Source organism: Rhinatrema bivittatum, chromosome 6 (genome assembly GCF_901001135.1).
Source record: "Rhinatrema bivittatum chromosome 6, aRhiBiv1.1, whole genome shotgun sequence".
Taxonomy (NCBI): Eukaryota; Metazoa; Chordata; class Amphibia; order Gymnophiona; family Rhinatrematidae; genus Rhinatrema; species Rhinatrema bivittatum.
The window spans coordinates 21,695,080-21,767,168 of NC_042620.1; positions in this window are offsets into that span (position 1 = coordinate 21,695,080).

A 72,089-nucleotide genomic window follows, 5' to 3' on the forward strand; every position below is an offset into this window, starting at 1 on the left:
AACATCTCAAGGGATCGGGCCATGACTGCAGAGGTTATCTCCTCTAGGTACATCAGTCCCAAAGTTGTTTAAACATTCTGCCAATCCTATCTAACCTGGAAAATGGCCGAGTGGTTTGGTCCTGAGGTGCTAATGTAAGCTAGGAGCTATTTTGGAATGCAATTTCTGCATAATTCAGTGAACCGGCCGGATCTAATTCTAAATGAACTTGAAAGACTCCGTGGGCTTTTTTTTTTTGCTTGGCTGTGCCGAGCAGGCAGCGGGGTTTGCGGTGGTACCTCTGCCTTCTGATCTCAGACTTCATCGGTACTGTTTCCGCTTACCAAAGTTTGTCAGGAGTGCTCATTCCGATCTGTTAGCGCTCTGTCTCCCAAACACTAGTGGTATCGGCTGATTTACGTTCTGTCACTGGGCGAGCTTGCCCTTCGCCAGCAATCAGAAACCAAGCCTGCCAGAATGAAGCTGCTTTCAGTCTGAAAGTTCAAGCAGGAAATATAAGATAAAAAAAAAATAATAATAATTTTTACTATAACTTCTTATAAAAACCAGAGGAAATGAAATCGCGCCTTCCCGGGTTGTCCCGCAGCTCTGGCTATTGGGGCTAAGTTTTCCCCCTGTTGTTTGAGATGCGCATTTGTTTTAAGTGCATGGCACACCCGAACTAGGATGGGCCATTTCAGGTTTCATCCGGCATTGGAATTGGAAAGTAACATGTCACCAGTCCATTTTTTAACGCTCATTAGTACATAGGACCCGGAATGTGCACCTCCGCCCGCTTCTCACAAAGGCAAACCTGCCCGGAATCCCCTCACAGCTGTGCTAATGTTGCTTTCCTTCCCTTCTTTCCCTCCCCCGAGGATTCGAGCTGCACGGCGTCCACCAGCAGTCGCGTGTGCCGAGAAAGGCAAAATGCAAATGTAATTACATTGTATAATATTTCTAAATGACTATTATTGACTGTGCAGAAATTATTGAAAGAATAATATATACAGACTGGTTCTACATAGCAGCAATTTACCTTGTGAAAGCAAACGCTCAGGTTGAAACAATGTTAATAATGCTAATATTTATTCATTACTTCCACGGCACCATTTGGGTACCTATACAGTTACATTATCTGTACCCTGAAGTCTTTAGAAAGTACAAACACAGCACCATATTAGCATTTGCTGGAAGGAAGCACGACAAAGTAGCTGTGTGGAGATGCTATATTTTATAAGGGAAATGGATATTATAAGATGGAAGTGTTCAGGACTGAACTAGCACTTTATTAGTTTTCAAGTTTCAAATTTTATTGAAAACTTTATAGTAAAAAATAAAATTAAATCAAAACCTTTATAATAAACATGAGTAGTCTGAGGTTAAGCAATTTGCTCAATGAACATTCTGTCTTAGGATCAGCTTATTGAAATTAATGGCAGGACTAATTCACTTTATTTTGGTAGCATTTATACAAAGTTTCATTTTGATAAAGCTTTATTTTCACACACTATTTCCTCCTTTCTCCATTTTCTTCCCGCCCATTCAGAATTGGGGCTGGGATCCTACCACCATGAGCTTTCATTCACAACTACCTGAGGGCTTTTCTCTCACTGTTCCTGGTCTGATCATGACAGCAACGGTCCTGAGGTCAGAAGCTATGCAGCAGGGCTCTTGCTTGAGTACTATTTCAGAAGGAAGATCCTCCGCTGGGCGCATGATTCCTTACTCGCTTGCCATCCCGGACAAGCTAGAATGCTCGCGACACTCCAGACGTTCTATTGGTGGCCAACCATGAAGCAGAATGCTCAAGCATATTTGGAATTACAAACACAGAGGGCTAATACTCAATAGGTTCTCCAAAATCAATAGTATAAACTAAACTGTCAGAGAACCGTACATATTTTATCACAAGACAATAAAGTATAAACATACAAAAATGTTTATTTAAAGATGACACAACACCTATCTAGACATTAAAATGCTAACTAGTCATTCATACCATCCATTCATTCATTAAAATCAAAAACAGTGCATCAAAAAAGATGGACCTAACATTAGCAATATATATTCTCACAACAACATGAATGTTTTTATTATTTAAATCTTTATAATAATCTTGTTCTTAATTCAACTGCACCAGCAAGCACAATTGTGTGATTATATTAAAAGTACACTCAGAAAAATTTTTCTATACACTTCTTTCCAGAGAAACGGTCGATTAAAGATGGCTAATAATAATGCACTGTCTTGACACCGTGCTCTCGGTTATTCCCGCCGTGCTCTCGGCTATTCCCCGACAAAGATCTTTGTTTCACCCTAACACCGGGCTTCCTCAGAGAGAACTCCTTGCCGATTTCCACTATCACCACCTCCTCACCCAGATTCATGTATATTGCATGATATCCTTAGGTTAAGTTAGAACCTGGAGGGGATCTGTCCTCTGTTTTGAGACGGGTTGAGCAAAGGTTTATTTTTAATTGGAATACGAGCTCCCCATTTGGATTGAATGGCCCTATTGAGTGGGCTGCATTTCTTTGACAATTTTCAAATACTTGGCGTTTTAAGGTGTATAGTGAATCTTCCTCTTTAAGAGGTTCGCTAAGTTTGTTGATCATTAGGTTAATTGATTACATCTTTGTGACCCGGTGCCAATATAAGGAAGTTTAGGCATTCTTGAATTTCAGAAGCTGCTTGATGTTTTCGTCATTTCCGGTCTTTTGAAGGTATGTGGCATTACTGCGTTTATTCAGGTATGTGTGCTGTTCTTTTTTAGCTTTATAATTTTTTGAAATAGCTTTTGAATTTACTTTTCCAGGTTACAGTTTGTGTTACCGGTTAAAATGTTAAAATGTTTGCAACAAAATAATTCTGAAGAAGAGTTAAGTATGGTTTGAACTTGGTAAACTTGAACTTGTATTTGAAGCATTTTTGGCATTTCAGTACGCAATACAGTTGAAATGGTAAGGGTTTATTATGGCTTTTGAGACATGGTTTTCATGGGTGGTTTTTAGTCACAATTATTAAGATGTTTGTTATTATTTTTAGTTTAATGTGGTGATAGTGGAAATCAGCAAGGAGTTCTCCCTGAGGAAGCCCGGTGTTAGGGTAAAACAAAGATCTTTGTCGGGGTAATAGCTGAGAGCACGGCGGGAATAACCGAGAGCACGGCATCAAGACAGTGCATTATTATTAGCCATCATTAATCGACCATTTCTCTGGAAAGAAGTGTATAGAAAATTTTTTCTGAGTGTACTTTTAATATAATCACACAATTGTGCTTGCTGGTGCAGTTGAATTAAGAACAAGATTATTATAAAGATTTAAATAATAAATACATTCATGTTATTTATTTATTTATTTAACAGTTTTTTATACCGACCTTCATAGTAAATTACCATATCGGATCGGTTTACAATTTAACAAAGGGAAAAACTAGAGTAACAAATTCACGTAAACGAAAGATAACAATAAGTAGGAATAAGTCAAAGTTACAATCAACAGGGGGAGAGAACTTGGAAGCTTGCAACCAGCTGGAAAGAAGATAGGCCGGTAAAAGAAATTTTACCATAGAGTGTACAAGTTAAAAACTTAAGGACGGTGCTTTAACCTGAATGTCTCAGAGTCCATTTATTTTTTCTTTGAGAAACGGAGTGCCAGACCGGGTAGGAATGAAGGCCAACTAGTGATTGTCTGGTGGTTCAGGGAAGGCTTGTTGAAAGAGCCAGGTTTTAAGTCTTTTTCTTGTTGTGAGAATATATATTGCTAATGTTAGGTCCATCTTTTTTGATGCACTGTTTTTGTTTTAATGAATGAATGGATGGTATGAATGACAAGTTCCATTTTAATGTCTAAATAGGTGTTGTGTCATCTTTAAATAAACATTTTTGTATGTTTATACTTTATTGTCTTGTGATAAAATGTGTACGGTTCTCTGACAGTTTAGTTCAAGCATATTTGGAATCATATCCCACTTGCGCCCATCAAAAGCCACCAGTGGGTCGTCCCTGGGGTCTCCTACAACCTCTTCCTGCACCTAGTGAGCCGTGGACACATATATCCACAGATTTTATTGTGGACCTACCCCCTTCCAGTGGCAATAACACCATTTGGGTCACTGTGGACTGCTTTTCAAAGATGACTCATTTTGCGGCACTAGCTGGTCTCCCTTCAGCCCTGGAGCTAGCCAAACTATTCATTTGTCACATCTTCCGCCTTAATGGGCTCCCGAGGTATATCCTCTCAGATAGGGACATCCAATTCATGGCCAAGTTCTGGAAAGCACTTTGTAAGAAATTTGACATCGCCCTGGACCTCACATCGGCCTATCACCCACAGGCCAATTGGCAGACAGAAAGGACAAACTGACCCTACCCTGAAGCAGTTTCTTCAGGCCTACATGAACTTCCGGCAGAATGACTGGTCTGACTTATTGCCATGGGTTGAGTTCGCCTTGAACTCCCATCATTCTGCATCTATGGGGGTCATCCCCCTTCCAAGTAGTATACGGACATCAGCCTCTGGCTCCTCTTCCGATACCTCTGTTTGTACCTTCTTCGGCAGCACAAGCCTCTGCTCAAGAACTGCATCAACTCTGGGAGCATATCAAACAACTTCTATAACAAGCTTCCCTAAAATCAAAGAAGTTCTACGATGCCCATCATCGGGCAGCTCCTCAGTTGAACCCTGGAGACAAGGTGTGGCTCAGCACCCACTTTATTCACTTAAAGTTGCCTTCAGCCCGCTTTGCTCCCAGATACATCAGGCCTTTTCCCGTACTCCGCTGACTGGACCCGGTTACTTACAGCCTTCGTCTACCCACTTTGCTCAAAATCCATAACGCCTTCCACATCTCACTGTTAAAACCGCTTATACTATCAGAATTCTCCAAGAAACCTCCTGAGCCTCAAACTCTAGCTTCGGAAGAAGACATCACATATCAAGTTGAGGATATCTTGGATGTAAGGATGCGTGGGAAGCGTTGGGAATATCTGATCTCGTGGGAAGGTTTTGGCCCTAAAGAGAACAGCTGGAAGCCTGCTGTTAATCTCCTTGACAAGAAGTTGATAAAACAGTTCCATGCTTCACACCCGAGAAAACCAAAACCCCGGGTAGGGGCCTTAAGAAGGGGGTACTTTTACGCCCATCGGTCGCAGACGGCTGTGACCACTCCTGCTCACATGTTTCTTCACTTCCCTGACTCCATGGGGTAGACTGGCAGCCTCCGCCAGTTGCCCATGGCTTGCCTACCGCTCCCAGGCCTCCTGGGGCGTCACGGACACCGCCGACCGCCATCTTGCCACTGGGATCCTCTAGGCGCGCATGCGTGTGCACAGGCCAATTTTAAGCATTTATTTATTTTATTTATTTAATCAACTTTATATACCGATGTTTTGTATTTACCTTCACAATGGTTCACAATTACTTTGCAAAATCAAATTTAAAAGAAAACACAACAATAATATTACTAAAAATAAAAATTCAATAACAAATTAGGACTATGAATGCATGTCATGGTGGTAACCTCGGGGGCGTCCCCTACGGATGACGTCACTCCTCCAGGATATTTAAACTAGCTGGCCCTGCCTACTGATGACTTGGCAAAGAGTACCTTTCATGCTAATTCCGCCTCACTCTCAAAGGACCTGCGTTCAAGTTCCTGCTTCTCAGAGTAGACGTCTTAGCTACCCGCTCCTCGGGGGTCCTCTTCACGTCTTGGCTATCTGTTCCTTGGAGGGCCTAACACATGGGACTCTGCCTGCCTCCTTCCCCGGGGCTTTCCTGGAACCATCGCTACTCTCTTCGTACGTACCCTGCTTTGCGGACCATTTCCTGTTTTACTGAGGATCTCCCTGGTTTACCCCGCTCTGCGGACTATTACCATCTCTACAGAGGACTCCCTCAGACATACCCCGCGCTGCGGGTCTTTACTAACTCTATTGAGGACATCCTTGGTGTTCTCCGCTCTGTGGACCGCTATCATCCCTACTGAGGACCCTCACCGGTGTACCCCGCTCTGCAGGTCATTGCCATCTCTACTAAAGAACTCATCAGCGTACCCCGCTCCGCAGACCGCTATCATTTCTACTGTGGACCCTCTCCGGTGTACCCCACTTCATGGACCCTTACCATCTCTACTGAGGACCCTCTTTGGTGTACCCTGCTCCATGGGCCACTACCATCTCTACCGAAGACCCCTTCAATATTCTCCGTTCCATGGATCACTACCATTTCTACTGAAGACCTCATCGGTGTACCCCACTCTGCAGACCATTACCAACTCTACGGAGGTATCCTTTCTGGGTATCCCCCATTCCACTGACTCTGTGCCTCTGGGTTTCTGAGACCTCCTCTTTGGCATCCACCGCTCTGCGGGTAGTGCCTCTATCTCTTTAATAAAGACTCTAGACTGTTACTGTGTCTGACTTCAGCTGAGACCTTGCATCCCGATGGTGAGGCTCACGGGGCTCCTCCCTGTGGGCAGTACCATCTCTCATCTCGGCCCAGGGCCCACATACTAACTAATCTTAACACTACCACCAAGCCCCAAACCCACAATTAGTCATTTCTTAAATAAGAAATATAAAGCCTTGTAGACTATTTGCCAGGAGAGAGAAATACTGATAAAGTAAAATTTTAAATCTTAAAACATGTTTATTTGGGGTTTTTTTTTTGCTGCAGTCAATTTCAAACCATACCATAAGGCACCTTGGGAGGGGTGTCCAGTATGATAAACCACTCTGCTTCATGCTGCTCAGAGGCCCGAGGCAGCCTTAAAATCCGTCCAGCTATATACCAGGCTGTCACTTCCTGCCTAAAGCATTCCGGGCAGTGGCATGAACAATGGGTTCGTAATTCATGGGCATGACATCCTAAATGAGAGGAAACAGAAAGGACTCAAGAATGGTCTCAAAGGAAGAGAGACTGGCATGGCTGAATCACTGTACTGCCAGTTTTTTACCAAAACTACTAAAAATTAGAGCATTAATGGTGAAGGAGACGGTTATGAAACCTCGGGATTCAGCAGCAGGGATGCATCACTTTTTATCTATTTGAGTAGGTTGGTCAAGGGGCTCCGTGTCAGAAGAGACGAGCTGAGCCAGTCCTGGCTTTTGCTCATTGTATCGGTAGTCTTGCATGTAGAAACTGAAAGTACAATTCCATCGATAGCATGAGAGTCTTACCAACACAGGATCTGCCTGTCCCAGTTGACATCTGGCCACTCTGTCTTTCAGGTCCACACCATATGTGTGTCACAGTTAGTTTTATGTTTTTTTGTGCTGCTTTTATTCCATGTGCCTAATATTTAAAGATATCTGGCTAATTAATCTCTGGATGCACTAAGCTACAAAGCATTTTGTGGAAGAGGGGGTGTCACTGCGATAATGGGACTCCTCCCCTGAAAAAACATCTTGGCTGTAAGATTTATTTATTTATTTTAACATTTTTCTATACCGTTGTTTGGTGGGAACCGTCACAATGGTTTACATTAAGGCACATAAAAAGAAGCTAACGTATCTTAAGTTACATAGGTGCCATTTGAGGGTCGGTAACATAGTTTGTAAATAATATTAATTGGGAAGTGTAATGATTCATTTCCAATTCACCATGTAACAATTTAGGTTACTAGATTACCTTTATCATTGAACTTTACCCTTTTGTTGAGCTTTAAAAGAATGAAACTTAATCTGCTTAAAAATTACACACATTGATTTTGGTTACGTGTTTGTTGTTCAATTGTTTGTAACTGCTTTCTCTTGAGTACTATTCTCCTTTCTCTTTTTGGTAAGCTAGTTTAAAAAGCCAGGATTTTAGATTTTTTCTAAAGGTTTTGTTGTTGCTTTGTAGTCTCAACTCAGTGGGCATGGCGTTCCAAAGTATGGGTCCTGCCAAGGATAAAGCTCTTTCTCTTACTTGTGTGAGTCTGGCTGTTTTGACTGTTGGGATAGTGAGGAGTGCTTTGTTGGCTGATCTCAGATTCCGATTTGGGACGTGTACACGAAGGGCTGTGTTCAGCCAGTCTGCTTTTTCAATGTGTATTAATTTATGTATGGTGCATAGTGTTTTGTACTGAATTATTTGTTCAATGGGTAGCCAGTGTAATTCTGCCAGGGTTTCTGTGATGTGTTCTCTTTTGCTTTTGCCGGTTAAGATTCTGGCAGCTGTGTTTTGTAATATCTGTAGTGGTCTTAGTGACATGTGTGGTAGGCCTAGGAGGAGGGCGTTACAGTAATCGGTACTAGCAAAGATCAGTGCTTGGAGTACTGATCGGAAGTTGTCGGTTGTTAGAAGAGGTTTAAGTCTTTTCAGCACCATTAGTTTAGCGTAAGCTTCCTTTGCTTTTAGAGATATGTGTTGTTTTAAGCTTAGTTCTGTGTCAATTATTACGCCTAGATTCCGTACTTTATCTGCTAACTTTTTTCTTTTCTCTCTCAGCCAAACACCGTGGGTCAAAAGAATACGATGAGTTACCCTTTACCACTATGGCAACACCAACCTCATGAGATCACCATTGCCTTAAAGGGCCACTAGCCAAAAAATAAACAAATCCAGGCAAAAAAGGGAGATTGAGCGGGGGACAGTACTGACCCCTGTCTCGACCCAGGGCCGCCATTTGAGGTGACCCCAGCTCCTCCAAATAAAAATAATATGAATATGTAGTCACATGGCGATGGCCCCTCCCCATACATTCATGGCCCCGACATCCCCCCCCCCCCCCCACAACCACCAACCATACAATCATGACCCTCGCCCCTCCTACCCCATGAGCTGAAAAAATAAAAATTTGGGTCCTGTCTTCTTCCCATTCCCACTCCCTACTACCACATGTTCAAATTAGGCATCCAACACCCTGGCATCCCATCCCATCCCATCCCCTCCCACCCTCCATGGAAACTGAAATCCAAGTTGGGGTGCCCAGTGTGGGGTCAGGTGCACCCTTGCACCTGGCCTGGTTGGCGCTATTCTCCAACATGGCCAAGGCCATATTCCTGGACCTTACCCCAGTCAAATAGCTAGGGCAAGATCAGGTTGGTGCCATTTTTTAGAATGGTGCCAACCAGCCTGGGTGTGAGGGTGCACCCGGCCCCACCGCAGTTTCCTGAACATGGAATTCAGGTTCATTTGAGGGGGGGGGGGGGAGTCGATGGAGTGGAATGCTAGGGAGTTGGAGGCCTAATTTTGACTTGTGGGGGTAGAGGGTGGGAAAGGGAACGGGGCTGGGACCCTAATTTTTATCTTTCTAGCTTGAGTGGGTGGGGAGGCAGGGGCCATGATTGTATAGTTGGTCTTTGGGGGGCCCTGGGGGTAGGGTAGGCTGAGGCCATTATTATCTGGTTTGTCTTTGGGGGGAGGGGGTGGGGGACTGTCACGACGCAACTATATGTTCATGTTTCTTTTATTTGGGGGAGTCAGGGCTGCCTCAAGTGGCAGCTCTGGGTTGAGATGGGAATCAACACTGACTTCCGCTGAACCTTCCCTCTTTGCCAGAATGTTCTTAAAATTGCTTGCCACTGCTTTAAATGTGAGGCAGAAGCCTTGGGTCCCACATAAGGGTCCCAAGCCTTCCGCCTCACATTTACCACTTTTCCTAGAGGTGTTATTATTTTATCGCTGCTGACCACCTTCTCAGTTGTCTGCAATAAAATATTTGCATAGGCTTGCCTATGCATGGTCATCTTTGCATGCATTTCCATTATTCATGCATGCAAATCACATGCAAAGAAAGCCATTGTAACACAGGAGGGAATCTGGGTGAGGAGATGGAAAATATAATGTATATTGCATGATATCCTCACAATGGTGCTCTACTGTGGCGATAACCCATGATATATATATCTCCCATATAAATGGGCTCTGACCGACGGCCTGCAAATGCGCAGTAGAGAGCAGCTCTACCACGCATGTGTAAGAGCACGTCGGTCAGAGGGGAGCAACATGGCGCTGGGAGGAAGTGGAGCACCGGAGGGCTGACTTGGAAACGGCAGGGAGGAGCGATGGCACAGACACAGAAGGTCTCCGGGGGTCTCTCTTTCGCGCTGGAAGGAAATGCCTTGGAAGTGGAGGGGAGGAGCAGCGGCTGCACAGACCAGAGATGGGAGATCTCTGGGGGTCTCTCTCTTGCACGCGCCTCACCACCGAGTGTCGGGCGGGCCAGCAACGAGCCTGGTGGTGAGGCGCGTGCGAGAGAGAGAACTCCGGAGACCTCCCATCTCCGTATCTGTGCCGTCCAGCAGCTGTACTTAATGGGACCCTGGGGTGGCGGGTGAGTGGCCGATGTCTTTCAGCAACAATGAGGGACCCGAGCTGCTGCTGCCGTTGGTGTGAAAACATCGGGAGAGGGAAGGGGTTCTGGATGCGGTGAGAGAGGAAGGAAAGGGAAGATGACGGGATGGAAGGAAAATGGAAGGAGATATGAGTGATGTTCAGGAGAGCATAAAAATAGGGAGTGGAGGAGGGCTGAGAGAGAGGGAAGGGGTTGTGAATGAGGTGAGGGGATGGAAGGAAAAGGGAAGAGGATGTGAGTGAGTAAGTGGGAAGGGTAAAGTTGTGGAGAACAGAAAAGAGGGAGTGGAGGAGGGCTGAGGGAGAGGGAAGGGGTTGTGAATGAGGTGAGGGGATGGAAGGAAAAGGGAAGAGGATGTGAGTGAATAAGTAAGTGGGAAGGGTAAAGTTGTGGAGAACAGAAAAAGAGGGAGTGGAGGAGGGCTGAGGGAGAGGGAAGGAGTTGTGGATGAGGTGAGAGAGGAAGGAAAGAGAAGATGAGAGGAGATGTCAGGAAAAGGGTAGTATGGGTGGGGAGGTGGGAGTTGGGACGGGAGGAACGTCGAGAGCTCTGATCGACGTAGGAGTGAGTCACATAGCGTAGTGACTGAGAGGGGATGGGAGGGGATGCGACTGAGAGATGGGATTGGGAGAGGGTGGGGAGTGACTGAGGAGGGAATGGGAGTGAGAATGAGGGGGGGAGGTGAGGGAGGCAGTGGGAGAAAGAGGTTGAATAAGACTGAGGGAAAGGAGTTTGAGTGGGGCAGGGGAGGGAGGTGAGTGGAGGAAGGGGGGGAGTGACCGAGGGGGAGGAGGATGATTGACCGAGGTGAATGGGAGAGGGGAAGGGGGAGTAAGGGAGAAGAAATGTAGAAGAGTGCCGTTTCCGAAAACCGAACCCAAAAAAAAGGTTTTAATGTAGCCCTTTGTTACGGGCTTAACGGCTTGTGTATATATATATATATATACATGATATAGCATGTGATAGAGCACTACCATGGCTAGATGCATCTCCCAGTAAAGTTAGCCACACATAACTTAGCTGGCTAACTTAAAGGGATACGTTCTAGATAGCCAGATAAGTTACTGTATACCCTGCTAAATTTCAATCTGCTGTCAAGCAGGTTTAACTTATTTGGGTAACTTAACTGGCCTCCCCATGTTTTATTGGAGCCCACTTAGCATTGCTGGCCTATTATAAGCGGAGTACAAGCATTTTTATGTAAGTAAGTAAATAAATAAATAGAATATCATCAGGACCCTTCAACGTTATTATAGCCATTCAGCTAAAAGGTAACAGCCGCTTATGGCTCCCTTCTTGTCTGCATTAGAAGGAGTTTAGTGAGCAATTCCCAGAAACTGAGAATGAAATTATCTCGCTTGAAAATCAATATATTAAATCCCATAATCTTGAATGGCTGTACGATTTGCCCAGATGAGTTGACATGTGGCTGAGGAAATTAGAAAAAAGCAGCTGAGCAATTAATAGGGAGCTCCAGAGAAAACATGTCCGTAAGTTCAGGGATAAGAAAAGCAAACCAGAGTCTAATCGCGTGGTAGGAAGAAGCCCTGGGCCAGATTAATGTTTTTATTGCTTGGCATTTACATTTATATACTGCATGAAGGAGGACTTTAAATGGTTTACAACAGGGTAAAACTGCATTATATAAAAACACGATATGTAAATACACCAAATACAATAAATATACAACATTGAAAAACTCAATAAGCAACGTGTATTAAACAGTAATAATTATAGCCTAATGACTGGGACCCAGTAGGGGGGTATGAATTAAATGTAACATTAAACTTCCCACTCATTAGCTGGGCCTATGCTCATACAAGCCCTGACCATCCTCTTCCTTTCTCCCAAAAATCACCAAACTCTCAAGAGCACGCCAAATCTACTCCACCACTCATCCTGCCTGCCTCCCCTCCCCCCCGGGACAACTCAACCAAATAATCAATATCAATACAAATTCCCCCCAAACTAAGCCAATTCATTCCCTTTAGGAGTTCGCCAAGGCGAAATCCCCTCAGTACGAAGCTAAATTTGCAACTACTTAGAGATTTTTTTTTCCCTCTTTCTATATATTCCCCATCTAACTCAGCCCAGGAACTGCAAGGCCAGTCCTTGGCGGGGAGCTCTGCAGGCAGACTAATGAGTACCCTCAGCTGTTCACTGCTGGGCAATGTCTAGAAAGCCTCCCAGGCTCACATGCCAAAGTAGTGTAACCATAAACGTACTGCAAGAAGAAACCTGCAAATCAGTTTCCTTGCACAGTTTTAAAAAAACGTGCATTGTTTAATTTCCTAAAACTTGAAAAAGGGAGAAAAATGAAAGAAAAGAGAAGCCAATAAAAATGACACCACCAAATATTCATAAAGTTCAGACAAGACTGCCTCAGGACCTGTGAATGACACTTTCAAGCAGGTGAAAAAGCCGCTTCGTACTACGAACTGAAACAACAGCAATACGGGCATAAAGAACACCTGCTCGTGTTTCTCTTTCTTTCCTTTTTTTTGCAATTTCTTCACACACCAATTTGTCACTTTTCTTGATGAAAAAATTATTACTTGTGTTCTAAAACCATGTGGCAATTACTCCTAACAATTCAAATAAATTCCAAGTGAAACCACAGTCACTATCGATGTCCCAACCATGGCCCTTGATTCGCCCAAAAGGGTTTCAACGGAGAAAGAATTTTGCTTAAAAAACTTATCTGATCAATAGTAGGTCCGGGTTCACAAACAACTTGTCCACAAGTTAATCACCTTGCTTATTACCGTGCCACAAAACCTTCTGCCATATCCTATGCACGAAGAGGTCGATTTTAAAAGAAACGGGCGGGCGTCCATGTGTGAGCGGTTCCCGGGGCACACACATGGTCGCCACGATTTTATAGCATGCACATGTCGCCGCGCGCGCGTTATAAAATATGATACCCGCGCACATGCGTGCCTAGGTCGCAACTCACGCTCACGGGGGGGGGGGGAGGAATTTTTTTTAAAGTACGTACGGCAATGCGATTGGGCCTTTGCCCAGTTCCCTCCCAGAAACCGGGCAAAGGAACTTCCCTATCCCCCTACCTACCCTTCCTCCCTTTTCACCTCTCACCTCTCACCCCGACCCCTAAACCCTACCTATCAACCCTATTCTTTTTATGTTTAACAACTTTCCTGCTCTAAGGAGCAGAAGTAAGTTATGCACACCGGTCAGCTGCCAGCGCGCACTTCCCCAGGACAGCGCAATATGGCGCTGATCAGGCCGGCCTGCTCCCAGCCTGCCCCACGCCCCACCCAGACCCCGCCCCCGGCCTGCCCCGGTCCTTATGCGCAGATCGTCAGATATGCAGGTAGCTAGGCCATTTAGAAAATGCGCTTGGCACACGCTTGGCCTGGCCACGCACATATCTGCCGGGATTTGCGCGCGTGGGGTTTTTTTTTAATTAGCTCGTCAGTACTCTTACCTTAGTAACACTGCATCTTATCATATAACTGCTGGAACTGATGCCCATTTGCCATTAGTGTCTCACATATAAGCCCCTGCTACTGGTAATTAGTAACTATTGTCTGTTGTGCCTGAAGATAGGAGGGTGGCCAGTGCAACCCTGATCTTTAAAAAGGGCTCCAGAATGATCCGGAAAATTGTAGACCGGTGAGTTTGACTTCAGTGCCAGGAAAAATAGTGGAAACTATTCTAAAGATCAAAATCACAGAACATATAGAAAGACATGGTTTAAAGGGACACAGTTAACATGGATTTACCCAAGGGAAGTCTTGCCTCACCAATCTGCTACATTTTTTTGAAGGGTTTAAAAAACATGTGGATAAAGGTGAACCGGTGGATGTAATATATTTGAATTTTCAGAAGGCTTTTGACACGAGTCCTATGAGAGACTCCTGAGAAAATGATAAAGTCACAGGATAGGAAGTAATGTCTTATTATGGATTGCAAACTCGTTAAAAGATAGAAATCAGAGAGTAGGAATAAATGGTCAGTTTTCTTAGAGGAGCAGAGTAAACAGTGGAGTGTTCCAGAGATTTGTACTAGGATTTATAAATGATCTAGGAAGAGGAATGACAAGTGAAGTGATCGAATTGTCAAACGACACAAAATTAATTTAAAATATTAAACCACAAGCAGATTGTGAAAAATTATTGGAAAACCTTGAAAGACTGGAAGACTTCCAGTCTTTCAAGGTCGTTTGACAATTCGATCACTTCACTTGTCATTCCTCTTCCTAGATCATTTATAAATCCTAGTACAAATCTCTGGAACACTCCACTGTTTACTCTGCTCCTCTAAGAAAACTGACCATTTATTCCTACTCTCTGATTTCTATCTTTTAACGAGTTTGCAATCCATAATAAGACATTACTTCCTATCCTGTGACTTTATCATTTTCTCAGGAGTCTCTCATAGGACTCGTGTCAAAAGCCTTCTGAAAATTCAAATATATTACATCCACCGGTTCACCTTTATCCACATGTTTATGAACCCCTTCAAAAAATGTAGCAGATTGGTGAGGCAAGACTTCCCTTGGGTAAATCCATGTTAACTGTGTCCCTTTAAACCATGTCTTTCTATATGTTCTGTGATTTTGATCTTTAGAATAGTTTCCACTATTTTTCCTGGCACTGAAGTCAAACTCACCGGTCTACAATTTTCCGGATCATTCTGGAGCCCTTTTTAAAGATCAGGGTTGCACTGGCCACCCTCCTATCTTCAGGCACAACAGACAATAGTTGTGCCTGAAGATTTTGGCTTCAGAAGGCTTTTGACCGACTCGTGTCAAAAGCCTTCTGAAAATTCAAATATATTACATCCACCGGTTCACCTTTATCCACATGTTTATGAACCCCTTCAAAAAATGTAGCAGATTGGTGAGGCAAGACTTCCCTTGGGTAAATCCATGTTAACTGTGTCCCTTTAAACCATGTCTTTCTATATGTTCTGTGATTTTGATCTTTAGAATCAAAATCATGGTGGATGAAATTTAATATGGGCAAGTACAAAGTGATGACATGGGGGGAAAAATAACCGGCACTATAGTTACGCAATGTTAGGGTCCATATTAGGATTTACTACCCAGGACAATACTTATAAAATCTTTGTTCAATATGTAGTGGCAATCAAAAAAGCAAACATTTGTACACCTCTGGTTGCCACATTTCAAAAAAAGATATAGTTGCATTGGAGAAAGTTCAGAGAAGGGCGAGCAAAATGATAAAGGGGATAGAATGGTTCCCTTACGAGAAAAGGCTAAAGAGGTTAGGGCTGTTCATTTTGGAGAAGACAGTTGAAAGAAGATATGATAGAGGTCTATAAAATCATAAGAAGGGTAAATGTAAATTATTTGTTTTTATTTATTTAGCTAGTTATTTACTCTTTTAAAAAAAACAAAGACTAGAGGACACTCCATGAAGTTAGAAAGCAGCACATTCAAAACAAATTGTAGAAAATTATTTAACCCTCAATGCACAATTAAGATCTGGAATTCATTGCCTGAGGATGTGATTAAGGGCATTAACATAGCTGGGTTTAAAAAAGGTTTGGACAAGTTCCTGGAGGAAAAATCCATAAACTGTTATTAACAAAGTAAACTTAAGAAATAGCCACTGCTTATCACTGCTTGATAGCAGCACGGGATCTATTTACTGTTTGTGATCTTGCCAGGTACTTGTGACCTGGATTGGCCAGGCTACTGTTGGAAACAGGATACTGGACTTGATGAACCCTCGGTCTGACCCAGTATGGCATATTCTTGTGTTTTTATGTTTACTAATCTACATAAGGCAACTCCTCTGCATTGTTCAAAACCTATCACATTAATTCCCCTAAAAGTTAAATTTAAGACCCATACGTGTGCATACATGTGCATGTGTTTGCTGGTGTGCACACATTGATGCAACAATTTTATAACACACATGCATATATGCTTGCATTTTATAAAATTGGCTATCCGCACGTAAATGTATGCATGATTTTATATTGATGTGTGCATGTGCATGCAAATGCTGTCTGAAATGCGTAAGTAGGGGGGAATTTTAGTAGGTATGTGTGGAGGTGCGATTGCTGCCGGCTTTTGCAGGCCCGCCTCCCGCTTCGCCTCCCGCCCCCCATTACTGCTGGATTTTCTAAGTTCTGCGAACTTAGAAAATCCAGGCCTTTGTCTGTCCAATATATAGTTTATTGCACGGGCAAAGTATAGCATAGATTACCTGTGATATACAGCAGTTATACCGATCAGGGAAAACATTGCAATTTCAGTCAAGGATGAATATTTGTTCTGTCATCAAATTGTTCTCCACATTGGAATTGACCCACCTGTAGACCTCACTGCAAGATTTAAAGTCACTAAAAATTCCTCATATTTTGCCATCTCTTATAAGCAAATAAAGAGTAATCTCTAAACACAGTAAGGCGGATTTTAAATGCCCTGCGCGCCGGCGCGCCTATTTTTCATAGGCCGCTGGTGCACACAGAGCCCCAGGACGCGCGTAAGTCCTGGGGCTTCGTAAAAGGGGCGGGGAGGGGGCGTGTTGGGGGCGTTCCCGAAACGACACGGCATTTCGGGGCATGCCGCAGCGTTTCGGGGGGCGGGCCCGGGTGTGTGGCGCCGGCCCGGGGGCGTGGTCGAGGCCTCCGGACCAGCCCCTGGGTCGGGTGATGGCGCGCCAGCAGCCCACTGGCGCGCGCAGATTTACGTCTGCTTTTAGCAGGCGTAAATATGCCAACAAAGGTAAGGGGGGGGGGTTTAGATAGGGCTGGGGGGGTGGGTTAGGTAGGGGAAGGGAGGGGAAGGTGGGGGGAGGGCGAAGGAAAGTTCCCTCCGAAGCCGCTACGAAATCGGAGCGGCCTCGGAGGGAACAGGCAGCGCGCGCTGGGCTCGGCGCTCGCAGGTTGCACGAATGTGCACCCCCTTGTGCGCGCCGACCCCGGATATTATAAGATACGCGCGGCTACGCGCGTATCTTATAAAATCCAGCCCTACTTTTGTTCGCGCCTGGTTCGCGAACAAAAGTACGCGATCGCGCACATTTTTAAAATCTACCCCAGTCTGTCTAGATAAAATATTCCAGTGGTGTAATATTGCATGCCTGACAAGACTGATATCAGGCATGAACAACTAGCCCTGTTCAAATGGCAGTCATTGGTTTCAATGGAACTGAACCAGGAAATTGAGTGGCAATCGTTCCTTTAATATTGAGTGGGTTGTTTTTTTTTTAAGGAATTTAATGTGAAAGGTTTTGAATGGCGTAGAGGAGTGGTGCTATGCGGATCAGAAGGGGCATATATACGTGAGACGCTGATAGCATGAGGGCGTCAGCTCCGAGTGTGATAAGATAAGACGCAGGGTCATTGAGGTGCGAGCACTTAGTACATAGGATATGGCAGAAGGTTTAGTGGCACGGTAATATGCAAAATGATTCATTTTAATATATTTCCTTGTAGGAAGGCATTGCGGCATTAGTAAAAGACTAATATTAAGCCTTGCCCCTGATGAAATCCTTTAGGGCAACACAAGGGCCTTGATTGGGACATTGATAACGGACTCTCGTCTCGCAGGTAATCACCGCATGTTTTTTTTTTTTTTATAACCCATTTTTCAGGTGTTTCGTTCACATTAAAGAACACCACACAAGTTATAATTTTCTAATCGAGAAAAATGATAACTTGGTGTGTGAAGAAAATATAGAAGAGGAAGAGAGGGAGACGTGAGCAGGTGGTTTTTATGTCAGTAATGTTACGGCGTTTAACGGTTGTTTCAGTTCGTAGTACGAAGCGGCTGTTTCACCTGCTTGGAAGCGTCATTATCAGGTCCTGAGGCAGTCTGAACTTTAAGAGGACTTGGTGTTCTTTGTCATTTTTTTTTATTGTTTTTTTTTTTATGTTTCAGATAGCAATTTGGTAGCCAGTCCTATATTTATTTCATCCACCGAGAAAAGGAAACAGGCCAGACAAAACCTTTTCCTGAATCTTAAATTTAACACTTTAAGGACAAAGATATGTCTCTGCCTTTAGCAGGAACTTTTCTTTATACAATATTTTCTTGAGGAGTTTTTTTTTTTTGTTTTGGTTTTTTTCCCCCTTTACAAAATCGCATGGAATAATATCCTTGCACAAAAAAACGGATTTGCTTGTAGGATCTGTGCCTTTTCCAATCCCAGTAATGCCCCTTTCAGGACATCCTCTTGCAATCTCTCAGTCACCCACACACTGCCCTGCCCTGCTGGTCTGTGCAGTTATCTCCGTCTTCTACTCAGTTACATTCACAGCTGCCTGCATCCAACTTAGGGTTAAGAGGGTGAGCAGTTTTTACAAACATTCCCTATTGACCTTCCCATAAAGGACACAATACTGAGATAGCAGTCATCATTTACCTTTTGGCTCCTGGTTCCCGGTGGTTCTGCATGCCAGATGGAGTCACTAGTGCAGGGGGAACAAGTGCCTCAGGCGGCTGAAGGTATTGCACCATTGCTATATCAGTAGTTCAAATCAGCGTGTGGTCTGTGACCCATTACACTTTCATAGGCCCTTGCATAAGTTTCGGTGTTTATAGAAAACCCTGCATGAGGAAGGATTTGAGTCACTGCGGGGTCTTTGAGCACGCATTGGTTCAATGGGCCTGTGCTTATGTCCAGTTCAAATGCTGCTGGCATTTGCAGATCACTGTCAAGCTTATGAACAGCCATGATGGGAGGGGAAGAATGAGTGTGGAAGAGCTGCTGGAGATTGCCATGGCTCCTCTCTCCTCACCCACTAAACAACCTCCTTAGTCAGTACAAATAACTCATAACCTCTGCCTGCCATCCCTTCTCACCGGGTGCTATCCAGCTTCAGCCTGGGGCTATAGGTGAATCTTGTGGATGACCCTGGAGAGGTCGTTGCTCGTTCTAAGGGAGGGATCATATTGCTGGCAGGTTTGAGGAATATATCAGACGTGGATGGTGAGGGAAGGGACATGAAAGATTGACTGAATACGTGCGAGGACCTAGGGGTAGATTGGAGTTGATCTGGAGGGATTTGAGAGAAGGACTGGAGGCGAGGGACAAAGTGACAGCTAGGGGATGGGGGATGATAAGGAGGAGGGACCAGTGGAAAGCAGAAATGGAGGGGATGACAAAGGATAAGATGGGGTTATCTATTTATTTATTTATTTTATTTAAACTGTTTTATATACCGTTGCACGGACAAAATACATCTCAACGGTTTACAATATTTTGTTATAAAGTGAAATGAAACTAAAAAACAATTGTACATAAAAGCATCTCAAAAACATAGAGCATAAGTTAATTACAATTAAAACAATTCTAAAAATTATATAAATATAAATAAAGAAATGAAAGATCATACAAAGCTAAAAAGAGATTTAGCTTTGGGCTTGATTCTCGCTCGTATATGCCTGTTCGAAAAGCCACGTTTTTAAATCTTTCCGGAACTGTTTCCTATTTGGTTGAAGCCTCAACTCAAGTGGTAATTTATTCCAGTGTTTCGGGCCTGCGATTAGATTGTCAGAAGGTCCTGGGGTAGAATATATCTGATGGAGAATGTGAAAAGGTCTGGTGAGGGAAAAGAGGAGGTGAACTAGGGAAGAGATAGGAGCTGGGGGATGTAAGAGGCTATAAGCTGGAGTGAAACAAATTGTGAAAGAGGCTATGCAGGAGGGGAGGAGGAGCTGTGGAAGGAGTTCTTCCACTATAAGCTACAGAGGATGAAAGAAGGGATCAGCTGGCTAGTGATTAGGGTGAGAAAGGATCCACTCGCTAGTGATTAGGGTGAGAGTTCAGGAGACACAAAGATGATAAGAAGAAGGGCGAAAAGATTTGTGATAGTAGCCGTAGTTGGCAGCATCAGATCATCACTTCCCGTGCTCATAGAATGCAACCAGTTACCGAATAACAGGGGAGGAATTCCTATGCCAGTTGTAGTGTGACATCATTCCTATCTGAGGCCTACAGCTAAATGTCTCCCAGCTTTGGATCCTGATGCTCAAATCCTATTTCTTCTCGGCAGAGGTGTCCTGGGGCATTAACAGTCTACTTCATTACATAACAGGGAGATATTAACCTTTGCATAACATTGTTATTAGTCAGTTGTAATGGTCTATTAGGCGTTGCACAGCCCTGGTTCTCAATGGCCATAAACAGATGCAGTTTTCAAGGAGCCAATTCTCAAAGAGTTTAGGCTCCTAAGTTTTGGAGTTAGGTACCTAAATTTCCTCTGGAAAATTTGTAAGGGCTGAGGTCCTAAACTGAGGGTCTTCATTTAAATTTGGGAGCCTAAAAAGTGGAAGGAAGATTATCAGCACCACTTAGCTGGATAAGTTCTGACTTATCTGGCTAAATGGTGGCAATTGAATATCCGGCTGGATTCAGCAGCCATCACTTATCCGGCTAAATATGTATTTAACTGGCTATGAAGTGAGTAGGATGAGGGCGTAACTGGGAGGATCTACTTATCCGGCTAACTAAGGCCTCATTTTCTAAGCTTTTTTCCCATAGGCCCAGAATGGGAGAAAAGCCTTAGTAAATTAGGTCTTAAGTTGGATAAGTAGTGATATTTAGACTTATCCTGCTAAGTTAGCTGGATAAGTTAGACCTGCTATTGATCAGGTTTAAAGTTAGCCGGATACACTTATCCAGCTAACTCATAAGTTATCCAGGTGTATTCAGTGGCATGGCTTCACCACTGAATACCCAGTCTAAGTTAGCCAGACAAGATTATCAGGTTAACTTTCCTAGTCAGCTAGATTCTGAATATCTCCCTCTGCGTGGCTACAGGGTGGACTTAGGGTAGGGAAATAAATTTAGGAGCTTAGCATGGATTTTCAGAACTAAGTACCTAACTTATAGGGTCTTTTATCAAAATGCTATAAGGCGTTTTCGCATGCGTTAAGGGCTTATCACATGCAAAAAGTGCCGTTAACGCATGCGAAAATGCCTTTAACACATGCGATAGCACCATAATGTATGGTGCGATGCAAACCAGAAAAAGAGGAGGCGTTAGGGGTGGGTTTACTGTTTTGGGAAGCCCTATTGCATGACTTTAATGCTGATTTTAGCTACACCTTTTTCAGTAGTGTGATAAGGCTTAATCACATGTTGTCATGTTTTTGACCATGCCAGTTTTAGTTGTTTTGCAGCTCCCAGAGAGCCAGACTAGCTATCAGGGTGAGAGAAAAAGAGAGAGAGAGAGACTAGCCATAATACCCTCACCCTAGACAGGTATTTATATCTCTATGGGAGGCCCACCTAGTAACTTGAGGTGAGGTTTAGGTATTAGTGTAGGGGTTAGGGGCCACTTTGACATTCAAAGTGAGATGTATGAACAGAACAGTGCTCTCTTGTGAAGATCTGATGACCTTTGGAGTGAGGAAACTCACTCAAAGATGAGATTTGTGCAATGTTCTCTCAACCTAGCTTGATGGACTCTCTACCTGGGTAACATCAAGCTAGGTTGAGAGAACATTGCACAAATCTCATCTTTGGGTGAGTTCCGTCACTCCGAAGGTCATCAAATCTTCACAAGAGAGCACTCTCTCTCTCTCTCTCTCTCTTTCTCTCTCTCACTCTTTCTTTCTTTCTCTCTCCCTCTCTCTCTCCCTCCCCCCCCTGTGGCTCTGCAATAAACTGCCCATTACCATAAAACATGCCCCTTTTTCTATTTTCATATTATATTTAGTGCATTTTGATAAATCCAAGCCTTAGGGTCCTAAATCTAGGAAAATGAATAGCAGGCCTACATGTAGGTACTTTTCTTTTAGGTCCCTAAATGTATGTGAATTCACAGCTGAAAACTTAGGGTCCTATGTTTGGCTAAAAATATCAGCCAAAATTAGACACATAATATAGAAGCCTAGATTTAGAAGCTCTGCTTTTGTTGAATATTGGCCCCAAGATAACCAAGCCAACCAAAATTAACATTTTTTATGGTCCAAATGAATGCAGATGTGTCTGATGAATATTCATCATGGCTATTCTGAAAACCAGGCTTTCTTGCATCCCTTGAGGGGCCAGAATTGTGCACCCTTTTTTGTTTTATTAGATTAGGTTGTTTCTCAAATGTGCTTTTATGTTTCTATGAGACTGTGTAACACCGAGAGGCCACTTGTGAATTAAGCACCTCAGTCCATAAATTTTAGCAATAAATTAAAAAGCGATCCAAATTCCAACGGTCGGATATTTTAAGACTTTTATGAAGTTCTGTACCAGAGAAACACCCCCCCCCTCCCACCCGAGCTCAGAAGAGAACAGAATGCTTAAAAGCCATAACTATAAATTCGGCAAAGCGAAAGAGCTGAAAGAAATATAATATGTCTGAAATGGACGTCAGCAGGGATGAATTATTAGGGACATTTAAACAACAGTGAGGAAGTAAAACACTTGGTCTTGATTGGCTGCCAAATGAATTTCAGGCAGAATTTATTGCTGTTCTTTAGAAGTAACTTTGGGCAAAGTAAAAACTGTTCATTTCGGCCTGCGCTCTTCGCAGGCTTCTAAAGACCATCGCTCATTAACGTTTTCTGTAAATTGGAGAACAGTCCGTTACCATGGCTGCCTGGCTGGCTAGTTTCCCTTGTATCCCCGCCCCCCCCCCCCCCCCAATGATAAAACTCTGGCCAAAATGTTATGTCTTTTTCTATACTTGTAGGGGTTCTTAAGCATTTTAATTCAACATATGCCGATCAAATTGGATTAGTGGACAGAGCAGCACAGGTCAAGTGCCTGTAATTCAAGGAGCTTCTTTAATATTTTACTTTCTGACAACATTGAAACTGCCGGTAATAAAATTGTATCAAGTGATACAGACGAGGTCTTCTGTACTTGTGCATGGCAGACGCTCCTGGTTTGACAGAAGCACATTCACTCAAGCGACAGAGATCTGCCAGGTACGTCCTAGGGACCTGACTAGGCCACTGTTTGAGACAGGAGACTGGGCTCAACGCCGGACCTTAGTGGCACATCTCATGTTATTCTGTAATAGAAAAAGAATGTGATAGGGAAGGCTGTTTTAATGCTATCGTGCTGGTGGACATTTCTTATTGGGGGAGGAAACGCCATCTGCCATGCCATTCAGGCTTGCACCAATTTAATTTGTGAGCAGGTGCAGAGAGGTGAGCTGGCATCGAGGGCATTAATGGGACAGCCATGGTGATGCTTCCTTCCTACTGTATTCTCCAGATACTTTTCAGTCCAGACTGTAGTGAATAAAGATTATTTCCCAGCTATTTTTCATCATCTATTGCCTTAGATAAAAACTAAGGGTCTATTTCTTAAGCCACAGTATTTACTCCAGAAGGGAAAATACCGAGGGATTCACTAATCTGCAGCACTGACTACCACAGATTTGTGAATCCTGCGCTATTTTCCCAGGTAGTAAAATACCACAGGGAAAAACGGGGAAAAAATTACCACGATTTAGCAAATCCCAAGACACAGTATCCGATGGCGGCCCCCACATCCAGGGCTACCAGTTCTTAAAGGGGCTGATGCGGTCCCCCCTCTCCCATCGTGGTAGTGTGAATTCCTGTCTGGGTTTATTGAGACCACTCCTTTTCCACTTTCCCCCATGCCTGCTGTCCCCAGAGGCAGTCAAATTAGTAAAAAGTGGGGGGAAACATAGTTTAAATGTTGGTGGGTGGGCTTGCCCTCCATTCCTGAACCCTGCCGCTTGTGCATAAAATATGCCAACAAAAGATGCCTATTATATCAATATCTTCATCTATTGCCATATACACTAACTCCCCCATCTTAATTTTTGGACTTCTTGTATTTGCATCCAGACACCTAAACAGATTGGGGTAGATATTCCAAAAATATCCATTTATCTAAATTATGTGGATAGAGTTATCCGGATCAGATGGGATATTCAGTAGCATGGCTATACTGCTGAATATCCCCGGGTAAATTGTTACTAAGCCAGATAAGTATTGCCCAGACACATTTAGACCTTCTATTGAGCAGATCTAACTTAGGACTAGATTCATTAAGCAGTGAAGTTTTATCGTGGGAGGGGTCCCACTATTGCGGACCTCACCCATGTGACCTGGGTCCAATCCCTGAACCTTGCCCCAGTCACATGGCTGGGGCAAGGTCAGGTCAGCGCCATTTTGGAAAATGGCCCAGACCAGAGCGGGTGGGAGGGTGCATCCCGTGCCCGACACAGGAGCCCAGACTTGAAATAAAGGTTCTGTGGTGTGCATGAGGGGGTGGGAGGATGGGGCCTGGATCCTATTTTTGACTTGGGGGAAAGGGTATGGGTATGGGAAGGGGGGGCTGTGGCTCAGGACCCTTTTAAAAATATTTTTAGCTCTCAGGAGTTGTCAGGATCCTGGGCCCCCTATGTTTTATTGAAGACTTAGGGGTGGGGGGCCGGGATCAAGGCCCTGTGGCAAAATTGTAATTATTTTTACACTTTGGGGGAGTCGAGGCTGCCTCGAAAGCAGCCCTAGATTGAGTCAGGGGTCAGCACTGACCCCTGCTCAACTTCTTCATTTGGCCACGTGACTTTATTTTCCCCCGGCTCTTTAAATGTGAGACGGGAACCTCAGTACCTACGTTAGCATCCCAGGCCTCTCGCCTCACATTTACTGCTTTTCAAAAAGGTGTAGATATTTAATCATGGCTGACCTCCTTCTCGGTCACAATAAAATATTTGCATCAAATTGCCTAGTAATCACCTTCTTTCCATGTATTTACATTATTCATGCATGCAAATCACATGAAAAGGTCATTTTAATGGGGAGGGAACCTGCATATATCACATGATATCACTGCGATAGTGCCCCATCGTACAATATATGCTGTTTAACATGGTGGAAAGAGGATAACCAATGGGACAGTGCTATACCGGGGTACAAATTATATCGCAATGACAGAGAGGAGCAGTCGGGAGGAGGTGTGGCGCTTTATGTCCGGGATGGCATAGAGTCCAACAGGATAAACATCCTGCATGAGACTAAATACAAAATTGAATCTTTATGGGTAGAAATCCCTTGTGTGTCAGGGAAGACTACAGTGATAGGGGTATACTACCGTCCACCTGGTCAAGATGGTGAGATGGACAGTGAAATGCTAAGAGAAATTAGGGAAGCTAACCAAATTGGTAGTGCAGTAATAATGGGAGACTTCAATTACCCCAATATAGACTGGGTAAATGTATCATCGGGTCACACTAGAGAGATAACGTTCCTGGATGGAATAAATGATAGCTTTATGGAGCAATTGGTTCAGGAACCGACGAGAGAGGGAGCAATTTTAGATCTAATTCCCAGTGGAGCACAGGACTTGGTGAGAGAGGTAATGGTGGTGGGGCCGCTTGGCAATAGTGATCATAATATGATCAAATTTGATTTAATGACTGGAAAAGGAACAGTGTGCAAATGCAAGGCTCTCGTGCTAAACTTTCAAAAGGGAAACTTTGATAAAATGAGAAAAATTGTTAGAAAAAAACTGAAAGGAGCAGCTACAAAAGTAAAAAATGTCCAAGAGGCGTGCTCATTGTTAAAAAATACCATTCTAGAAGCACAGTCCAGATGTATTCCACACATTAAGAAAGGTGGAAAGAAGGCAAAACGATTACCGGCATGGTTAAAAGGGGAGGTGAAAGAAGCTATTTTAGCCAAAAGATCTTCATTCAAAAATTGGAAGAAGGATCCAACAGAAGAAAATAGGATAAAGCATAAACATTGGCAAGTTAAATGTAAGACATTGATAAGACAGGCTAAGAGAGAATTTGAAAAGAAGTTGGCTGTAGAGGCAAAAACTCACAGTAAAAACTTTTTTAAATATATCCGAAGCAGAAAGCCTGTGAGGGAGTCAGTTGGACCGTTAGATGATCGAGGGGTTAAAGGGGCACTTAGAGAAGATAAGGCCATCGCGGAAAGATTAAATGATTTCTTTGCTTCGGTGTTTACTGAAGAGGATGTTGGGGAGGTACCCGTAATGGAGAAGGTTTTCATGGGTAATGATTCAGATGGACTGAATCAAATCACGGTGAACCTAGAAGATGTGGTAGGCCTGATTGACAAACTGAAGAGTAGTAAATCACCTGGACCGGATGGTATACACCCCAGAGTTCTGAAGGAACTAAAAAATGAAATTTCAGACCTATTAGTAAAAATTTGTAACTTATCATTAAAATCATCCATTGTACCTGAAGACTGGAGGATAGCAAATGTAAACCCAATATTTAAAAAGGGCTCCAGGGGCGATCCGTGAAACTACAGACCGGTTAGCCTGACTTCAGTGCCAGGAAAAATAGTGGAAAGTGTTCTAAACATCAAAATCACAGAACATATAGAAAGACATGGTTTAATGGAACAAAGTCAGCATGGCTTTACCCAGGGCAAGTCTTGCCTCACAAATCTGCTTCACTTTTTTGAAGGAGTTAATAAACATGTGGATAAAGGTGAACTGGTAGATATAGTATACTTGGATTTTCAGAAGGCGTTTGACAAAGTTCCTCATGAGAAGCTTCTAGGAAAAGTAAAAAGTCATGGGATAGGTGGCGATGTCCTTTCGTGGATTGCAAACTGGCTAAAAGACAGGAAACAGAGAGTAGGATTGAATGGGCAATTTTCTCAGTGGAAGGGAGTGGACAGTGGAGTGCCTCAGGGATCTGTATTGGGACCCTTATTGTTCAATATATTTATAAATGATCTGGAAAGAAATACGACGAGTGAGATAATCAAATTTGCAGATGACACAAAATTGTTCAGAGTAGTTAAATCACAAGCAGATTGTGATAAATTGCAGGAAGACCTTGTGAGACTGGAAAATTGGGCATCCAAATGGCAGATGAAATTTAATGTGGATAAGTGCAAGGTGATGCATATAGGGAAAAATAACCCATGCTATAATTACACAATGTTGGGTTCCATATTAGGTGCTACAACCCAAGAAAGAGATCTAGGTGTCATAGTGGATAACACATTGAAATCGTCGGTGCAGTGTGCTGCGGCAGTCAAAAAAGCAAACAGAATGTTGGGAATTATTAGAAAAGGAATGATGAATAAAACGGAAAATGTCATAATGCCTCTGTATCGCTCCATGGTGAGACCGTACCTTGAATACTGTGTACAATTCTGGTCGCCGCATCTCAAAAAAGATATAATTGCGATGGAGAAGGTACAGAGAAGGGCTACCAAAATGATAAGGGGAATGGAACAACTCCCCTATGAGGAAAGACTAAAGAGGTTAGGACTTTTCAGCTTGGAGAAGAGACGGCTGAGGGGGGATATGATAGAGGTGTTTAAAATCATGAGAGGTCTAGAACGGGTAGATGTGAATCGGTTATTTACTCTTTCGGATAGTAGAAAGACTAGGGGGCACTCCATGAAGTTAGCATGGGGCACATTTAAAACTAATCGGAGAAAGTTCTTTTTTACTCAACGCACAATTAAACTCTGGAATTTGTTGCCAGAGAATGTGGTTCATGCAGTTAGTATAGCTGTGTTTAAAAAAGGATTGGATAAGTTCTTGGAGGAGAAGTCCATTACCTGATGTTAAGTTCACTTAGAGAATAGCCACTGCCATTAGCAATGGTTACATGGAATAGACTTAGTTTTTGGGTACTTGCCAGGTTCTTATGGCCTGGATTGGCCACTGTTGGAAACAGGATGCTGGGCTTGATGGACCCTTGGTCTGACCCAGTATGGCATTTTCTTATGTTCTTATGTTCTTGTTCTTATGTGTTAGAGCACTACCGTAGCTTGATACATCTCCCAGTTAGCCAGATAACTTAACCAGTTAAGGCTCAATATTGCTACTAACAATATGGCTACTAATAATATGGCTAAGTGGCGACTGCTGACTATACAGTGGCTGCTACTTTGCTGGTGTCCCGCTTGGCTTATCACAGCAGTCATGATGTGATCAGCCTCACTCACTCCGAGATGCTGCCATGCCGCTCGTCCGATGCTGCTCCCAGGTTATCATGAACTTCAGGGCATTGTAGGTCCTACAGCGGTTCCGGCTGATGACATCATCCCAACCAGGAATTTAAACCCTGATCTTGCTGACAGCTGATGCCTTCGCAATAGATCTCCTGCGCTGCAGTATTTTGTTGCTCTATGTTCTGCCTGTCCCAGTTTATGTGTGTTCCTGTCCCCTGCTCCTCGTCTTAGGTTGTTCCTGTCCCTATGTTGACTTGCCCTTGGTCTCCTTTTTCTCTTGTCCAGTTCTTCTTTGCCTGCCTGTGTCACTGTCCTTCGCTTTGCTTGCTACTTTGTGCCTCGACCTCACATTGAACCTGGACTTCACTTTGCCTTCAGCCTTCCTTCACCTCAGATTGAACATAGACTTTGTTTGCTCTCTACCTGCCCTGACCTTGGCCTGGTCTCCAACTCTGTCTCTGCTTGGCAACTCAGCGTACAAGCTCTGTTGGCCACCAGAATCTAAGGATCCAACCTATGGGGGAGGTGGTTGATCAGATGAAGACCCTGTCTAATAGTAAGCCAACTTCCACCTATTAACTCTTGTCCTGTGTTTGCACAAAATAGGCTTTACAAATGTATCAGTGGTCTCTGGGCTTATGAACCTGCCTCATGACAGATTACGAAGGCCATGACCTCCGTCTATTTGCTGGTGCTCCAACTACTGCAAGGATCAGCTTTGCAGGTCTAGCAGCTTGCAGCGTCAGTACAAACCCTATGAACCCACCTGGATGCTATACATACAGAAAGTACTGCACCCAATCACCATCCCCCCGCACAGACTGCCTCAGAGCAAGAGCCTTTGACCCTAGCATCAAGTATACACCTCTCTTCACTTCTGAATTATGATAGAAACCCTAAGACCTGTATGGAGTTCCTCAATCAATGTCAAATTATCTTTCAATTACAGTCCACAAGTTTCCCAATGGACAGGGCTAAAGTAGCCTACATATGAATAGTTTCTCTTATCACAGGACAAGCATTGGTCTGGTCATCTCCTCTCTGGGAGCAGAATGATCCTATGATGAACAATCTGACAGACTTCCTAGCCCATTTCTGCCGAGTCTTTGAAGAATCGGGTTGATCTTCATTCTCTGCAGCAGACCTCTTACATCTCTGCTAAGTGTCCCAAACCATGATCCATTATGCTATTCAAGTCTGGACCCTAGTTGCTGAATTATGATAGAATGAAGAAAGCTTAACCATTATTCTGGTGAGGTTTAGCTGCTGTAATCAAGGATGAATTCGCAAGTTGGGAGATTCCTTCATCTTTGAATGCTCTGCTCACTCTCTTTACCCAAATGGATGTCCACTTCAGGAAAGATCCCAAGAGTGGGGTTGCTCCCAAGGACTCCTACATCTGGCTCCCAGATTCAAACATCCTTTACTGCCTATACTTAAAGACACCATGCCTAGGCTTCCTCCAGATGAACCTGTGCAGCTTGCTCACTCTTGTTTGATGGAAGAGGAGAAACATCATTGCCAGCTCCCAACATTATGTGAGAACTTGTCCTCTGAGACTAGGAACCCCCAGTGCCTAGGGATGGCTGGGGAGGCAACCCCAGGTCCTACTGTGAATACTCCCCTTTCTTGGATTATCAAACCCATTCAGCTCCAAACCAACACCAAGAGCATCCTCATGGAAGCCTGTCTCGACTTGGGTGCAGAAGGAAATGTTATTGAAGAATGCTGGTACTTCACCATGCCATTCCTCTACATCTGTTACTAAGACCACTCTCCATTTCTTCCATCTATGGTAAACCGCTGCCCAGGAAAATTATGGCCATAATCTGCCCCATAACCCTGATGAAGAAGGTCTAAGGAGTAGGACTCACAAGCCTGCCATATGACAGCTGGTTAAGTCCAACTTAACCTGCTAAGTGCCATTTCAATATTGACCTCATTCTTTTTATATTTTTTCATAATCTGTTTACTATCAGTCAATTCAAATAGTTTGAAATCAGTACCTTTCTATTCTGAACTGTCAGGCTGCTCTACGTTCCCTTTTCTCCTGGTATCCTGGTTTGAACCATGTTCTCCTGAACAACAATTGGCTTTCCCCTGTGATCTGGTTTAAAATGTGCTCTTTCTCCTTATTAATTAATAGTTCCAGCACTAGGTTCTATTTTGGTTAAGGTGGAACCCGACCCTAATAGGCTCCTCTTTTCCAAAAGTATTGTCCAGTTTCTAATGAATTTGATTCCTTTTTCCTTGCACCATTGTCTCACCAATGCATTAAGATTCTGGAGGTCAGCATGCCTCTGGGATCCTGCACGTGGAACTGGAAATATTTATGAAACTACTACCCTGGGGATTCTGAATTTTAGCTTTCTACCTAGCAGACTAAATTTAGCTTTTAATACCTCACTCCTCCACCTTTTTATGCCATTGGTACCATGTTAGCCAGCTCATCCCTAGCACTCTCTATCTTTGCAAGCGCTTCAAAGCTGACAGAAAAGAACTTTATAAGCAGACCAAAACAACTGGTGAACTCAAAGAAGCTTTTGAGACTTACATATTTGTTCAGCCACAAGCCTCAGGATGCCAACAGTAAACTTTGGCCACACTAGTAATGTCAATAGCAGCAAAGACTTTTTTTTTTTTTTTTAAATTTATCAACATTTCAATATACACAAGCAAAAACTTGCATAGAAATATCAGTACAGCGCAGAAATTCCATACAGTAGCAAACATATTATATTCATGTCCATCATAATGCTGTACTAACAAAAATAAAAGAAACGGAGGGGAGGGCCCTAGAATATGAGTGTTTAACAGTTACATGAAAAAGAAAAAATAAAGAGGCAATGGTCTCTAGAGGAGATCTAGCAATATCTCTCTATACTAAGCCTACTAGGGATACATTAGGCATGTGAATCCAGGAATGCTCTTAGTTGAAGAGGATCAAAGAAGATTTAATTCTGATTTTGATATTTGATGCAACATTTACAGGGGTAGCGCAATAAAAACTGTGCCCCCTTTATAATACATCTGAGCGCATATTTAGAAAATATTTCCTTCTAGATTGAGTGGTTTTTGTAAGGTCCGGATACAACCAAACCTTTTGACCATAGAATAGGGCCGGCCTGTTGCGAAAGAAATTCCTGAATACATTATTACGATCTACTAAGAATGCAAAAGAAATTAGAAGGGGTCTCCTTCTAATCACCGTAGACTCCTGAGACATCTCGAGTATCTCAGAGATGTCTAAGAGTGATACCAGTTCATCTAAATTTTCAGGAGTATCCGTAGCTTGAAGTAGATAATATGCTTTTATTATAACAGGTTTAGCAGAATCAGGAAATTTCAAAATTTGAGAGACATAAGTTTTAAAAAGTTCCATTGGGGAAATCATGTTGATCACGGGGAAATTCAAAATTCTCAGGTTATGAGATCTTAAACTATTCTCAATATTCTCCATCTTTTTATTGTAAACCAGTTCAGTTTGTACCATATTATATTGACCTTTTTCAACTTCAGCCATACGTTGCTCCAAAGCTTCAACTTGAATATTTTGTTGAGATATCACATTAGCATTTAATATCATCTGATTTTTAGTTTCCATAGTTATTTTTGTTAACGATATAATAGAGGCTTCCAACGACTTTAAGGCAGTCCAAATTGTATTTAAAGTCATCTCTGCAGGAGGTTGAATATTAACTCCTGAACCAGGCTCTCCATGGATATTACCAACTATTCCCATAGTAGTGCCTGTCCCAATCTCTGTGCCAAGAGGCCTCAAGGGGGTTAATGATGTTCCCATTTGCTCGTGCATGCCAAGTCCCCTTCCACTCCTATCCCCATAGGACTGTACCTGCACATTACCTTCACTCCCGCTGATCTCCTGAGGGGCTTCTTCACGCAACACCTCCGTCTCACTTTCCTGAGTATACTCCGGTGGAGTTGCAGTTGCCAGTTGTTCTCTGTTTGCCTCTCGGCATGGTGGGATAGGCCTTGGTGATCCGGGGCTCAATGAGATGTCTAAGGTCAAGAGGGACGGTGCATGCCCACCGCGACCAGCTCTCCTGGTGTGTTTATTGCTGTCACCGAGAAGAAACTGCCGATTCGTGGTTGTGTGGACTTCAAAGGAAAGGAGCTCACCCCGGCTCCTCTCACTCTCGCCTTCCTCTTCGTATGTGGCATTGCGTCATGGAAATCAGAGAATAAGATAATCAAACCTGGAGTGTTTAGCCGGCTTGTCTCCTCAAGCGGCCATCTTGAGGGCCCTTCAGCAGCAAAGACTTTTGATCCTTACTTGCAAATGTAATTGTCTTGTATAAAGAAGACGGATATATTTTGGAAGTGCTCAAGTGTATACTGAGCACTTCCTCTGATATTTGTTCCTCCTCTCTATTATTTCCTGCTTTTCTTCCATGTCTCCCCTTTCCTAGTGGGGTGAGGACTGCCTATATCTCAGGTGGTGCGCTGTGCAAGCTATCTTTATATATTGGGGGAAGTTACTGTGCGGAGGGGGGGGGGGGGCACTGCCTAAAGTCACTCACCCATAGAGGGAGCCTTCTGTTTTTATGCCTACTCAAAAAATGAGGCTGGGCCCTCCACAAAATTTCTGATTAGTTTAAAGCCTCAGAGCAGCTGCAAAGTCGTTTGGCCAGACCAACCACAGCAAGGATAGCAGTGATCATGCTATTGATGCCAATATTTTGGAAAGTGTCTATTTATACCACTGTTTGAAACTTCTGTGGAGTAATGCTTGAATATTCTCTATGATGTGCAATTGTTTTGTTTGAGAAGCTATTCTGGTAGTGTGAATATGTGTATATGTGTAAGAATTCCATAAAAATGATGGGGTAGATATTCAAAGCTGGCATTGCAAGAAACGTAGCCAGTTAGATTTAGTTACAATGTACATTTAGCGGCACGGAAAAGCTGCTGAATATACGTGTATATATACGCACTTAGCCAGGTAAGATTACGCGGCTAAGTTTAGACCTGCTCTATGCGGCATCTAAACTCTCATGTATATAAAATCGCCATCATAATATTCAAACTCTTAAATGATGATACTTCCCATTTGGGCCAACTCGATGCTTAGTTTTACCATCCAACGAGAGCTTTAACACATATGCATCGAGATCTCCTGGATATTCCCTCCCCAAAGGTGACGAGGATTCATATCTCTCGAGAGTGCACGTTCTCAGCTGCTGGGCCCGTATTTTGGAACTCTCTCTCGTTCGATTTGAGATAATCCACCTCGCTGGAAGAGTTTAGAAAACTAATTGAAACATATGTGTTTAAATTATGTTTCTTTTAACTATGATTTTAATGTTATTTGTTGTTTTTATATTCTTACATTTTATTTTAAAGATTGAGTTTATTTGATAGAATTGGATTTTTATCGCTGAGAATTTTATAATCTTGTTTTTTCTGATATGTTTTTTGCCAAACCAAGCATGTTTGTAAGTATTTTTGTTTTTGCTAAACTCTGACTACGTATTTTTGTTCATCACTCAGGCCTTCATTGTGTTGAGTGATTAAGACATTTTAATAAATGTAAATGTTATGTGGCTAACTCTGAATATTGGTAGTTAGAAGTATAAGTTATACGGCTAACTTGCTCTGCCCCCAATCTGCCCTGTACATGGCCACTTTTGGTGCACGTAACTTTAGCTGTATAAGAGACTTGTGGCTGCTGAACTTAGATACATATTCAGCAGCTGCTACTTAGCCACATAAGTCCCGCTTATCTGGCTAAATAGCGCTAAATGTGTTTTGAATATCAGGACACTGGGGCGGATTTTAAAAGCCCTGCTCGCGTAAATCCGCCCTGATTTACGCGAGCAGGGGCTTGCGCGCCGGTGCGCCTATTTTCCATAGGCCTGCCGGCGCGCGCAGAGCCCCGGGACTCACGTAAGTCCCGGGGTTTTGTGTCGGGGGGTGCAAAAGAAACCAGTTTAACAAATACAGACTCCATATCCAACATTTCAATAGGAGAAGGAGACATGAAAAAAAAAAAAGAGTTGTAAAGGAGTTCAATAAATTAATAAAAACAAGCTTAACATAGATCAGACAGCAAATAAATAAAATGCCCTTATTGATAGTTATAGGAGAAGATGTCACAGGTTTCCTGGATTCCAAGAACTCTTTAAGTTGCTCAAGATAAAAAGAATATTGAAGTTAATAACACATCTACATGGGTAATGAAGCCTAAAGGTACAGCCAATTGCAATAGCTTCTTGGCGTAAAATGAAATAATTTCTATGAGGTTCTTTTGTTATCCTAGCTAAATCAGGCAAAATTCTGACTGATTGACCATACCTTATTTAGGTCCTGAATAGAATGATAATTCAATAATTTCTATATCAGAATTTTGTAAGAAATTAGATAAATCTTGAGGACTAACATTAGATGTAGCAGAAGTATTTTTTTTTAGGAAGAAACAATAATAGATCACAGGTAAAACCCAAAGCCTCCAGAAAATAATTCCTCAAAGTCACTTCTAGAGTTTCCCCCATAAGCTTCGGGAAATTGGGTAATCCCAAATTCAAATTCCCAGTTTGGTTTTCAAGAATTTCAACCTGTTTAGAAAGAGAGTTATAGCTTTTGACCTTGGCAACTTTAAAAGCTTGAATATGTCTTAAAATTCCTCAGTTGCAGAAACTTTAGAATTTATGGCAATGATTTCACCTTCATGGATAGAACCTAACTGTTCAAATTTGGCCGACACGCCCCCTTCCAAAACCTAAATCTAAACTTGACCCTTCCGACCCATCCAACTACCACCCTATATCCAACTTGCCATTTGTTGCCAAAATCCTTGAAAAACCCATTAATAACCAACTCTCAAACTACTTAGACCAACACCAAATTCTCTACCCATCACAACACGGCTTCAGAAAGCGTTTCAGCACTGAAACCCTTCTGCTCTCCCTCTCTGATTTCATCATCAGAGGCTTTGACCAAGGTCAAACCTACATCCTAGCCCTATTAGACATCTCAGCAGCCTTCGACACCATCAACCATACCATACTACTCGATAGGCTAGCTGACATTGGCATATCTGGGACTCCTCTACGCTGGTTCAAATCATACATTAGCGACAGACAATACAAGGTAAAAATAGGAAACCATGAATCTGAACCAATCGACATCACAAGGGGCGTCCCTCAAGGCTCCTCTTTATCATCCACACTCTTTAATATATACCTCCTCCCCCTTTGCCAGCTGCTCTCAAATCTCAGTCTACCACACTTCGTCTACGCAGACGACGTACAGGTTCTTATACCTATCTCCGATTCCATCACCAATGCCCTAAAAAGATGGGACAACGCCCTTACATCCATTAACTCTCTCCTCACGCAGCTCAGCCTAGCCCTAAACCCCAACAAAACAGAACTTATGATCATCTCTCCTCAATCCATCAACTCACTACCTACACCTGCAACCAATGCTCCCCCCCCCCCACTACACACTTTCTCCCAAACTGTTAGAAACCTAGGAGTCACACTCGACCCCCAATTCAACTTGCAAAAATTCATATTATCCACCATCAAAGACTGCTATCACAAACTTCACACCCTTAAAAAACTTAAACCCCTCTTGCACTTTAATGACTTCAGAACCGCCCTACAAGCCCTTATTTTGTCCAAAATAGACTACAAACTCTTTGCTCCTAGGTCTCCCGAAAAACAGCCTTGCCCCCCTCCAACTACTGCAAAACGCAGCTGCACATATATTAACTGGCTCCTGCAGAAAAGAACACATTACACCTGTCCTCAAACAACTACATTGGCTTCCCATCACGGCCAGAATCCAGTTTAAAACCCTCACCCTCATACACAAAGCCGTCCACAATCCTGACATGCTATGGTTCTCTGACAGTCTACACATCCGTCTCCCCTCCAGACCCACCAGAACACCCTACTCAGCAAATATTCACACTCCATCCCCCAAACCTTACCACCTAACAAACACCAAACAACGTGCGCTTTCCCTAGCTGGACCTTCCCTATGGAACTCTATCCCCACCTATCTAAGCCATGAAACCTGCCCCAAAAAATTCAGACAAAACCTCAAAACTTGGCTTTTCGCACGAGCCTACACTTGAACCCCCCCGCTTCTCACTCATCTTCTCCAAACCCCTGCCCCTGCCCCCCCCTCGCCGCCCTTACCCAGAACTCTTTCAGTGTAAACAACTTACTTGTATATAATATTTGTATATAATTCTATAGCCTATATATAATCATGTTCTCACACTTATAATCATATTACTTCGCTTATATTTCTCTTGTACAGTAACTCCCATCATGTTTCCCCCCCTTACCACCCCCCAGTTCTCTTATCAGTTTCATTGTAAAGCCCTGTTAGCCAGTTTTATGTTACATGGAAACCGATGTGATGTTTGCTAAACGAACGTCGGTATACAAAAATTTTAAATAAATAAATCCATCTTTTAAATGCACAAATACAAAGACTTCCCGAACCCAGCCATTAGTTCCCAAAGGGAATCTAATGTAACTACAGCTGGTTGGAGTGGTATCGAGAGAGTATTAGTAGAAGGAATGCCTTGGCTCACCCAGGGCACAGCTGATGAAGAAACGCCCAAACCTTTCTCCAGACTTCCCATATCCGAGGAGACTGAAGGAGAAGAGGGAGACGTCATCAATCCTTCCACATGAACATCTTCCAAAGGCGAGTGTGGAAATGACCGCTCCAAAACTATTGAACCACCAGCCCCTCCTGTCATGGTTGTTCCTACCACATCACAGGTCAGCACCACAAAACTGGATGATGACTCACATCTCTATGTCGGTGACAAACATCCAAAGGGCTCAAGGAAACCTTCTCTGCCAGTGACCGCCATGCTCCCTCGCGGCAGAGCACATCAGGATCCTCGGTTCCTTGAAAAGTTGCCAGGTGGGAGGTGAAATTCGTAATACGCTGTTGTCCTAAAGGGAGGGGAGTTCAGAAGGGTGTACCGTAACCCTTACACTTGGAACGTATAAATTCCCAGAAATGTAGTGAGAAAAGTAAGGAACAGCAGCGCTACCAGGCCACAGCTATACCACCATCTTGTCTCACCTCCAGATCACATTTATTTATTTGCTTTAAAACATTTATTGCCTGCCCTTCCTCATTCAGGGTGGGGTACAATAAAACATGCATAGCTGAAATAAAACAAATGACAGGGGAAACTATATGGCCATAGTACAATAAAACAGGCAATAGTCAAGTCTAAAAGAGGAAGCCATTCCTGGCAGCAAGGAGGATATCAATACTGTTTAGTTCACAAATGCCTTCTGGAACAGATACATTTTTAGAGCTTTTGTAAAGAATTTGGGCTCTTTGATGATTCTTTCTTCCTTTGTGATCGAGTTCCAGAGGAGAGGGCTGGCTAAAGAGAAAGTACATTCTCTGATCTCATCAAAATGTGTTGCTTTTGGTGCTAGAATATCTAGTAAGCTCTGGCCCAAAGATCATAGCGGTCTGGATGGTATGTGAATTTTCAGGTCTGCTGCAATCCAGAGGGAATGAATCTTGTTGGTAAGTGATTGAATGATGGTTAAGAATTTGTATTGGATATGATGAGATACTGGGAGCCAAAGAAAGGACTGCAGAGTTGATATGATATGGTCATGGATGGGAGCTCCAGTTAACAGTCATGCAACAGAATTTTGGATGATTTGAAGGGGACACATGGCATATGCTGGAAGACCTGTTACGGGCACGTCCGCCACGCCACTGATGGGCCGAGGGTCTGGGCGCCCTCGGGTACATATTGGAGGCGTGAGGAGCACAGCCGTCTATAAAGCAGGTGGTGTGAGCCCTTGGGCCACGGCGAGAGCTAGGGAGGAGCCCCAGCCACACCGTGGAAGGTGAGCTGGTGCTGGCATGGTGAGCCAGGTGTGTACCGAAGCAGGGATACAGGAGCGGAGTCTGACCCTCAGCCGGACCTGCACGCCCATGACAACCAGCAACACAATGTTGGTTGATGAACGGTCCTCCGACTGTTCCAAGCCCTTTTGGACCTGCCGCTGGGTAACGGCAAAGGGTGGCAGGCCGGACAGAGAACGAGGGCAGACAGAGTCCATAGTACACGGAGGACATCTTAGGCATAGGCCAGTGCAGAGACATCAGAGGCAAGGACTGGTGCAGAGACATCAGAGACAAGAACGAGGTATGAGGCATACAGGAGACTCAAGGGCAAGGTACGAGACTGGCAACATGGAGCGCCCTACACAGCCTGCCCGTGGGGCTGGTCATGGACCACTACAGAGGTTGCCTTCAGTAATAGGGTAAGGCTTTCTCACAGATTAGGAACGAGGTGCATGGCTTGCATCACGAAGCGCCCTACTCAGCCCACCCACGGGGCTGGTCATGGACCACGACATGGCTTGCCGCAAGGCACCAGGACATCTTGAAGATACAGGAACGAGGTGCTAGCTTTCAGGAACAGGGTAAGGCTTTCTCACAGACTCAAGAACGAGGTGCATGGCTTGCATCACGAAGCGCCCTACTCAGCCTGCCCACGGGGCTGGTCACAGACCATGACATGGCTTGCCGCAAGGCACCAGGACATCTTGAAGATACAGGAACGAGGTGCTAGCATTCAGGAGACTCAGGAACAGGGTAAGGCAGGTAGCTGCAGTACAGGCAGCCTGAAGCAGGGGTTTGCTGCACACCGGCAGCCTGAAGCAGGGGTTTACTGCACACCAGCAGCCTGAAGCAGGATTATCTGGGAAAATCAGGAACTGGATCAGGAACAGACATCAGGTAACATCAGGACAGAGACAGGACAAGGAGCCATCAAAGCAAGGCAGACCACAGAAGACCTGGATCAGCAGACAGGACACAGCAATGTGTAAGCTAATCCAAAGGCAAGTAGCAAGTGAAATGAGAGTCCTTTCATACTGCAGGTTGTAGGCAACTCCCTGGGAGGAGTTTGCCAGGACCACCCCTTGCTGGCCCTATAACTGAGGTGGAGAGCTGCGGGCCGGCCCATAGGGAGAAGGGCGTGGCCAAACAGGAAGTCCAAACACAGCCATACAAGCCACGCCACATTTGATCTAGTGGCCTCTTGTTTTGTCGCCCCTCCTTCCTTCCCTTCCTTTGTCCCATACTAGTAGTCTCCAGCACCCTCGCAAGGGGGCGCTGGAGAGCAATGGATTCTCCTTCCCCTTCTTTAGTTGTCCCTTTTCTCCCTTTCGCTTTAAGGGAGCGGGGCGGCCTTTGGCCGCCCCCGCCTCCCACCCTCCCACAATAGAGCCATACAAGCCACAGGCAGGCCTCAGGAACAGCTAGGCCTCCCAGGCCATGGAGCAAGTCCTGGATGGTGCACAGGCAAGGCCCTGGCTTCGGAGCGGCCTCTGGAGGAAGGTAAGAGACCTCCTGTAGCGCAGCAACAGGGGGGATCGTAACAGACCAGTAGGAAGGGAATTGCAATAGTCAATACCAGAAAACAGAAGGGACTGTAAAAGGTCAAGCCATGGTTTCAGATGTAGTAGTCTGAGTTTGTGAAAAGAGGCTTGAGTTACGACTTTAATATGATCATTCATGGAAAGTGCTGGATCAATCGGGACACCAAGGTTACGAGTGCCTTTTGAAATGGAAATGCGATTTCTAAAACAGATAGGGGCGGATTTTAAAAGGGTTATGCGCGTAAATCCTCAGGATGGCATAACTTACAAAATAAAGGTGGGGGGGGGGATTTAGGTAGGGCTGGGGGGTGGTTTAAATAGGGGAAGCGAGGGGAAGGTGGGAAGGCCGAAGGAAAGGTCCCTCCGAGGCCGCTCCGATTTTGGAGCGGCCTCGGAGGGAACGGGGAAAGCCTTCGGGGCTCCCCTAGGGCTCAGCGTGCGCAAGGTGCACTAGTGTGCACCCCTTGCCTGCGCTGACCCCGGATTTTATAACATGCGCGTGGCTGCGCGCACATGTTATAAAATCGGGCGTACATTTGTGCACGCCGGGTAGCGCGCACAAATGTACGCCGCACGCATATGTTTAAAAATCCGGCCTATACTCTTGGGAATATCAGATACTAGGAAAGGAGATAATATCATGATTTTAGTTTTTTTTAAGATTTAATACCAATTTGTTCTGATTGAGCCAACTTTGGATAGTTGATAGGAAATGTATGAAAAATTCTTCTGTCAAGGTCAAGAAGTTTTATGCAGGAAAAAGAACTGAATATCATCAGTGTATGGCTTATAGAGTACCCCAAGGCTGGCTAGCAAGCAGCATAATGGAGTTAGGTAGATGTTAAATAAGGCCTCAGATAATGCAGAGCCTTGGGTACACCAGAGCTAAGGGGGGGAGCATGGTGACATGCATGATCCGATTTTAATCTGTTGAAATCTACTAGAGAGATAGAAGTAAACCAGGATAAGACAAGGCCAGACACATCGAGGGAGCTTAAGTCTTATCTCCCTTGAATTCTTCCCCAGGGGGACCCTCTCAGTTCCTTATTGGGCCTTTGGTGCTGTTTCCTTGGTACTGTGAATGGGTTCTTTCTAAACCTCTAAAGATTCTCTTTTGGTTCTGGGAGCCCACTGCATGATTTTACTGTTTCTTTCTCTCTTCTCTTCTTATCAGGTTGGCATCCCTTCTCTGACTCCGCTGCACAAGAATATATTAGTAGCTCTTCTCCTTCAATTCTCCAACCCAGTATTGTACCAGATAGGGTCATGCAGGGGGGAAATTTTTGTTTCTGGGTTTGTTTGGTTTTTTTTTTTAATTTTATTTTCCAGATTCGGTTTGTTTAATGTTTGCTTCGCTTCAGTTCATTTGCTGAACCAAAATAATCATTACATTAAAAAAAAAAAAAAACAAAGCGAAGCAAAAAGAAACTCTCCCAGCGCCTCCTGCCCTCCCACCTCTGCCCCTTGGCCCCTACTTACCCCACATGTGGGGTTTCCAAAATAGAAAGGGGCAAGAGTTATCCCCCAGTCATTCCTGCCCTGCCATTTCTGATATAGAAATGCTCCCAAGTCTCAGAGCCAGCCGGCACCAAATTGTTTTCCGTAAAACAAAATGGCCATAAACCAATACAGCTGAAAATATGCTTTAAAACCATAAAACTTCTTTTATTGACAAATTATTTTATGGGCTTATTGCTTTACGGCTGTAAAACAACTTAGTGGCGGCCAGTCCTATTTTAAAATTTTAACTGGTAGGGCAAGTGTGACCTGGGCTCACTCCTTTCAAATGGGGTAAGAGGTAGCCGGAGGCGCTGTGGGAAGGCAGCATCCCACAGGGGTAAAGACATTCATTCAACATTTGGACAACCTCTCTTCTGAACAGGAAGGTTCCAATCAGAATAAAATCACAGGGAGAAATAGCTAAGCAGCCTCTAGCAGCAGATTGATCACTCAGACTCCTCACTCAGCTCTGGGCCTGCAGATCTCTCTCCGTGGAGGTAAAAGACACCTGTCTTCTCAAACTTTAACTCAAACGTCAAAGGTCACTCTGCTAGAGACTTAGGAATAACCATTGCAGCAACCTCCTATAGGGGGAGGGTGACAAAGATGGTATATTCCGCTACTTTACATTGCACAGCATGGCCCTTCTACAGGGGCATGCACCTTAGCAGGGAGTCCAGTGGGGCCCTGCAATAGAAAATGCACATAGAGAAAGCACAGAGCAAGATGGCAGATAAGGACCTCAAACTGTTTTATACTAACAATCCTTATCTGCTTTTGCATGAGAATTAAAACTCCAGGCCCAGATCAAAATGCCCCAGTGTCCAGGTTGGTACTGCGTGACCTTAGATTAAATTCTAAAACTTTGCATGGGGTTTCCTCTGCCTATCATCTGTTTACTGCTTAATATTCTGACCATAGCCACAGATTTTCACTTTAACTTCACCTTCCTCAGAAGTACATAATGAGATTTCTCATTATTGAATAGATATTATGGTTTGCTATTAAACCATTCATTTATGTAATTTGTTTCAATGTTCAATAAACTGAATGCCAGAGAAGCTCCACATTATTTCTAGCTCCGGGACAATTATTGTGCAAAATTTATTTAGACAGACTAATGTTCATGTTACTCTAGAAACATGGATCTTCCAAAGTAATGCGCCAAAATCCAATTTTCTCATAGTAGGACATGTTGTTTATGCTCACTGGATAGTAGTGGTAGGTCAAAAGGAGATTAAGGTCAAGTGAGGATGTTTACCATGTATTAATTGTACATTTTAGCAAGTCACAAACCTCATTGTTTATTGCATCACATAGAACATCAGGCAAAATCCATGAACGAAACAGAATCCATTCCTCCTGGAGCTATTTGTTATACTCTTCCAAACACTGCTGCTCCCAAGTCAATGATGTGCTGCAGGGGCTCCCAAGATCTGTATTGTTAGATTATTTTATGAAAATAAAGAGCATTTGACTGAGACAGAGTTGACGAGAGCGCCTTGATAAGAAATTATTTGCATTTCAGTACCCCCAGGGATCAGAGGAACTGTGAAAGAGCAGTTAAAAGAATTTTAAAAATTAACATTTGTAATTATTTTTATTTATGCAGTTTCTCAAAGCAAATTCACAAATAAATAAATCAAAAAAGCTTCAATATAGAAAGAAAAAACAAGAAAACAAATTAATAGTCGCAATGAAGCTTGACCCACAATGTAAGGAGAGAGAAGAAACCAATAATAAATCACAATAATAAATAATAAAAAATAAATCAAAAAAGACGCCTAATATATCTTAATAAGACTAACCCTCCATAAAGCACATACAAGGAGATAGCAAATATAGACCTTTGTTGTTTATCTTGAAGAAACTGCTCTAAATGTAAAGGGTTGAAGAACACAAACTTTATAGTTATAACACCCTTACAGGTACATTTAAGAAATAAATGTGGCTCCCAGAGCCACCACCTGCTGACACAGAATAAGAAAGACCACATCAGGAAAAAAAAATGAATATTCAATACCCACAAACTAGAGAATTTCTATATTTAAAGTAAAACCTTAATAGCCTATTTTTGTCCGACTCAAGAAACAAGGTGACTATGAGGGTAGCTCTCATAGGCCAGGATTCATCATTCCTTCCGCCCCCTTCTTCGCCGCAGTAAAGGGGGCGAAGAAGGGGGCGGTCAGGTGATAGCCTGCAGCCGGCCGCACCATGACGGTACGGTTTCACCTGCCGTGGCTGTACCACGGCAGGTGGTACAACCACCTGCCGTGGTACAGCCACGGCAGGTACTTGCCAAAAGTCCAGCGGGGGTCCGGAACGACCTCCTGCAGTCGAATCGTGTTGCCGAATGGCCGGCGCCATTTTGCGCAAAATGGCGCCGGCCATACGGCAACACGAATCGACTGCAGGAGGTCGTTCCGGACCCCCGCTGGACTTTTGGCAAGTCTTGTGGGGGTCAGGAGGCCCCCCCAAGCTGGCCAAAAGTCCCTGGGGGTCCAGCGGGGGTCCGGGAGCGATCTCCTACGCTCCTGACGTTGGGGGACAAAAAAACAAAATGGCGCTGGCGCTACCTTTGACCTGTCATATGACAGGTCAAAGGTAGCGCCGGCGCCATTTTGTTTCTACAACGCACGGAGGTCTGAGGTCCGAGAGTAAAAGATCACACCGGGACCCTTCCTCTGGACCCCAGGTAATTTAAGGCATTTTGGGGGGGGTTCGGGAGGGTGGGGGATTTATTTTAAAGGGTCGGGGTGGGTTTTAGGGTTGTTTTAGTGTGCCGGTTTTCCCGCCCTCCCCCCCCCACTGGACCCCAGGTAATTTAAGGCATTTTGGGGGGGTTCGGGAGGGTGGGGGGATTTATTTTAAAGGGTCGGGGTGGGTTTTAGGGATGTTTTAGTGTGCCGGTTTTCGATTTACACGATTTACACGATATTTAAAAAACCCAAACTGCGACGATCCGATTCCCTCCCCCTCCCAGCTGAAATCGATCGTTAAGACGATCGATCACACGATTCACATCTCTAGTGTCCCATTGGTTAGCCTCCTTTCACCAGGTCTCACAGATTCTATAATGACTATGGGGCAGATTTTAAAACCTGCGCACGGGTGCAGATTTGTTTGCGCAACCCAGCGCGAACAAATCTACGTACGATTTTATAACATGCACGTGCAGCTGCTCGCATGTTATAAAATCCAGGGTTGGCTCGCGCAAGGAGGTGCACAATTGTGCAACTTGCGCGCACCGAGCCGCTCAGCCTGCCTCCGTCTCTCCGCCCCCCCCCCCTCGCACCTTCCCCTCCCTTCCCCTACCTAACCCTCACCCCAGCCCTACCTAGAAACCCCCCCCCCTTACCTTTGTTGAAGAAGTTACGCGTGCCGGCCAACGGCCGGCCCGCGATCCCGGGCACAGCGGCAAATGGCTGCTGTGTCTGAAGGCTCAGGCCACAGCCCACGCCCTGGGACATACGTGCGTTCCGGGGCTTACGTGCGCCGCCGAGCCTATGCAATATAGGCTCGGCACGTGCAGGGGGGAGGCAGGGGTAGGTTTTCTGGGATTGCGCACGTATCTTATGCACACAACCCTTTGAAAATCTACCCCTATATCTTTATTGAGGGGCGGATATTCAGACTCTGCGAATAGGCCTACTTTTGTTTGCGCTCCAGGCGCAAACAAAAGTACGCTGGATTTTAGTAGATACACGCGGAGCCGCGCGTATCTGCTAAAAACCTGGATCGGCGCGCGCAAGGCTATCGATTTCGTATAGCCGGCGCGCGCCGAGCCGCGCAGCCTACCCCCGTTCCCTCCAAGGCCGCTCCGAAATCGGAGCGGCCTTGGAGGGAATCCTCTAACGCCCTCCCCTCACCTTCCCCTCCCTTCCTCTACCTAAGCCACCCGCCCGGCCCTGTCTACACCCCCCCCTTACCTTTCTCCGGGGATTTACGCCTCCCGGAGGGAGAAGTAAATCCCCGCGCGCCAGCGGGCCTCCTGTGCGCCGGGCCGCGACCTGGGGGCGGGTACGGAGGGCGCGGCCACGCCCCCGGACCGCCCGGGCCATAGCCACGCCCCCGTACCCGCCCCCAAAACGCTGCCGACACGCCCCCGAAACGCTGCGACGACCGGGCCCGCCCCCGACACGCCCCCCTCCGAAAACCCCGGGACTTACGCGAGTCCCGGGGTCTGCGCGCACCGGTAGGCCTCTTTGAATGAAGGCATACCGGCGCGCAGGGCCCTGCTCGCCTAAATCCGCCCGGTTTTGGGCGGATTTAGGCGAGCAGGGCTCTGAAAATCCGCCCCTAAGTGCGTTTACATTCTAACTCTCCAATCTTGTTTTTAGACTTCTGTCTATTTGGATACAGAGTATTTTTTAATTGCTTTATTTATTTATTTAATTACTATTTTATTTCTATTCCATCATTCTCTGGTAATACTCACAATGCCTATTAGTAGATGATACAGTAATTTGGACTCTTTCTTCTTTATCTGCTAATTATTTAATTCCACCTGGAATAACTTCCCTGTTATGCAGTTATCCTTAAAATACTCCTCTCGCTGAACCATGTCCTCCTTAGTGACTGACTGTCAGTTTTCCACATCATTTAGTTTAAAAGCTGCTCTATCTCCTTTTTAAAGGTTAGCGCCAGCAGCCTGGTTCCACTCTGGTTAAGTTGGAGCCCATGCCGTCAAAAGATCTTCCCCCTTTTCCAAAATATTCCCCGGTACCTAACAAATCATAAGCCCTGTTACCTGCACTATTGTCTCAGCCACACAGTTGGTCTCTGAGAATTGCAGATGAAACAGGGGATGTCTACCATTGTCTACATTATTGAGAGGTATGCATGTTGAATGAAAGGAAAGCATGACTTTATATATTACAATGCAGCTTGCTCACACAGGAGTGAACTGTTTGGCACATGCAATAAAAAGTTTTCCTTCCTCAGACAATGTCTTAAACAGATGTATACTGTTGCCATGTGCTAACTGGTATGTGCTAGTTGAACTCTTCTTGGTATTATTGTTTGATACTCAATCATCAGTAACACTTTACATAGTCACTGTTTCCCTGTTCCTTTTTTTTAAGTTATGCGGGTTATCCTGCAGAAAGATGTGATCCAAACCAAACCAAAACTAAGCTAAACATAAACTCCCATTATCCAGAGAAAAATATATTTTTCAGAATGGCATCTGTCCTGATCATTCCAGATAAAAGGTGCTATAATAACTAAAGTTTGTTTTACTGTCACCTTTTCAAAAATAAAATACATATTTGTTTGTTTTTTAAGTGCTACACAATTCCATTTCCGGACATCATTCCTCTGTAAGGATATGTACTTACTATTTTAGTTTAGCTTTGTTTTTCATTTGTTTTTAATTTTTTTCATTTATTATGGTATATTTTGTTTCATTGTATCTATTTGCAATTAAATAAACAACAATATGAATGAAAAACCAAAACAAACAAAAAAAGCAAATTCCACCCCTCTGAAAAAAAACAGTGCCTTGAAAATTAAAAATATTCACGATCTCCAGGCCTGCTCCTTTCCAACAGATGCCTTTTACCCCATCATTGGTTTATAAGTCCAATATTTTCCTGGACATTCTTGAGGCCAGTGCCATTTTCTTATACAGATTTTTTATTGTATGTTTGTACAACAAAATGGTGCAAGCCTCAGAGCCAGCCAGCAGTATTTTAAATTATCAAATTTGCTGAAAGAAACCTGCCGCCACAGTTACTTCTTCTGCCTTTGTCCAGATGGTGTAGTAGGTGGAGGCATGAGGTATTTGTCTTGCAGCCTGGATCACACAAACACACTAAGAAAATAATGATACCTGAGTACAGCTTATGTGAAAGTATGAAAAGCTGTATTTTTCTGTATAATATATGCACAAACCAAATGCTTATAAGAAGGTCTGGAGAACAAATAACAAACAAAACCGATTATAATACAGTACCAGAGACTCCAGATCTTTTCTCTTGTTCAGCACCCATCAGAAGTTCCCCATCCCACCAAATATGCATGTATTGGGGTAGATTTTAAAAAGGTTACGCGCATAACTTATGCGCGTAACCCTTTAAACCGCCCCCTGCGCACACCAAGCCTATTTTGCATAGGCTTGGCGGCGGGCACAACCTCCGGGACGCGCGTAAGTCCCGAGGCTTTACTAGGGGGGGGGGGGCGGCGTGACGTTCAGGGCATTCCGGGGGCATGGTTCCGGCCCAGGGGCATTTCGGGGGCGTGGCCGAGGCCTCCGAAATCGCTCCCGGGCCGGGGAATCACGCAGCGGTGGCCGACTGGCACAGGCATAACTTTCGCGATAAAGGTAGGGGTGGTGTAGATAGGGCTGGGTGGGTGGGTTAGGTAGGGGAAGGGAGGGGAAGGTAGGGGAGGCCGGAGGAAAGTTCCCTCCAGGCAGTGCGCGCAGGGCTCAGCGCGCGCAAGGTGCACAAATGTGCACCCCCTTGCGTGTGCCGACCCCGGATTTTATAAAATCTGACGTACTTTTGCTTGCGCCTGGTGCGTGAACAAAAGTACGCGCGGGCGTACTTTTCTAAAATCTACCCCATTATGTCTTTGGCTGGTGCATGCTCTGAACAGTTTTTTTTTTTTTCCTAACTCTCCCGAAGTTTTGTCAACTATGGATAAGAAACACTACTACATGTGTCAGGACACATGCTGGATTTCTTGTGGTTTGTACACTACTTGTGATCGCCAATTTGTACAGACATTCTCTCGCTCATGTAGAGCCATTACTTAACACATCCTCTAATCCTTACACAATCTGTAAAACACCCCAAAATAATAACCAAAAAATCACCATATGTATCACTAAGGTCATGCAAAATAAAAACGAATCATATAACTATTGTCTCAGGCAATAAGTAATCACTACTATTAGAAGAATGTGTGTATCCCAAAACGTAACATGTCGATTTTAAAAGGAACATGTGTGCGTCCATAAACACGCATATCAGCGCTTAAGCGGCGAGACGCTGTAATTTTAAACGGTGCTCGCAGGTATGCACATATCATTTAAAGTACACCTACCATGGGTATTTTGGCTAGGGCTTTAGTGGCTTTAATGTGCTTATGCAGGCAGATTTTAAAACATGCTCATGTGAGGGAAACAAAACAGTTTTATCAAGTAGTCAACCAGTTTGCCCAGGTTAAATCGAGGTCTTCAAGACCCCTCTGATTCAAGCCATGGCCCCCCCCATTTGATCCTGAACCCTCACGCTGTGCTAAATGCCCTAAAACTCGAGATCTCCAGACTGGCTCCTCATCGGGACCAGAAGTAAAGTTACACGGATAACAAACCGACACGCGCCAGGGTCAGCTTTTTTTTAAAATGCTAAATTCTATGCGCGTAACTCTTGGCCCCATCCGTAATGTCCACACCTTGCCCACACCCCACCCCTTTCTGCCCCCTTCTTCTTGATGCACACACAGGTATGTGCGCACAATCTTCGCAGCTTATTATAATAGGCGTTGCTCGCATACACATAGGTGGCCGTCGTTGGGCAAGCAACTCTTTTAAAATCGACCCGTAAGTGTACTGGTGGTATCCATGGAGTCTATAAAAGTGTAAATCTGGGCAGTTGCCAGGTGTGCTTTCATCTTCAACCTTTGTAAAACCGCCTGTGCTGCGCTTAACTGTTGCAGGCAGAACTGCTGGTCAAGGTCAAGATTTAACTCCTTATCTGCTAGCTGGCTTTAAGCAAGTGATGTTCTTATACTTTTAATGAAGGCAAGTCTCCATTTTGTACTCAGTATCTCTCTGCTTGTGACCTTAAAGTTTGCAGGCTTCAAGTTAGGAGGAAGAGCGGGCTGTGGGCTGTGAAGTGCTCCAGGCTATTTCTAGTAAAGGGAGAGAGTGTGTGTGTGTGTGTGTGGGGGGGCTACCTAACAGTCCAGAGACCTGTAATTTCATTAAGTAATACTGTGTGTCTGTGTTATCTTTTCAAGCAAAAATCTTCAGTACTTTCCAACACGCTTCGTGCTGACCTTGTACATCTCTATCTTTCTCACATCCTCATTTGCCATTTTAAAAACACATTTGTACCATATTGTCAGTACAAACCTCTGATCATACTAGGGAAAAGTGTGTGGGAGGGAATAGGGAGCTGTGAGAGAACTTAAGCACAAAACTACATAACTCATTATATATAAATCATAACTGTATTTTATCTCTCATATGAGTCTAAATTAACTCTTTTCTGTCACACCTGCAAAATTACCCTTTACTAACTAATACAGGGGGTCATTTATCAAAATGCGGTAAGGCGTTTTCGCATGCGAAAAAGCCCTGTTTTTCCATGCGATAGGCCTTTTAGACATGCGAAAATGTGTTTACCGCATGCGATCGCACCATATTGTATGGTGCGATGCAAATGCCGAAACGGGGGGGGGGGGGAGGAAGGAGGGGGAGAGAGAGAGAGAGAGAGAGAGAGAGAGAGAGAGACTTGAGGTGGGGATTAGATAAGGGTGTAGGGGTTTAGGGGCCACTGTCACATTCTACATGAGACGTACGAACAGAACAGTGGTCTCTTGTGACGATTAGCTGGCCTTCGGAGTAAGGCCAGCTAATCGTCACAAGAGACCACTGTTCTGTTCGTACGTCTCATGTAGAATGTGACAGTGGCCCCTAACCCCCTACACCCTTATCTAATCCCCCACCTCGAGTTACTGGGCCTATCCTAGGGATATAAATACTTATGCATGGGACATGCTATCATGGCTGGGCTCTCTCTCTCTCTCTCTCTCTCTCTCTGTTGAATGCAGGGAATACATCAGGTTGGTTTGGCACTTATCGCAGAATATGAAGTGGTATCGCAGTAACTTAGCTGTTTGCACAGGTAAGTTTCGCAAAATGTGATAAACACCACATTAGCATAAACCACGCCCCTTTTGCTAAATGAACCCCACAGGTAGCTATCCTGATTCACAGCAAGGAACTAGTTCAGTATGAACAATGCCTGCAGGAAATAGTTGGCAGAACTGAGAGAGGAGGTGGAAAGGCTTAGAGCACCCTTAATAATGAGGACTACTTTGTTGAAATGCTTCTTGGAGCATCTAAAATGGAAAACTCCAGTGGAGGAGAAGAGAAAACTTTAACCACAAGATGACAGATTACCAAAGACAGAAGAATTCTCACCTTGATCCCACCTTCCCTGAAGCATCAGTATGCAGTCCTGGAAGTGGAAGTAGAGAAACTAAACCAGGATGAGGGAAAATCAAAGCTTATGAGTCCTGAAGCTGCAGGATCAGCAACCACTGTGTCTAGGATGTGAAGGGGAGTGATATTTGATGACTCTTTTCTGAGTGGAACAGAGGCATCTATCTGCCAACCAGATGTTCTGTCACAGAACCTGTACTGTCTGTCAAGTGCCAAGATCTTGAGACATCATGTAGAGATTGCCAATAATCATCAAGCCTACTGATTTCATATCTGATGCTCCTCATTGATGTTGGAACAAATGATACTGTCAGGTATCCCCTAGAACATATCAAAAGTGACTTCTTTGCTCTGGGGGAGAGGGTGAAGCAAATAGGTGTGCAGGTGTTTTTTCTCCTCAATTCTCCTGGTAGAGGATAAAGGCAGAAGTAGAGACCTCGCATTATGGATTTGATTGAATGCTTGCATTGATGGTGTCAACAAGAGTGTTTTGGATTTCTGGACCATGGGATGGCATTTCAAGCTCTGCTGATCAGAGATAGAGTCCGCCTATCGAAGAAGGGGCAAAAGGTCTTCCAGAAGACACTAACAAATCTACTGAGGATGGCTTTAAATTTGAATCATTGGGGATTTCTATAAAATATGTAAGTAAAACATTACACATCTTAAGGAAAGGGAAACAAAGGGCAACATATGGAAAGGTATGTATACTGATGTCCATAGTATGGGAAATAAAGTCCTGGATCTAGACTAGTGGTAATCATGGAAGAAGGTGACTTGGATGTAGTGGCTGCCATGGAGACATGTTACAAGGAAAACCATGACTGGCATAGTTATTCTGGGCTACAATCTAGTCAGGAAGGACAGGGTAAGAAGAAAGAGAGAAGTGTTGCAATATCTAAAATATAAAGTTACAGGACCGCAGGGCTTATGAGGTAAGGAGAAGAAACCGTAAATGAATACGTATTGGTGTTATTATACAGACCTCCTTCTCAGGCAGAAGAAATAAATAGGGATGTGCATTCCTTTGAATTGACACAGACAATGTCAAATTTTGTGTTTTTCTTTCTACTCTTTTTAATGCACACTATTTGCCAAAATAATATGTGCTATTTCTGAATAGTACACACTATTCTGAATAGTGCGCAATATTTCTGAAACCTTAAAAAAAAATGGAGAAAAACCTAAACAACATGGAAGTTTGCCCCGAAATGACAGCAAATGTTTTACCTGCACACCTGTAAGATTTAATGGAGGATATTCAGAAAATTGCTATGAAATAGGAGGTTCTAAAGATAGGTACATTTATTCTGCCATTGTTGCCTGTGACATCCTCATAATGGTGTCTTCTAGAAGCAGGGAGATCTTGGAGTCTCTGCAGGGAGAACTGTTCCATCACAGACTTGGTGCTTACCAATGGGGACAGTGCTTATGATTTTATAGTAGATGATGTTACGGTCCCGGGCCGTGCCCCAGAACCTCCACTCACCTCGCAGCCCGGCCTGGCCGTGGGAATCTCTCTTCGGCCATCCAGGCCCGAAACACGGCCTGCTGTGGCGTTCTCTCTGCGAGGGAGACGCCGATGATCTGCTACTGGTCCTGCCCCCTAGGTGTTGAGCGTGCCAGGGCCCTGGATTTAAAGGGGCCAGCGCGGGAAATGGAGGACAGCCTCCTTGCTGACGTCAGAAGCTGCCAGGTTATTTAAACCCGGCAGCCACAAATGAGCCGCGCCTTGCAATGAGGTTCACTCTTCGGAGTAGCTAGTTGTGCTTCCTGCTTCCCCATTCCTGTTTGTCCCTGACGTCTGACTTCTGGCTCCTGACCTTGCTTCTTTCTTTGACTCCAGCTTCAGCTTCCATTCCTGGCTTTGGCTCCCGACATATGACTTCTGGCTTCTGACCTTGCTTCGCTCATCGACTCTGGCTTCAGCTTCCGTTCCTGGTTTTGGCTTAGACTTCTGACGTCTGACTCCTGACCTTGGCTTGTTCCTGGACTCCGGCTTCATCTCTCTCCACTTCTGCAGGTATTCGGTACTTCATCCCCCCCCCCCCCCCACGGAGGTTTCTCCTAAATCCCAGCGACTTGGGTCCTCACGGGCTCCTCCCGGGGGGACCGCGGGCTTCCAAGGGTGAAGTCTCTTCTGACCTACTGGGCGCCAACTCACTGTCGGACTACCTCAGCAGGCTGCTCTTCTGATCTTTGGTCACAGAGGATCCACCTAAGACCAAGAGGCCCGAGTCCCTACGGGCTCCTCCTGGGGGGACCTCGGGCTTCCAGTGGTAAAGCCTTCTTTGGAGTACCTCTTCAGCGCCGCCTCCCAGCAGCGACATCCACTGTGGGTCTCCACGGTTCAACACCATCAGTCTCAGCGGGCCCAAGGGTCCACCTCCCTATCAGATGATCATCTGAGATCCAGTGATCACTAGATGCTGTAGTTCAGTATTAGAGTGCAGGTAATGATGGTTCACTCTAAGGTGAGGGTATAGACTTTAAGAAAACCAACTTTGTTAAAACTGGGGAATTCCTCACGAATGTATTAACTGGATGAGAAAATGTAGTGGAAGTGCTAGAACACTGGACAAAAATAAGAAAATATATTTTAAGGTCAATAAACCTTTTTGTTAGAAAAGTAGATAAAGAAAAAAGAGACTGGTATAGTTTGATAAAGAAGCAGCTTGAGAAAGTAGGTGTTCATAAATTACAAGAGATTAAAGAATGAGTAAAACAGGTGACAATATCTGGAAAAGCTAAGAGAAGCGGAGAAAGAAGTCAGGAAAGTGCAAATGGAAGAAAAAATTAGCAAATATGGTAAAATATTAGTGATAGGAGGAAGTGCAAAAATGGCATTCTGAGTCTCAGAAGTGAATGGGAAAAATATGTAAAGACCAATAAGGAAAAGACAAGGAAAAAGATGAATTGACTAACAAATATTTCTGTTTGGGGTTCATTGAGAAAGGGTTAGTAATAGAACCACGGAAAACAGACACAAATAGGATTTATGAGATAAAACTTAAGTGATTTTCCAAACACTGTGTTCATGAAGCACTAACTAAACTAAAAGTAGATAAAGTGATGGGGCCAGAGGGAATACATCAAGGGTCGTAGAGTCAGCAGTCATTCCAGAGGACTACAGACAGGCAGATGTGGTTCCTCTTCTAAGGGGAAGCTGGGAATGATGGGCCAGTTAATCTGTCTTCTGTACTGAATAAATTAATGAAATCACCATTAAAACAGAGGATAGCACAGTTTCTGGAATCCAGGGCTTACAGGATCCAAGGCAGCATGGTTTGACCAGTGGTACATCTTGTCACACAAATCCGAGTAGCGTGCACACATGTAGGCCGCGAGTGCTTCTTTTAAAATCTTCCCCAAAGAGAAGAGGAACCTAAATTATAGCTACACAAAGCAAGGTTCCACATTGGCGGTCACCACCCAGGAAATAGATCTAGGCGTCATCATGAATAAAATGTTGAAATCCTCTGTCCAGTGTGTGGCGGCAGCCAAGAAAGCAAATAGAATATTAGAAATTATTAGGAAAGGAATTGAGAATAAAACAGGGAATATCATAATGACGCTGTATTTCTCCATGGTGTGACCACACCTTGAATTCTGGTTGCAATTGTGATCACTGCATATCAAAAAGATATATCAGAATTAGAAAAGGTACAGAGAAGGGTGACCAAAATGATAAAGGGGAAAGAATGATTCCCCTATGAGGAAAGGCTTCTTCACCTTGGAGAACAGATGGTTGAGGGAAGCTATGACAGAGATCTATAAAATAATGAGTAGCATGGAACAGGTAAACATAAATTGATTGTTTACTCTTTCAAGAACTACGAAGACTGGAGGTCACACAATGAAATTATTAGGTAGTGCATTTTAAACAAATACGAGAAAATATTTTATTACTCAATGAATAATTAAGCTTTGGAATTTGTTGCTGAAGCATGTGGTAAAAGCTGTTAGTATAGCTGGGTTTAAAAAAGGTTTGGACAAGTTCCTGGAGGAAATGTCCATAAATCATTATTAAGGTGAACGTGGGGAAATCCACTACTTACCCCTGGGATAAGCAACATGGAAACTATTGACCTTTTGGGATATTGCCAGGTACTTGTGAACTGAATTGGCCATCGTTGGAAACAGGATACAGGGTTTGATAGACATTGGCCTGACTTAACATGGTAAACTTATATTCTTATGTACCTATTCTAAAAATATGCACACATAGAGGTAGATTTTAAAAGGCTTGAGCATGGCAAAACTGGGAGGTACACGAGTGACTTGAATATATGCAGGCCGCACAGATTTTAAAAGGCCCGTGAACAAGCACATATCTTCTGGTATGCGGAAACAAAGATTTGCTGAAAAAGGGGCGGGATGTGGGTGTGGTCTGGGTGAGGCATGGGCGGAGCATGGGTGGGCTGGGACTGCATCATGCAGTGAGTTACGTGCACTAGCATGCGCCGGGATTCCACAACCGCTTAACTTGAACATAAGTACATAAGAAATTGCCGTGCTGGGTCAGACCAAGGCCAGACCAAGCTCAGCATCCTGTTTCCAACAGAGGCTAAACCAGGCCACAAGAACCTGGCAATTATCCAAACACTAAGAAGATCCCATGCTACTGATGCAATTAATAGCAGTGGTTATTCCCTAAGTAAACTTGATTAATAGCTGTTAATGGACTTCTCCTCCAAGAACTTATCCAAACCTTTTTTGAACCCAGCTACACTAATTGAACTAACCACATCCTCTGGCAACAGATTCCAGAGCTTTATTGTGCGTTGAGTGAAAACAAATTTTCTCCGATTAGTCTTAAATGTGCTACTTGCTAACTTCATGGAATGCCCCCTAGTCCTTCTATTATTCGAAAGTGTAAATAACCGATTCACATCTACTCGTTCAAGACCTCTCATGATCTTAAAGACCTCTATCATATCCCCCCTCAACCGTCTCTTCTCCAAGCTGAACAGCCCTAACCTCTTCAGCCTTTCCTCATAGGGGAGCTGTTCCATCCCCTTTATCATTTTGGTTGCCCTTCTTTGTACCTTCTCCATCGCAACAATATCTTTTTTGAGATGCGGCAACCAGAATTGTACACAGTATTCAAGGTGCGGTCTCACCATGGAGCGATACAGAGGCATTATGACATTTTCCGTTTTATTAACCATTCCCTTCCTAATAATTCCTAACATTCTGTTTTCTTTTTTGACTGCTGCAGCACACTGAGCCGACAAATTTAAAGGATTATCCACTATGATGCCTAGATCTTTTTCCTGGGTGGTAGCTCCAAATATGGAACCTAACATCGTGTAACTACAGCAAGGGTTATTTTTCCCTATGTGCAACACCTTGCACTTGTCCACATTACATTTCATCTGCCATTTGGATGCTCAATCTTCCAGTCTTGCAAGGTCCTCCTGTAATGTATCACAGTCCGCTTGTGATTTAACTACTCTGAATAATTTTGTATCATTCACAAATTTGATAACCTCACTCGTCGTATTCCTTTCTAGATCATTTATATACCGTATATATATTGAAAAGCACCGGTCCAAGTACAGATCCCTGAGGCACTCCACTGTTTATCCTTTTCCACTGAGAAAATTGTCCATTTAATCCTACTCTCTGTTTCCTGTCTTTTAACCAGTTTGTTATCCATGAAAGGACCGCCTCCTATCCCATGACTTTTTAGTTTTCTTAGAAGCCTCTCATGAGGGACTTTGTCAAACGCCTTCTGAAAATCCAAATACACTACATCTACCGGTTCACCTTTATCCACATGTTTATTAACCCCTTCAAAAAAATGAAGCAGTTTTGTTAGGCAAGACTTCCCTTGGGTAAATCCTTGTTGACTGTGTTCCATTAAACCATGTTTTTCTATATGCTCTACGATTTTGATCTTTAGAATAGTTTCCACTATTTTTCCCGGCACTGAAGTCAGGCTCACTGGTCTATAGTTACCCGGATCGCCCCTGGAGCCTTTTTTAAATATTGGGGTTACAATGGCCGCCCTCCAGTCTTCTGAAATGGATTGTGTGTAAGTAGTTAAATGAAAAAAAAAAGGGTAGTTAGTGAGGTTTTAAGAGTTGGGATTAGTAGGGTAAAAGGAAGGCTAGGTAGGGGGTTTAGGAAGTCCTCTCTTTTATTGGGAAGAACTAGGAGGGAACTGGGAAATAGGTCTAATGCGTCGCCGTGAACATCTACTAAAATCCCCCCACTTACATGCTCAAGATGGCATTCACATGCACACGTGTGCATCAATATAAAATTGTGCACACATGTATGCGCATGTTATAAAATCAGTGCATCCACGTGCGTGCACCGGCAAACGCGCGCACATGTTCACACGCGCATCACTTTGAAAGTTACGTGCAGAAAATTATTTAGGACTTACTTGTGTAAATCAGTGTATTTTAAAACACGCACATGTAAAAATAATTTCCATTTTTACCAATTAGTCCACCAGTTTACCCAGTCCTTCTCTAGATCATCGAGATCTTCCTGGTTCTTCTACCTGAACTCCACCCAGTTCTCCCAAACCTTCCACACAGTCAGTCAGTACCACACAATAAATACATTTAATATTATTTGAACCAGAGCATTAGCTGATGTAAAATTACGCAATTACATTGGCAGATCTTCGTGGGTAAGCATCTTTTAAAATTGCACTTTATGCACATAAATGGTTCTGCCCCAGAATTCATCTAGACTCACCCATTTCTACTCAAGTATATGTGCACACGAAAGTGGAAATACTTGCACATTTTGGACATTTCTAAAATACAGAATACATGAGTAGAGGCTATGTACATGCACATAGAGGTCAATATTTACAGACCACTAAGATGGATAATTCAAAGTTATCCATCTAACTCCAATTTATCACACTAACTCATAAGTTAGCTATCTAACTCCAGGTTATCCATTTGAAAGTTAAGTCTTGAATATTGATCCTATAGATGCTAATTTTTACATGCATAAGGTTGTGAAAATTCACCCCTTAGAAAATATCTCTTTACAGACAGAGCGGAGGAAGCATAGACAAGGTACAGTGAAGTGGTGAAGACAGGAGCATTATCTGAATTAAAGAAAGCACGGAACAAACACAGGCGATCTCTGAAATAGTAGTGGGGACTGTAGAGCACAGTTGGTGTGGATGGGCAGACCAGATAGGCCATATGATCTTTTTCTGTTGTCAAGTTTCTAGGGTTGTGCAGACCAAAAAATGTAACGTTGTGTCATTTCATTCCATGTGGAGGGAAAATTCCAGGTTGTTTACGTTCTTCACAATTTTTCTTTGCTTTTTTTTTAATATCTGGAAAAGCATGCACTACTCAGAAACAGTGCACACAGTTTTTGCAAATAGTGACACTGTTACTAACCAGTTATTAAATATTTAGAATAGTGCACACTAATTCCGAATAATGTGCACTAAAAACGATAGAAGGAAAAACACTGAGGTCAGTATTGAAAACTAAACGTTTAAATGACTAACTTGTGAGTTAGAGGGATAATTTGCCATTTAGATGGTGTGGTGATGCCCCAGACTGTGACTGAGTCCCTGCACAGCAATCCCTGGTTAAACTCAAAGGAGCCATGCAGGATTGGGTAGAAGTAAGAGAAATGTGTTAATGTGTCCTTTTCGTAAGAAATAGTATTTTTATTTTGTTCTAAGGTTATATTGTTATGTTTTTGTTACTTTATTTTATTCTTTGTACATTGTTTTATTGTTTTATTGTATCGCCCACCTGAGTTCTTTGTAAACCGGCATGATGTGCTGCACGAATGTCGGTAAATAAAAGTTAATAAATAAAATAAATAAAAATAAATAAAATAAAAGCAAAAGTAGCTGTGCAGGGGACTACATTTCCCAGAGTGCCTCCGTCTAGTCTCTTGGGCTGGAGGCCATCAAACCTGTCTCAGGACTGGGTGCATTAACACCTCTCAGAAAACTCGGGGAGGGGTATAAGAGGCTTGTGGAGCAGCTGAGCAGGAGAAGCAGGCTGGGCTGAGTGATCATGGGAGAACAGTTGAGCAGGAGAAGCAGGCTGGGCTGAGTGATCATGGGAGAGCAGTTGAGCAGGAGAAGCAGGCTGGGCTGAGTGATCATGGGAGAACAGTTGAGCAGGAGAAGCAGGCTGGGCTGAGTGATCATGGGAGAGCAGTTGAGCAGGAGAAGCAGGCTGGGCTGAGTGATCATGGGAGAGCAGTTGAGCAGGAGAAGCAGGCTGGGCTGAGTGATCATGGGAGAGCAGTTGAGCAGGAGAAGCAGGCTGGGCTGAGTGATCATGGGAGAACAGTTGAGCAGGAGAAGCAGGCTGGGCTGAGTGATCATGGGAGAGCAGCTGAGCAGGAGAAGCAGGCTGGGCTGAGTGATCATGGGAGAGCAGCTGAGCAGGAGAAGCAGGCTGGGCTGAGTGATCATGGGAGAGCAGCTGAGCAGGAGAAGCAGGCTGGGCTGAGTGATCATGGGAGAGCAGCTGAGCAGAGTCACGAGGTGACTCAGAGAAAGAGGACCCTGAGACAGGATTTTTCTACACAACAGGATTTTAAGTTAAGTGATAGTTTCTTTTTCCACACTGCCTAAGAAGGACGCTGCTATTAAACTGAGAATGAAAGGAAAGGTTTTGTGGAAGTATACGAGGGAAGCCACACAAGTAGGATGAACAGGACAGAAGTAGCTGGGGCTATAGCCTGGTTGACGTGTTGGGGTTGCTTGTTGTGCTGAGTCCTGCCCAGGTTGGGTTTCTGTGCTAGGGGAGCCTGGTGTAGTCAGGAGGCTAGAGAAGGTTGGCAGTGTACGGACTAGTCTTATAAGTGAATAGAGCCTTGATGGCAGGCTCAGGAGTAAAGGGCACCTCAGCTTATGAACTGCAGGGAGGAAAAACATAGGAACAGTGCTGTGTTTGAATTAAAAGGCTGTATGTGTGAGACATCCAGCTGTAAAAGACCAGGCTGTATGTGGGAACTGCACAGCAGCTGATCAATGCCCCTCCCCCCCCCCTGCCAAATTAGCAAGTAGGTTTTTTCCTGCTTAGTAAAGCAAGTAGTTGAAATGTACTAGAACGAATTCAGTCCCCAGTAATTAAATGTTTGTCCTACCAGCCGGGGCTAGCTACATAGCAGGGATACTCCTAATTAATGGTACTAGTTGCCTTTGTCCTAGAGAAGCAAATACGCTCTACTAGACAGAGTTTCCCAGCATTGCTTAGGCTGGTGAAAGTGACTGGAAGCCTGAATAATCTCTGCCTGGGAGTGTAGTGGGGCTGGAACGGGAACTGCTTTCTTTGACCTTAAGAATGTTGCCTGTGATTTTATTATGGAAGAATTATAATGCTCCTGGTGCAGTAAAAGTGGAGCTTTGCCTGAATGGCGATGGCACCAAGGGAGATTAATAATAAAAGTAACTAAATAAAAGAATGCTTCTGCTTTCTGGACTTTTTTTTTTTTTTGGATATCAAGAGAGAGTTCTAGTTTTGCCAGCCGGAAGATGTCACGGTGAGGGTGAACTAAAGGAATGCTACAGTGATCCCTGGTGGTAAGAGAAGGGTCGGTAGTGATATCACCAAGCACTCTGCCCAGCACTGTGAAAGCAGGGGACCTAGAAGCAGGAAACTGGAATTCAGGACACAGTTTGCCTGATCATAGGTTAGCCGCCACCCCAGCCGAGGAGGACAGCTACAATCCTAAACCCACTGGACTTGTAGGCCCCCAGGCTGCCGTTGCGTCACAGATGGATAACTTGTAAGTTAATCCATCTTAGTGGCTTGGAATATTAACCTCACAAAATTTTGTGTTTTTTCTATCATTTCATTTTGGAAATGACGTAGACAATGTCAGCTAGGGGTGCTCCTGTCACGTGATAGGGGCAAAGGAAGGCCGCTGCAATGTTGACTAATGGCAGCCACCGGTCTGGGGGTGGGAGATCACTCCTGGGCCCTTCTGCTAGACTACCAGGAGTGGTACTGGGTCTCCAGGCCAATATTGGAAATCTCCGGGTGCTGCAGCAAAACCAATCTGCTTGGACCCAGAAAGAAGAAAGGAACATCACTGGTCTTGCGTGGCTGAAAAAGGAGGAACTTGACAGTGATTTCTACCATCTCTGGACCTTTTTAACTCTTAACTTCACTTCCTCGTGACGCCACCTGCTCCTGCACAGTCTGTTTCCTGTATCCAGCCACTTGCCCGTCCTATCCTGTTTGCCTTGGCCAATCGACATTGCGATTTCCTGCCCCTGCATCAAACGAGGAGTAAGGAATAGGCAGCGTCCACTTCCGCAGCACAGGAGAAGGAAGAGGCTGCTGCTGCTCCAGGTGCCCAAGTTAGTCTGCTGTTGCTAGTGTGTGTTGACAGGGGGTGAGAGAGAATTAATGAGCACGTCTGTGAGAGTGAGTGTTGCGTCCGTCGGTCACAGACGGCTGCAACCGCTCTGCCTCACCTCTTTTTTTTTACCTTTCTCCTCCTCCTCCTTCAGAAGGATGGCTGCCTCCGCTGCTGTTCGCCGAACCCCTCGACGTCTTTGAGCCAGCATGGGCGTCTCTGTCCACCATGCTTCTTCCTGAGGCCTCCTAGGGCATGCGCATGCTGCCCACGTTCTTAAACATGTCATGGCAGGAACCTCGTGGGTGGCCCCCACCGCATGACATCAGTACCTCCGGGTATTTAAACCTCCGCTCCAAGGACTTCGGTTTTGCTACGCTGACCGTTTCTAAGCTGCTCGCTTGGATTCCTCACTACCCTCTGGGGTATTTCGCTACCTCCTGAAGCTTTGGGTACCCGCTCCTTGGGAGCCTCTCACTTCTACTTGCCCTCCGTGGTTATTCAGCCTAACCATCAGGACACCCGCCCCTCAGGGGTCTTGTCTGCTTTATTCCAGGTACCCTCGGTGCTCCTAGGTACTCGCTCCTTGAGGGCCTATCCTGCTCTGGGTATTCTGTAGGGATGTGAATCGTGTCCTCGATCGTCTTAACGATCGATTTCGGCTGGGAGGGGGAGGGAATCGTATTGTTGCCGTTTGGGGGGGGTAAAATATCGTGAAAAATCGTGAAAAATCTAAAAATCTAAAAATCGCAAAACCGGCACATTAAAACCCCCTAAAACCCACCCCCGACCCTTTAAATTAAATCCCCCACCCTCCCGAACCCCCCCCAAATGAGTTAAATAACCTGCGGGTCCAGCGGCGGTCCGGAACGGCAGCGGTCCGGAACGGGCTCCTGCTCCTGAATCTTGTTGTCTTCAGCCGGCGCCATTTTCCAAAATGGCGCCGAAAAATGGCGGCGGCCATAGACGAACACGATTGGACGGCAGGAGGTCCTTCCGGACCCCCGCTGGACTTTTGGCAAGTCTCGTGGGGGTCAGGAGGCCCCCCACAAGCTGGCCAAAAGTTCCTGGAGGTCCAGCGGGGGTCAGGGAGCGATTTCCCGCCGCGAATCGTTTTCGTACGGAAAATGGCGCCGGCAGGAGATCGACTGCAGGAGGTCGTTCAGCGAGGGTTCCGGCGCCTCGCTGAACAACCTCCTGCAGTCGATCTCCTGCCGGCGCCATTTTCCGTACGAAAACGATTCGCGGCGGGAAATCGCTCCCTGACCCCCGCTGGACCTCCAGGAACTTTTGGCCAGCTTGTGGGGGGCCTCCTGACCCCCACGAGACTTGCCAAAAGTCCAGCGGGGGTCCGGAAGGACCTCCTGCCATCCAATCGTGTTCGTCTATGGCCGCCGCCATTTTTTGGCGCCATTTTGGAAAATGGCGCCGGCTGAAGACAACAAGATTCAGGAGCAGGAGCCCGTTCCGGACCGCTGCCGTTCCGGACCGCCGCTGGACCCGCAGGTTATTTAACTCATTTGGGGGGGGTTCGGGAGGGTGGGGGATTTAATTTAAAGGGTCGGGGGTGGGTTTTAGGGGGTTTTAGTGTGCCGGCTCACGATTCTAACGATTTATAACGATAAATCGTTAGAATCTCTATTGTATTGTGTTCCATAACGGTTTAAGACGATATTAAAATTATCGGACGATAATTTTAATCGTCCTAAAACGATTCACATCCCTAGTATTCTGCACCTCGGACCACGAGTCCGTCTCTTCACTCGACTACCGAAGGAAGCTATCATCACTACTGCGCTCCAAGCTCTCCTCGCTCCATCCTTCAGGTTCTCGGCCTATCCCACACTGCGGGACCTTCGCTACATCTGGGTGAGATCATCAACTACATTACTACTGAGACTTTCTGGAGCCTTACTGTGATATCGCTGGACTACAGCACTGTCCATTCCTCGGACAAGGATCATCTTCATCACAGCATTATAATAAAACTTCCTTTCCTCTGTGTCCGCTTGCTATTGAGTCTAGCCTATCATTGTGGTTCCCCAATGGGAAGGAGGCCTCCCCGTGGGAGGAGTCATAGCCACTTCGACCAAGAGTCCACAATATGCCACAATCTCAACAGTGAGTGAGTGTGTATTTGTGTAGGAAGAAGAGATGTGAGAGTGTATGTAGGAGAGAAGTGAGGAGGCATGTGTGTAAGGAAGAGAGAGGGACGTGAGTGTGTGTGTGTGTTGGTGGGAGAATGGCAGAAGTAAAGGTGTAAATGGACGTGAGAATGAGCAGTGAAAGTAAGTGTGAACATGTAAGAGTGTTTATGAGAGCAAATTTGGGAGCATCCGGTCCCACTGTGCAGTTGCCCTCCCCCCCCAATCCATGGTACTCTCGGGGTGACTGGAAGTCAAAAGTTCCCAGGTGAGTCCTGGGGGGGTCAGGAGGGAGGGCTAGGGTTTTCAGCTGTTTGGGGGAACCTCAATATTGTGTTAAAAGGGAAGGGGTGGGCAGGTTTTTTGTGTTTGTTTTTTTTTTTTATGACCCCCCTCCAAAACATGAAACTCCCCCTGCCAAAATGAAAATAAAAGAGCAATGCCATATTTTGGGACTTTCACCTCTAAAGTCAGTGACAGTCTCTGTCATTTCAAATGCATCCACATCCCTACCTGTTTTGGTGTTTCTAACCCACTGAGGCCATATTGAGAGGATTGTTTCTGCCCCATTTGGACTTTAAATATCATTCAGTGGGGCAGGGGCAGGCTCGAATCGTTTAACGTTTCTGGTGAAAAGCCTCGGGCTTTCTGTTAGTTAGTTACTTTTATTTTTAATCTCCCTTGGTGCCCATGGCTGCTTAGTGAGGAAAGCAAAACGCAACATGGACGACAATTTATTAATTTTTCCTCCATTTCACTTTGAAACAAAACAGGACATATTGTTATGCTTTACATCTCTTGTTGTTATCCTCCTCCTTGTCGTCATCATCTTTCTTTCTTTCTCTCTGTGCCACACTGAGAATTCTCAAAGTGACTTAACAAAATATAAAGTTACATATTACAAAAATTCAAATAACAAATTACATATATAAAATTGTTATATAGAATTATAAATTGATATAAATATAAATGACACAAAATAATTTACCTTACAAAGATTCATGAAATAGCTAACTAAATAGAACCTCCCAGCAAATATAAGTCCTTTTGGTATCAGCAATAATAAAATCCACCACCATGAATACATTCTTAAGTAAAAGCTATTTTTAAAATAGGTCTTTATTGACTTAGAAAAGGCAAAGAAATCCTTTATGAAATGTGCCTCTTTGGGCATTTGAATTCCATAAACTCGGGTCAACTGTTTGACATAGTCCTAGCCGGTGCTGGCGCTATCCTGATGGTACTGTGAGAAAAGTCCCATTGGTTGAATGTAAGCAGTGAGAGCGGACGCAGGGCACCAACCGTTTCTTAAAGGATCTACAAATTAATAATAAGATGATAAACCCTGTTCTGTATTCGATGGAAGTGAATACAGCTGCTGAAGAATCAGAATTATTCCTTCTATAAGAGATGGACAGTTCCATGCTGTACTAATGTTACGACTCTGGCTGCTGTGCAGCCTCCTCACCACCAGAGGCCCCCCATGAGCACGCTCCCCTGGCCGGCCTGGCTTTCTTTGCTTACCTGCCCCATATCCAGAACTCCCTATTTAACCCCACCTAGTCCATGCCTCGGTGCTTTGGCATCGAGTTCCTTTGGGCTCCCTCTTTAGCCTTCTATTCCTTGCCTTGCTCTGTGGCCTGTGGGCCTTTCCTGCCTTGCTCTGTGGCCTGTGGGCCTTTGCTGATCTTGCTCTGTGGCTTCCAGGCATTCTAGTTCTTGCCTGCCTTCTAGTCCCCTCTCTCCCTGAATCATTTTGTAGCTTCTATTACTCTTCTGCTTCCCTTGGACTTCTTTGCCTTGCTGCCTTCGGGCATTTTGTATTTTCATGTTCAGTGTAGTCCTTGGCTTATTTATTTATTTATTTATTTATTTATAGTTTTTTATATACCGCCGCTCATCAAAGATATCACGTCGGTGTACAATGAACAGGAACTTACGCCGGAGCGTTATACATTTAACAGGATTAAATAAGCTTGGTTTGTCTTGGTTTGTCTTGGTTTGGCTTGGTTTGTCCAGTCCTGTCATTGTCTGTCTTCCTTGCTCTGGTTCCCCTCCCCAGCTCACGCTTACCTGCACGCTATTCTGATTTCACCCCTACCTGCACTCAGTTCCAGAGTAACAGTTCACCCTTACCTGCATTCACATCCACGCGTACCCACATTCTGTTCCAGTGTTTCCTGAAGTTCACCCTCACCACCATGCTCCCAGCTCCAGAGACTTCTCTCAGCCAGCACCCAGTGCCCGAGGGCCTTCTCAGCCAGCGCCCAGCACCAGAGACTCTTCTCAGCCAGCACCCAGCACCAGAGACCCTTCTCAGCCAGCACCCAGCTCCAGGAATTCTTATCATCCTGCACCCAGCTCCGGAGACTCTACCCATCCTCACCAGATCGCCTGCCTTTGCTCTCGTACTCCTGTCCTGTGTCACTCCTGTAGGTGGTGTTCACCAGAACACCAGGCTCCAACCCAAAACCATAACAACTAATGATGCCCTAGGGAGGGGCAGAAGCAAAATTTTTGTTTCGGTTTCTTAATTCATTTTGTAAGTCACAAAAACGTATTTGATTCATTTCAAATGCAAAAAGATTATTTGTTGTATTTGTTTATTAATTTCCCATTAAAATTAATGGTGGAAGCAATTCAGCATGTTTTCAACTAAAAATGAGGGTTTTCTTATAGTGAAACTTGTGCGTATTTTATATTGATTTATTTATCTAATAATTTATTGCCATTTGATATTCTTCTTTTTACCATGAATGGTTTCAAAGCGAATTACAATAAAGTAGATTACAAGGGTTTTAGATCGACAAACAACATTGGTTGGTCATCTATATATTTAAAGACAGAGTCCTAGTTAGGTTATTTTGTATACATTATCCAGAAAGGGGAAGAGCATTCCAAGGGACCAGGACTGTAACAAAACGTCCACCAGTGGCAAGAATAGCCCAAGGCACTGTGAAGGGGGAAAAAACAGTACCAGCAGGAGATCTCAAAGGCACAGAACGAGGAGCAAAGAGGCAGCAAATGTATCAGAAACCCCCCCCCACCACCCCAAGGCTCTATAAAGGGGCAAAGGGCACTAATAAAAGAGGCATAAACAACCCCAGGCAGCACAAAAGTGGCAAAGCAGCATCAAAAGTGGTGTGAGCAGCCGATGGCACCTTGAAAAGGGTCTGAAGCAGCAAAAGGGGCAGAAAAACCTCAAGGCACCAATAGAGAGAGTCAAAGCAGCTCAAAGAGGGGTTGAAGACCCCAGAGCACCATGAGAGGTGCAAAGTCACCACCCACAGTGGTATGAACACCCCTAGACTCCAAATCAAGGGCAAAGAGCACCAACAAAATACAACATTAGGACAAAACCCTGGGCAGGGAGAAGCCCGTGAAAACCTCTAGAGGAGGCCTGTGGTAGTTTTGATGTACAAATAAGACCTTATATTTGTGTATGTTAGCGATGTGCATTCGTTTTTCACGAATTAGATCATTTCAACAAAATTGTTTAATTCGTTATGGTTCGGGGGCACCGAAAAATGAATGGAATTTTTCCAAAATTTCAGAAAAATTCATAGTTCGTGTTAGTGCACGCTAACACGAAAATCGGGACCCACAAAAAAAAAACCAAACCGCGATAAAAATGAAATTTCCTGTGGGGGCCTGAAAACAAAGCCAGAACTGATACAAATAAACAAAATACTAATCAAACCACCCATACCTGTGTATATATGCAACAAAATACGAATCATACCAGGTATACCCATGTATATGTACAAAAAAACCCCAATCATACCATCCATTCCTGTCTGTATATACACAAGAAAATACTCAAAATACTATCTATACCTGTGTGTATATATGCACATGAAAATACTAATCATACCAGCCATATCTGTGTATATATACAACAAAAGACTAATAAAACCATATGGAAGCTGGAAGATGAGGAACTTACTATCTCTGGGTAGGAGGAAGCCAGAGAAAATCCTTGGCGGAGCCATATGAACATGCCATACTGGGTCAGACCAAGGATCCATCAAGCCCAGCATTAGGGGTGTGCATTCGGATTGACCGCATTAGTAAAACGCAACTCATATTTTTTTTTTACTTAAAAAATTGATTCGACATAAACGATCGGATTTCCCACATATCGAACATAGATATGTTCGATATGTGGGAAATCGCGATTGTTGAGCCAAAATAAAAATATAAACCCCCTCACCCTCCTTAATCCCCCCCCCGACTTACCACAACTCCCTGGTGATGGAGCGAGGAGTGAGGACGCCATTTCTGCAATCCTTGGCAAGAAGCATGTGACGTCGGCGGCACGTCGAGTGACGCCGGCGTCACGTGATTCCCGGCTCGTTCGCGCCGGACGGCTCGTTCGGCCCAAAAAGAACTTTTGGCCAGCTTGGGGGGGCCTCCTGACCCCCTCAAGCTGGCCAAAAGTTCTTTTTGGGCCAAACGAGCCGTCCGGCGCGAACTTGCCGGGAATCACGTGACGTCGGCGTCACGTGATTCCCGGCTTGTTCGTGCCGAACGAGCCGTCCGGCGCGAACTTGCCGGGAATCACGTGGCGCCGCGTCACTCGACGTGCCACCAACGTCACATGCTTCTCGCCAAGGATTGCAGAAATGACGTCCTCACTCCTCGCTCGATCACCAGGGAGTTGTGGTAAGTCTGGGGGGGGGATTAAGGAGGGTGAGGGGGTTTAAATTTTTTTTTTGCACATATGTACATATACCCAACTCATTGGATTTTTTTTATGTCCATATTGGCCGCAAGTGGGACCCCCTTTCGGACATAAAAAATATGAACATAAAATTTTGCTCTGCACATCCCTACCCAGCATCCTGTTTCCAACAGAAGCCAAACCAGGCCACAAGAACCTGGCAATTACCCAAACACTAAAAAGATCCCATGCTACTGATGCAATTAATAGCAGTGGCTATTCCCTACGTAAACTTGATTAATAGCAGGTAATGGACTTCTCCTCCAAGAACTTATCCAAACCTTTTTTAAACCCAGCTACACTAACTGCCGTAACCAAATCCCCTGGCAACAAATTCCAGAGTTTAATTGTGCATTGAGTGAAAAAAACAACTTTCTCCAATTAGTTTTAAATCTGCCACATGCTAACTTCATGGAGTGCCCCCTAGTCCTTCTATTATCTGAAAGAGTAAATAACCAATTCACATTTACCTGTTCTAGACCTCTCATGATTTTAAAGGCATAAGAACATAAGAAAATGCCATACTGGGTCAGACCAAGGGTCCATCAAGCCCAGCATCCCGCCTCCAACAGTGGCCAATCCAGGCCACAAGAACCCGGCAAGTACCCAAAAACTAAGTCTATTCCATGTTACCATTGCTAATGGCAGTGGCTATTCTCTAGGTGAACTTAATAGCAGGTAATGGACTTCTCCTCCGAGAACTTATCCAATCCTTTTTTAAACACAGCTATACTAACTGCACTAACCACATCCTCTGGCAACAAATTCCAGAGCTTTATTGTGCGTTGAATAAAAAAGACCTCTATCATATCCCCCCTCAGCCATCTTTTCTCCAAGTTGAAAAGTCCCAACCTCTTTATTTATTTATTTATTTTAAATTTTTATATACCGACGTTCATCGGGGATATCACATCGGTTTACAGTGTAACTGAAACAGGCGCCTGGGAAGGCGTTTTACATCGAACAGATATAACGAATTAACATATGAACAAAAGTTCATATGTTAATTCGAGAAAATTGTCCATTTAATCCTACTCTCTGTTTCCTGTCTTTTAGCCAGTTTGTAATCCACAAAAGGACATCGCCACCTATCCCATGACTTTTTACTTTTCCTAGACTACTCTCTTTAGACTTTCCTCATAGGGGAGCTGTTTCAACCCCGTTATCATTTTGGTCGCCCTTCTCTGTACCTTCTCCATCACAACTATATCTTTTTTGAGATGCGGCGACCAGAATTGTACATAGTATTCAAGGTGCGGTCTCACCATGGAGCGATACAGAGGCATTATGACATTTTCCGTTTTATTCACCATTCCCTTTCTAATAATTCCCAACATTCTGTTTGATTTTTTAACTGCCGCAGCACACTGCACCGACGATTTCAATGTGTTATCCACTATGATGCCTAGATCTCTTTCTTGGGTTGTAGCTCCTAATACGGAACCTAATATTGTATAACTATAGCATGGGTTATTTTTCCCTATATGCAACACCTTGCATTTTTCCATATTAAGTTTCATCTGCCATTTAGTTACCCAATTTTCCAGCCTCACAAGGTCTTCCTGCAATTTTTCACAATCTGCTTGTGATTTAATTACTCTGAATAATTTTGTATCATCTGCAAATTTGATTACCTCACTCATCGTATTTCTTTCCAGATCATTTATAAAAATATTGAAAAGAACGGGTCCCAATACAGATCCCTGAGGCCCACTTCCTTCCACTGAGAAAATTGTCCATTTTATCCTACTCTCTGTTTCCTGTCTTTTAGCCAGTTTGTAATCCACGAAAGGACATCGCCACCTATCCCATGACTTTTTACTTTTCCTAGACTACTCTCTTGAGGAACTTTGTCAAATGCCTTCTGAAAGTCCAAATACACTACATCTACCAGTTCACCTTTATCCACATGTTTATTAACTCCTTCAAAAATGTGAAGCAGATTTGTGAGTCAAGTCTTGCCTTGGGTAAAGCCATGCTGACTTTGTTCCATTAACCCATGTCTTTCTATATGTTCTGTGATTTTGATATCGAAAATACTTTCCACTATTTTTCCTGGCACTGAAGTCAGGCTAGCTGGTCTGTAGTTTCGAGGATTGCCCCTGGAGCCCTTTTTAAATATTGGGGTTATATTAGTCACCCTCCAGTCTTCAGGTACAATGGATGATTTTAATGATAGGTTACAAATTTTTACTAATAGGTCTGAAATTTCATTTTTTAGTTCCTTCAGAAACCTGGGGTATATACCATTCGGTCCAGGTGATTTACTACTCTTCAGTTTGTCAATCAGGTCTACCACATCTTCTAGATTCACCGTGATTTGGTTCAGTCCATCTGAATCACTACCTATGAAAACCTTCTCCAGTACAGGTATCTCCTGAAGTAAATAAATTGTTTAATATTTTTGCGATGGCCTTATCTTCTCTAAGTCCCTTTAACCCCTTGATCATCTAATGGTTCAACTGACTCCCTCACAGGCTTTCTGCTTCGGATATATTTAAAAAAAGTTTTACTGTGAGTTTTTGCCTCTACAGCCAACTTCTTTTCAAATTTTCTCTTAGCCTGTCTTATCAATGTCTTACATTTTAACTTGCCAACACTTATGCATTATCGTATTTTCTTCTGTTGGATCCTTCTTCCAATTTTTGAATGAAAATCTTTTGGCTTAAATAGCTTCTTTCATCTCACCTTTTTAACCATGCTGGTAATCATTTTGCCTTCCTTCCACCTTTCGTAATGTGTGGAATACATCTGGACTGCGCTTCTAGGATGGTATTTTTTAACAATGAACAATGACCGTGCCTCTTGCACATGTTTTACCTTTTTATCTGCTCCTTTCAATTTTTTTCTCACTATTTTTCTCATTTTCTCAAAGTTTCCCTTTTGAAAGTTTAGCACGAGAGACATGGATTTGCTTACTCTCCCCCTTCCAGTCATTAAGTCAAATTTTGATCATATTATGGTCACTATTGCCAAGCGGCCCTACCACAGTTACCCCTCTCACCAAATCCTGTGCTCCACTGAGAATTAGATCTAAAATTGCTCCCTCTCTAGGTGGTTCCTGAACCAATTGCTCTAATTGCCCTGATGTAGTTTACCTATGGCATCATTTAGGAAAGATGTTGGGGGTTCAGACTTGAAGTTGTTGTTCTACAATGCTGTGCTATAATCCATTGAAGACTGGATGAGACCAATAGTCATTAAGAACGATTAGAGGAGGGAATTCTGAGAAATAGTCAAGAGGATGTGAAGCCAATAAAGGTAAATGGGTAAGACACAAAGTTGGCAAGTACCATTAAACAAGTGTCTTTTGGAAAGTAACTCATAGACTTTTGGAGCAGAGGTAGAACCACCGAAGGTGAATTGTACTATGATAGGCCTTGAGCATCAACAGCAGGGGTATTGTTTCAAATCACAAATTGTAGATGTGTGGCAAAGCAGCAAAAAGAGTGGTATCAAAGACCCAAGATATAATGTGAGGGCTGAGGTAGGAATAAGAATGGCATCAAAACTCCAAGGCATCAAAAGAAATGCCAAGTTAGTACCAAGTATTGCATGCACAGCCCAAGGGTCTATGAGTGCTGCAGTAAGTGTGCAAGGTATTGAATTTCCAGGGCAAGACCAAGATTCTTCAAGTATCATAAGGGAAGGGAATGTTGAGAGAACCTTGAAGACAGTTGGAGCAAAGGTGACAAGAGAGGCTCAACACAGCAACCATGCTGGTGATTACAATTACAAATGGTAGGTGCAGCGCAATTCAGCAAGAGTGGCATCAATGGGCTGAGGCAGCGAGAAGAATGGCATATAAAGCCCAAGGAACCAAAATAGGGCAAAGCCGTAGACGTAGTGGCATGAACAGCCCAAGAGTACAAGAGTAGTGCAGCAAATGTGTAAAGCAATGAATTGCCAGAGCAAGATATGGAAAGTACAGTAATGAAAGAGAATTTGTAAAAAAAAACCCTCAAAGTCAGCTGCAGTAGAAGCAGATTCACTTAAAGATACAAATAGAAGCTCAGAGAAGCAGCAGTGCTGGTGTTTAAAATCTCAAATGATTGGTGCAGAGCAACATATCAAGAAGAGTGGCACTGCTTGGCAACTGATTTAGAATATTTGGCAGTGGAACACACTGGCGACTGGCTGGATATGCTTATGTAGTGTTCTAATAGTACACCCAGTACTTCTCACAGTATGTGCAAAAATGTCTCACTCACATTGTGCATGTGTGTTGACTCCTTTTATATACAGACACAAACTCTGAGAGTGAGAGAGTCAAGGCTCAGATTGGTGTTTACTGCATTCTGTCTCTAAAGCTATTAATAGCTACAGATTAGACTCGACTGCAATGTAGAGACTGAGACAGAGAAACAGAATTGTATCAAAACCGCCAAAGTGTAGTAGCATCATGATTATGGCAATAAGGCAGGATGAGTGGTATCAGAAATAGCACTGAGGCATCAAAATCTCCAAAGCATAAAGTATGTTATGGTAAACAGCATGGAGACATCAAAACGTCCTAGGCATGGAGTGTGGGATATTGTAAATAGCAGAAAGGCAACAAACCACCAGAGGCATAGAATGTGGGGTGTTGGAAAGAGCACAGAGGCATCAAAACCCCTAAAGTATAGAGCATATGGTATGGCAAACAGCGCAGAGGCATCAAAT